Source organism: Vigna angularis, chromosome 3 (assembly GCF_016808095.1).
Source record: "Vigna angularis cultivar LongXiaoDou No.4 chromosome 3, ASM1680809v1, whole genome shotgun sequence".
Taxonomy (NCBI): domain Eukaryota; kingdom Viridiplantae; phylum Streptophyta; class Magnoliopsida; order Fabales; family Fabaceae; genus Vigna; species Vigna angularis.
Window position 1 is genome coordinate 18,300,576 of NC_068972.1, and position 60,948 is coordinate 18,361,523.

General features: G+C 33.2%; 4 protein-coding genes across 9 annotated transcripts; 3 read left to right on the forward strand and 1 right to left on the reverse strand.

The window, feature by feature from the left end:
• The first annotated feature begins 19,857 nt into the window (after positions 1 to 19,857).
• Positions 19,858 to 20,942, forward strand: LOC108325570 (ethylene-responsive transcription factor 1B). The gene has a single exon (XM_017558667.2). It carries the CDS (start codon positions 19,975 to 19,977, stop codon positions 20,707 to 20,709), a length of 735 nt encoding a protein of 244 aa, XP_017414156.1. The 5' UTR covers positions 19,858 to 19,974; the 3' UTR covers positions 20,710 to 20,942.
• A 13,724-nt stretch (positions 20,943 to 34,666) lies between these two features.
• LOC108325496 (probable inorganic phosphate transporter 1-7) lies at positions 34,667 to 40,895 on the forward strand. The gene is made up of 2 exons (XM_017558578.2): positions 34,667 to 34,763; positions 39,078 to 40,895. Exon 2 carries the CDS (start codon positions 39,144 to 39,146, stop codon positions 40,710 to 40,712), a length of 1,569 nt encoding a protein of 522 aa, XP_017414067.1. The 5' UTR covers positions 34,667 to 34,763; positions 39,078 to 39,143; the 3' UTR covers positions 40,713 to 40,895.
• A 2,796-nt stretch (positions 40,896 to 43,691) lies between these two features.
• LOC108324259 (uncharacterized) lies at positions 43,692 to 47,138 on the reverse strand. Of its 5 annotated transcripts, XM_017557160.2 has the most exons (8): positions 46,990 to 47,137; positions 46,808 to 46,902; positions 46,222 to 46,322; positions 45,523 to 45,592; positions 44,608 to 44,635; positions 44,468 to 44,528; positions 44,204 to 44,341; positions 43,694 to 43,848 (listed from the first exon to the last, which is right to left on the reverse strand). In XM_017557160.2, the coding sequence occupies exons 1-7, from the start codon at positions 47,000 to 47,002 to the stop codon at positions 44,236 to 44,238; spliced, it is 474 nt and encodes a 157-aa protein (XP_017412649.1). In that variant the 5' UTR covers positions 47,003 to 47,137; the 3' UTR covers positions 43,694 to 43,848; positions 44,204 to 44,235. The 5 variants fall into 5 exon arrangements, with proteins under 5 accessions (XP_017412652.1, XP_017412649.1, XP_017412648.1 ...); XM_017557163.2 differs by lacking the exon at positions 45,523 to 45,592 and having other exon boundaries at positions 43,692 to 43,848; positions 46,990 to 47,138; XM_017557159.2 differs by lacking the exon at positions 43,694 to 43,848 and having other exon boundaries at positions 43,951 to 44,341.
• A 2,825-nt stretch (positions 47,139 to 49,963) lies between these two features.
• Positions 49,964 to 60,325, forward strand: LOC108326067 (protein root UVB sensitive 2, chloroplastic). 2 transcript variants are annotated; one of them, XM_017559325.2, is made up of 10 exons: positions 49,964 to 50,122; positions 50,201 to 50,323; positions 50,731 to 50,819; positions 50,906 to 50,990; positions 55,716 to 55,775; positions 55,870 to 55,963; positions 56,062 to 56,159; positions 59,018 to 59,197; positions 59,426 to 59,548; positions 59,642 to 60,325. In XM_017559325.2, exons 1-10 carry the CDS (start codon positions 50,111 to 50,113, stop codon positions 60,065 to 60,067), a joined length of 1,290 nt encoding a protein of 429 aa, XP_017414814.1. In that variant the 5' UTR covers positions 49,964 to 50,110; the 3' UTR covers positions 60,068 to 60,325. The 2 variants fall into 2 exon arrangements, with proteins under 2 accessions (XP_017414814.1, XP_052731323.1); XM_052875363.1 differs by lacking the exons at positions 49,964 to 50,122; positions 50,201 to 50,323; positions 55,716 to 55,775; ... (3 more) ...; positions 59,426 to 59,548; positions 59,642 to 60,325 and having other exon boundaries at positions 50,756 to 50,819; positions 50,906 to 55,646.
• Positions 60,326 to 60,948: the final 623 nt, after the last annotated feature.

Here is a 60,948-nt window from a genome sequence, read left to right on the forward strand (position 1 = left end):
ATTATTATTTATTATAATTAGTTTTTGTATTATTAGTATTAGTAATATTATTATTATTATTGATATTATTTATTATTAGTATTATTAGTATTATAATTAATATTGTTATTGGTATTGATATTAATGGTAAATTTTTAAATAATAAGTTGAAGGGGAAAATTTTTTATATAGATATATAATTCTTTTTAGATTGTCAAATATATAAAATATAATAAAATTAAAAAAGAATTTAAAAATTATACATGAACTTCTATACATATATAGATAAAAAAATTAGGGAACTCAAAATTTTCTTTAACCTCAACAATGATGAGTCTTGGTATTATTATTAGTAATAATATTAGTAGTATTAGCATTAATATTAGTATTAATATTAATATTGGTATTAATATTTGTGTTATTATTAGTATTAATATGATTACTATTTTCTTAAGTATAACATCCCAATTTTTCATAACATTCAATTATTATACCATTAGTTACATTTTTATAATATAAAACGGTTAACTTAGAAAATATATAAGATGTTATAACAAATAATTATAAATAACGTATAATAGCTATTAAAACTTGAACTAATGTGAGATATTATACTAAATCAAAAGTGTAATAGGTATTTACATTAATGAATGAAACATGAAATTAAACATTACTTTAAACATCAGCTCTATCTTTTCCTAACACCTACTTACAAGAGACATTGGTGATCGTTGCAAAAGAGAATAAATAAAACAGATAAATAAACACAGAGAAAAAAGGGTAAGCTAACTTACCAAAAGGTCTTTCATATAATATAAATACATCACTCAACATACATATACGTTATATCATTCCATCCTAAAACATACAACCGTGTATTTTGGACATGACCGTCCAGGTAAGATTTGATGTCCAACTATGACGGGTTGTGCACTTGTAGTGGTGGAACAGTTGGCCCACCCACACAAGGTTAGTCTGTTAAACAATGCCTTAGACTAAGGTAAAACCCCTAGATTAGGACCTCTTGCTACTTTCACTACATGTCTCACCCTTCTCTGTTTGAGAATGAATGATCATTATAGTGTCGATAATTCCAAGACTGAGCTTCCTACATCAATACATACACTACTAGGCACCACCATAAAATCTCTCAACAAAAGTCGTGGAATTACGTACATTTATCATGCACATAATCAACAACATCCTTATTTTCATCATATATCATACATAATCATATACATAATTTTGTTTCATATTCATATTATAAATGAATTCATTCTTCACAATAAGTATTAAACATTAAGACAACTTAAACTCAACAAGGATCAAAAGAAAACAAAACAAAAATCCAAGACACCAAACTGAGTGCTCAACGCCAATATTGCTTGCCAACGAGCTAAACCTACGCCCAATGACTTATCAAGAAATTAAGCCCAGCGTCCTCCGCCACCACTCAACGCGCAGAGAACAAATTCCTCTCTTTTTTGGCAACGCTGAGTGCCACAAAGGGCCACTCAATGCTATACCAGATGGCAACCACTTCGAAACTTGATTTGGTTGCCCCTAATACCTACCAAAATGACCAAAATGGCATCCTTAGCACTAGAATGTATTCAAAAACAGTTTCATAACTGAAATTTGATACTAATTTGGTTATTTGATTAGGAAACAAGGTTTAATTGATCATCCTACAACTTAACACTCATGTATCAGATTTCTCATGCTTTAAACCAAATTTCTAGTGCACTATATGGCCAACTTAGTCCTAAATTTCCTCAAGGCAAACACCATACAAAGAATTTACTTATAAGACCATTCCTCCAAAATTTCACATATCAAAACCTCCATTTAGACTAAAACCAACAATTTTCTAACCTATTGTCAAACTAAAACCGCTAATTGATAAACCAAAATAACAACTTATCATTCACAAATCATAAAAAATAAAGTACCATTCAACAAGCATCTCATCATATTAACAACCAATTTCAAATCCATAAATCATTCAAAACAAACCAATATAGAAGATCAATAATTCATCATACCAACCATCAATTTCACAACTTTTCAAGCAAGAACGCATACTCATTAACCTCTAAATAAATAAAAAAAGATATTATTTAACTTATCTTACTTGTTAGAAGATCAAAACGACCCTAAAGAACCCTAAACAGTTCCCATAAATAAAAAGAACAGTAATTACACCTACAAACAATGAATCATGATTAGAGTATACAGTTAATCCCTAATCAGTAGAGAGTCCTATATGTCGGAACAATCGGTATCGTTATAGAGTCGCGCAGCGGAATAAAATACTTAGAAAGCGTGTTACGGTCACAAATCAAGTTTAATGGTTCGTTTTAGAAATTTAATTTTCTTAGAGACAAATTTCCAAACGGTTGATGTACGTACAATAAAATAAGTATAGGGAATAAGAAGAACAACACAGAATTTTTATCCTGGTTCGAATCAAAAGATTCTACGTCCAGTCGTTAATCACTATAAATAGTGATTAACCTTTTTCACTAAAAATTGTTTAACAGATTACAAGATAATGAACAATAAAAATGAATGGAACTACTCTACCAACTTGAAGAGAACCACTTCAGCAATCGACCAACGATTCACAAGCTTCTCCTTTCACTAGACCAGGCAGAGCACCTTGCTAACTTGAAGAGAGTCTGCTCCGACTATCGACACACGATACGCGAGCCTCTCCTTTCACAAGACCAAGCAAGGGAACAATGAACAAAAAGCTTTCTGAGAACGTTCCTCTGACACACAGTGTTCTAAGCTTTCTCAGTTCAAAAACAACGTTTTTCATTCTAATTTCTCCAAAACAAAATATATAGCCAAGTACACTGAATGCCAAAGGTCAGCTCCCAACTGCCATGAATAATCGATTATTGTAAGTGATAATCGATTATTCAAAGTCCGTTATAGGTTTTCAAAGATGTGATAATCGATTATATGAAGTGATAATCGATTATTCAAGTATGACTTGTGATAATCGATTATTGCTTCATCATAATCGATTATTGTAGTTAAAAATGTAAGTTTACAGGGTTTACAAGAATTTCCTACTACATTTAATTTCTACAAATTGCTTTTAACTAATTCTAATATCTTCTGCAACTAAAACTTCTTGTAACATCATCAAAACAAATTTCTTCAAGATTTACCAATACTCCTTATTGGTAACAATCTCCCCCTTTTTGATGATGATCAAAAATTCAATTTTAAAAGCAAATTTGGCTTATCTGCAAAACATACAAGCTAACAAACAACAACAAGGTTAGCAATACCTGTAATAATTTATACTTCTCCCCCTTTTTGATCAGAAGCAAAAAGATCAGATGTTAAAGGCTCCCCCTAAATATGATCTCCCCCTTAATTAATCAAAGGATGCATATAATCAAGAGATCATTTTATTTATGAAAATAAAGATTACATTGGAAGAGGACACATAACAGACTGAATTATAACATAGATGAAATGGCAAGTAAACAACAAAACAGTCTTACAGAGAACCTATATCTAAAACTCAGGACTAGGAGATCTCTCGGGAGGTTGAATGTTGAGATGATTCTCGATGTTAGATAGGCGAACATCAAGATCAAGAAATTGATCAACCATGTGCTCATCAACAGATCGTTGCCAATCATAAATCGCCTCAAAGTGAGTCTTTTGTGCAAGACTCATATCCTCCAATTGTTTAGATAACCTTGCAAAATGTTCTTCCATAGAAATTGAGGAAGAGGAGGGTATGTTGGATGGTCCAGCATCAGACGGAGCAGCGGCACTTACGGGGTCAGCCATATGAGTGTCCATGTCATCATCTTCAACTACATCAGGATGATCATCATCTTTGTGAATAAGGACCCTGCCTCTAGTAATGAATCCCATCTGACGAAAGGTAGTGTCGCCGATTTCCGAGCCAACAACTTGAGTGGCTTGGACAAGTTCTCCTTCAATATTGACCCCTTTGTACTCCAAGATTCTAGAAATAAGAAGAGCATAAGGAAGGTGATAAGAATGAGATTTCTTAGCTTTTACCATAGTGTCAGCAATGAGAGCAGGCCAATCGATGTGGATGTGATTCAGGATCCCATATAGAAGAAGTAGATCCTGTTCAGAGCATTGAGCATGATTGGTTGCTCTAGGACAGAGGATCCAGACAAGTAAGTAGTGAATCATCCTTTCTTCAACCTTGAAACCTCCAACAAGCAATTGCCTTCGATTAGTCTGTTGTTCAGGGTGACGTAGGAAGGATTGGAAGGTCAATAAGCGATCGAAATCTTGGAGTCCGAGATGAACTTTGACAGCATCATCCCAGATGGGTAGGTGGGCAACGTTGGTCCACACATCATCATCTAAAATTATAGGGACACCCTTGACTTTGGTGGAAATAATCCCATCTCGATATCGCAAGTTGAAGTAGAACACTCTGATGAGATCGGGATAAATGCAACCGTTTTGCTCCACCAGATTTGAGAGTCCTTGATCATTAAACAGCGCTGGAAATTGAAATCCATAGAAACCGAAAAAATCAAGGCGAATATACTTTACTGCCATGATGCGTCTCTCTTGCCAGGAAGAAACATAGTCCGCATGTCTTTCTTGATCTGAAATCCATCCATCAATCGTTGCCGGACGTGGTTGAGAGGAAGAGGATGCTCCAACAGCTCTGCGGCGATGTCTCCTTGAATCTGCCATGGAGAAAGGTTGAGGGAGTGATAGTTTGAGAGAGTGAGCAAAATTGGAGGGATTTGAAGCTCAAGATTTTGATTTCAGTAGTTTCTAGGTGCAAAGAGATGGCTAACAATCGATTATCGAGGCCTATTTATAAGAAAAGGGAAGAACTAGCCGTTTATGACCGTTTTGAGCCGTTATGGAGTCTCTAACGGCTTTATTTTTGAAACTGGTAGCGTGATAATCGATTATCGTAAGTGATAATCGATTATCTGCTCATTGGTCTCGTTCCAGAAATTGTGCGATAATCGATTATGTATGAAGATAATCGATTATTTGCTCATGATTTTCCAGGGATGAGTTTGAAGATTCATAATCGATTATGGTAGTGTAGAGGATGTATCCCAGGTTTGGAATAATCGATTATGACCTGATGATAAGCGATTATTAACGCTGATATTTTGAAAATTTGCAAAGAACCATAAATGTGGAGTCTAAGACATGTCTAATACCCCTAACTCTCTTCTAAGCTCATAGAATCTATCTTTAGGCAGGGCTTTAGTAAAGATATCAGCTAATTGATGTATCGTGTCAATGTATTCAATTTGGCAATCTCCCTTTTGAATGTGATCTCTCAAGAAATGATGTCTAATTTCAATGTGCTTAGTTCTTGAGTGCATTATGGGGTTCTTAGTTAGGTTGATAGCACTAGTATTATCACATTTCAAAGGAATGTGATCAAGGAAGATATCAAAATCCTCCAGTTGCTGTTTCATCCATAAGATTTGGGCACAACAATTTCCAGCAGCAATGTATTCAGCTTCAGTAGTAGATAATGCTACACAAGCTTGTTTCTTTGAATGCCAAGACACTAAAGAACAACCCAGAAAATGACAAGTGCCACTAGTACTTTTCCTATCAATTTTACAGCCACCATAGTCTGCATCAGAATAACCTATTAAACTAAGTGAAGCATCAGATGGATACCAGAGTCCAAAAGAAGTGGTTCCTTTAAGGTATTTCAAAATTCTTTTGACAGCAATTAGATGAGATTCTTTAGGATTAGCTTGGTACCTAGCACACACACATACACTTTGCATAATGTCTGGTCTACTAGCAGTTAGATACAGTAGGGATCCTATCATTCCTCTAAACATGGTTTCATTTACCCCTTCACCAGATTCATCCTTATCTAAATAGCAAGACGTTGCCATAGGTGTGTTGGCTTCTCTACAAGTATCCATACCAAACTTCTTAAGTACTTCTCTACAATATTTAGTTTGAGAGACAAAAGTCCCCCCATCTATTTGCTTTATTTGCAGCCCTAAGAAGAAGGTAAGCTCACCCATCATAGACATCTCAAATTCACCTTGCATGATTTATGCAAATCCCTCACATAATGAATTATTTGTAGACCCAAAAATAATGTCATCTACGTATACTTGAACAATCAAGATATGTTTTCCTACTTTCTTAATAAATAGGGTGGAATCAACCTTTCCTCTAGAGAAATCATTTTCAATCAAGAAGGTGCTAAGTCTGTCATACCAAGATCTAGGTGCCTGTTTAAGACCATACAAGGCCTTTTTTAACTTATAAACATGATTAGGATATTTAAAATCCTCAAAACCAGGAGGTTGACTAACATATACCTCTTCTTTAATAAAACCATTCAAAAATGCGCTTTTCACATCCATTTGGTACAATTTAAACTTCATCAAAGAGGCATAAGCAAGTAATAATCTAATTGCTTCTAACCTGGCTACTGGAGCGTAAGTTTCATCATAGTCGATACCTTCCTCTTGACAGTAGCCCTTTGCAACTAACCTGGCTTTGTTCTTTGTGATGTTTCCATCTTCATCAAGCTTGTTTCTAAACACCCACTTTGTTCCAATGACTTGAAGATCATCTTGTCTAGGAATGAGTTGCCAAACATCATTCCTTTCAAATTGATTAAGTTCTTCTTGCATAGCAACACACCATTTATCATCTTGAAGAGCTTCCTTTATGTTCTTAGGTTCTACCTGAGACACAAAAGCTACTGTTAAGCAGAAATTATTAAGATTGTGTCTAGGAGTTACCCCTTTTAATATATCTCCGATGATGTTGTCCAGAGAAAGTCCTCTTGGTTGTTGATAGCTTTTAGGATCAACTACTTGATGTTCATTTTGAGTTTCTGGTGGATAGTTTTCATTTAGATACATCTCTTCAAGAGCTTCCCTCAAATAATCCTCATCACCTGCAATTGATTTATTTGACTCAAGAGGGTTCACCTCAAGGTCCACAATTTCATCAAAGACAACATGCATTGATTCTTCAATTGTCAAGGTTCTTCTATTAAACACCCTATATGCTTTGCTAGTTAAAGAATATCCTAAGAAGATTGCCTCATCAGATTTAGCATCAAATTTGCCTAAATTATCTTTACCATTATTCAAAACAAAACATTTACATCCAAAGATTTTCAAGTGAGATACATTTGGTTTTCTACCGTTAAACAGTTCATAGGGAGTTAGCTTAAGAATAGGCCTAATTAGCATTCTGTTCAACACGTAACAAGCAGTACTAACTGCATCAGCCCAAAAGTATTTTGGCACATTTGATTCATTTAAAAGAGTCCTAGCTAGTTCTTCTAATGACCTATTTTTCCTTTCAACAACACCATTTTGTTGGGGAGTTCTTGGAGCAGAGAAATTATGAGCAATTCCATGTTTTTCACAAAACTTTTCAAAAGATTCATTTTCAAACTCACCACCGTGATCACTTCTCAAGGTTTTGATTTTCAATTCCTTTTCATTTTGAACACGTTTTGCAAACGATTTGAATGCTTTAAAAGCTTCATTTTTAAGGGTTAAGAAGAATGTCCAAGTAAATCTAGTGTAATCATCAACAATCACAAGAGCATAGTAGTTTCCACCAAAACTTTTAATTCTAGATGGACCAAACAAGTCCATATGCAGAAGTTCTAAAGGTTTTGATGTTGAAATCATAGTTTTAGATGAGAATGAGGATTTGGTTTGCTTTCCCTTTTGACATGCAGAGCAAAGTTTATTTTTCTCAAATTTTAAATTTGGCAAACCAATCACAAGATTTTTTGAAATCAATTTATTCAAATGTTGCATATGTATATGTGCAGCTCTTTTATGCCATAGCCAAGGGTTTTCCTCTTTAGCAACTAAACATGTTATATTATGACTAGATGCATTTTCAATATCAATCAAGTAAATGTTATTATGCCTAACACCTTGCAAAGCAATTTCAGTAGAATCTTTAAGATATACGGTGCATCTATCACGTTCAAAAGTTACCTTGAGACCCTTGTCACATAATTGACTTATGCTTAGGAGGTTATGTTTGAGACCTTCAACACATAATACGTCCTTTATAGTCAATGTGTTTCCTCCTCCAATGTCTCCATTTCCAATGATTCTACCTTTGTTGTTATCTCCATAAGTCACAAAGCCTTGCTTCTTCTTCTCAAAAGAAATGAACTTTTTCTTGTCACCGGTCATGTGTCTTGAACAACCACTGTCAAGATACCACAGTGACTTTTTTGACTTAATAAGTTCCTACAAAACAAATTTGAGCAAGACTTTAGGTCCCCAATCTTATTATGGGTCCTTGGGGTTAGTTTATGCCAACATACATCATTTTACAATTTTAACCCATGCATATTTACCATTTGGAACACCAAAGTGTTTGATGCTGCATTTGTTTGAGGTGTGACCAAGTTTCATGCAGTAAAAACAACAAGCCTTATACACTTTATTTTTCACAAAAGTCCCTTTTTCTACCCAAACTCTACGGGTTCTTATCACTTTAGATTTTTTGTGTAGATGTGTGTTTCCACTTCTTGCATTGCTTTTCTCAAAGTTTGTTTTGGCATATGATTTAGACTTAGTTGCCTTTGCAAGTAAGTGCTCAAGAATGTCAATATCAAATAGATGACTTTTACATGATAGACATTCAATAGGATGTACAATAGTATCAGATTCAGATAATTTAGTTTCCAAATTACTAACTTTGTTTCTTAAAACAACTTCGTCATCTAGAACTTTTTCATATCTCAATTTCAATTCATTATGCTCTTTCTTTAGCTTTTTATGAGCAACATCAAGTTTTTCAGATTCATTTAACAAATCAAGAAATGCCTTTTGTAAGTCAAACTCATTACTTGACTCTAAGCTAGAATCACTTACTTGGCTTCCTGCATCTTCTAGGTCTGCCATTAAGCACAAATTTGCTTCTTCATCTGAAACGCTTGAGCTTGAAGAACTAGAAGCATTCTCTTCCCAAGCTATGTAAGCTTTCTTCTTCTTTGGAAACTTTCTTTCTTTCTTTTCTTCACTTTTCTTATTTTTTGGACAGTCAGTCTTCACATGACCTCTTTCTCCACATCCATAACATTTAATGCTTGAAGAAGATCCATGATTTTCTTTCCTTTCTTCACGGTATTTGTCTTTTCCCTTGGCTTTCATAAATTTTGCAAACTTCTTAATCATAAGACTCATGTTTTCTTCATCATCATCGGAGTCATCATCTTCAATCCTTTTAGAGTTCTTTCCTTTGGAGATCTCGGACTTGAAGGCTAGTGTCTTTCTTTTGCCTTGATCTTCTTCAGCCGTCAATCTTCTCAACTCAAGCTCATGCTCACGAAGCTTTCCAAAGAGAATCGCCGTTGACATCTGAGTGAGGTTTTGAGACTCCGAGATGGCAGTCACCTTTGGTTGCCAAGACCTGTCTAATGATTTCAAAATTTTCACATTCAATTCATCAGTGTCAAAATTCTTACCTAAACCTGTTAGGTGGTTCACAATGTGAGTGAAACGCTTCTGGACATCAGAAATTGGTTCTCCAGGTTGCATTCTGAACATCTCATACTCCTGGATGAGTGTATTCTTCCTTGCACGTTTCACGTCGTCTGTACCCTCATGTGTGACTCTGAGGACCTCCCACATTTCCTGTGCTGTCTTACATACTGAAATTCTATAAAATTCATCAAGTACAACAGCAGATGAAATAATATTACGAGCCTTAATATCAAATTGGGCTCTTCTATTTTCCTCAGGAGTCCAGCTAAAGTATGGTTTTTCTACTTCTACACCATCAACAGTTCTTTTAGGAATATAGGGACCATTTAGTACAGCTTCCCAGATGCCTCTGTCAACAGACCCCATAAAAATTTCCATTCTGACTTTCCAGAATGCATAGTTATCACCAGTAAAGAGTGGTGGTCTGTTGATGGAAGCACCCTCGGCATATACTTGAGTTTGATGACCGGCCATTTTCGAAAAGATTTGAAAGAATATCAAAGCAAGCTCTGATACCAATTGTCGGAACAATCGGTATCGTTATAGAGTCGCGCAGCGGAATAAAATACTTAGAAAGCGTGTTACGGTCACAAATCAAGTTTAATGGTTCGTTTTAGAAATTTAATTTTCTTAGAGACAAATTTCCAAACGGTTGATGTACGTACAATAAAATAAGTATAGGGAATAAGAAGAACAACACAGAATTTTTATCCTGGTTCGAATCAAAAGATTCTACGTCCAGTCGTTAATCACTATAAATAGTGATTAACCTTTTTCACTAAAAATTGTTTAACAGATTACAAGATAATGAACAATAAAAATGAATGGAACTACTCTACCAACTTGAAGAGAACCACTTCAGCAATCGACCAACGATTCACAAGCTTCTCCTTTCACAAGACCAGGCAGAGCACCTTGCTAACTTGAAGAGAGTCTGCTCCGACTATCGACACACGATACGCGAGCCTCTCCTTTCACAAGACCAAGCAAGGGAACAATGAACAAAAAGCTTTCTGAGAACGTTCCTCTGACACACAGTGTTCTAAGCTTTCTCAGTTCAAAAACAACGTTTTTCATTCTAATTTCTCCAAAACAAAATATATAGCCAAGTACACTGAATGCCAAAGGTCAGCTCCCAACTGCCATGAATAATCGATTATTGTAAGTGATAATCGATTATTCAAAGTCCGTTATAGGTTTTCAAAGATGTGATAATCGATTATATGAAGTGATAATCGATTATTCAAGTATGACTTGTGATAATCGATTATTGCTTCATCATAATCGATTATTGTAGTTAAAAATGTAAGTTTACAGGGTTTACAAGAATTTCCTACTACATTTAATTTCTACAAATTGCTTTTAACTAATTCTAATATCTTCTGCAACTAAAACTTCTTGTAACATCATCAAAACAAATTTCTTCAAGATTTACCAATACTCCTTATTGGTAACACTATAGAAGCCTCAAACGTAACATGCAAAACAAAGAAGACTATCATGCAAGTAAAAACGAAATTGACCAAAGAAAGGAGTTGAAAATCAACTTACTCTATTGAAGAAACCAATCGATTAGACTTAAACATCTCATCGCTGTAATCACTCAAATAGCTTCTAATCCTCAAACAGATGAACATAGGAGAAGAACTCATAAAGAGAAATTAGAAAACTCTAAAAGAGTAGTTTATAGAGAAATAATATGTTTTAAAATTAAACTCGTTTATAACAAAACTATTTATATTAAAACTTTTAATGTTAAAATAATCAAGTTAAACAATTACTATTTTTAAAACATCATTTCTAGATTTTACAATAAGCATTAGTATTATTATTATTATTATTAATTATTATAATACTTTTAATGTTTTTTGGTTATGTTTAAATTTTATTTTTTATGCTTTCTATAGATAGTTTATTTTTTGTATTTTTAACTTTTGTATTTTTAGATATTCAATCTTTATAATTTTTTTATTATCTAATATTTTCATTTTTAAAATTATTTATCTTTTTTAAAAAATTTAAATATCTTTTAATATAATATAAATTTACATTCTTTAAAAAAAATACAAGTAATAAACACCGCACGGTCTCGGGCTAGTTTTAGTTATAAAAAATTAGGCTGCGGTTTTAAAAATGAAGACATTGGATCCATATGTTATGAAAAGTGTATGAATAAGGTCCTATCTGTTAAGTTAACAGCAACAGCGTTAAGTCCATGCTGATGTGGTCGTACTTTTTCTCTTCTCTCTTTTGGTGTCCAGCTTTTTCTCTCTCTTGTTCAGCTTTTTCTTTGATGATTTGTTGAACTTGTTCTTTCTTTGTGGACCTTATTCATATATTTTTCATAACATAGGGACCCAATGTCTTTATTTTTAAAACCGGGTACTAAACAGAAATTCACCTCTTAACATAGAGACGAAGTAAGCATTTAAGCCTAAAAAATATTTTGTTTGGTCGTTTTCATCTTCAAAGTCAAACTAACACTGTCAATATTGTAATTAAGATGACAAGAGAGTCAGTGTATATAGGTAGCATATATATTGTAATTAAGATGACAAGAGAGTCAGTGTATATAGGTAGCATATATATGTCATCTCATTTAAAATCCACTTCATTACCTCTTATGATATTCTTAGACACTAAATAATATTGATAGATTTTCTCTGTACATATTATATTTACTTATTTTGAAAAAAAAATTAATATTAAATTTTAAAATATAATTTTAGATAAAAGTAACCTTAAAACGAATTCAAATAGAATTATACTACAAATTGTATATGTAACTTTTGATATATTAAAAAATAAATTTAAACAATTTGGACAAAAAAATGTAAGTTTTAAAAAATTAATCTTTTTCAAATTAATTTTAATTCAATATATAAAAGATTATACATATATAAAATTAAATTATAAGTAATTGTTTTTAACATCCTATTTTTAATAGTAAAATACTACTAAAATGAAATATTACATATAAGATAATGGAACCATTATAATAAAACAAACCAACGAATGACAAGATCTACACCAGTAGATTCATCTGACTTCCCAACTTCTTCATCCTCACCTCTTATTGAAACAACTGAAAATACTGTATCTCTAAGCTCACACCATTAAGGTGATCATTGCAAAGAAAAAACAACACACAACATACCACACAGAAGCAAGGATAAGCTAATGACATGACAATTCATACCACCTTAATAACATAGCATACATAAATCATTTATATCACATACATCAACCCAAACATCTTAGCATGCAAAGACCTAGACTGATTATCCAGATATTGTATGGAATGTCGAGTTATAGAAGTTCCTGCACTTGTGGTGGCCTCTATTGCTCTGTAGAGCCCTTGCAATTGGGAAAGACCCCTTAGGCTCAAACCTCGTGTTATTCTCACGACATGACTCATCACTCTCTACTTGAGCATAGATGATCAATAGAATGTCAGGATAAATCCCAGCTTAACTCAGGTCATTCGTACTATCAATACTTGAAACCATTACCAAGAAGTTCCTGCTTGGAACTCATTTTCACAACTTTGAAGCCATTGATATCACTTCACCTTTACATTGAATCCATTTGAAACCATGTACATATAACCTTTCACTTTTACATTGCATACAAACATATATAACATTGATTATACTTCAAAGGACCATAAACAACCCCAACAAGTCATCAAAAATCACCATTCCATATATATTAATACACAAGAACAGTCCAAGAAGAATCACTAAACAACACAAAATTCCTTTTAACCCTTAGGAAAGAAAAACAACCTTAAAACCCTCACCAATAGCTTCGGAAGGGTCAAAAACCCCAAAAACGTCCAAAATGGATATCCATAACCCCGAAACGTACACCCCTCCCCCCCCCCCCCCCAAAGAAACATGTTTAATGGTGACCAACTGCGCCCAATGGTGCTCGGGCACCCATGGGCTGACGCTCAACACCCTGATCACCTGGAAAATGGGCACTCAACGTTATTAGTATGATAAAAACTCAATATTCTTACTTTGAACACTTTAACCCCAACTTTTAATGGCCTCTAGGACCCTCCAAAACTTGAGAAAACTCTGAAAACACTACTATAACTTAAAATGACCCATTAAAACCTAGTTTCACTCTTATAAGCTACCCAAACTAAATTTTACACTTTCTAACCTCATATTAGTTTACAAACTACATGACCAAGTCTAAATACACTTGTTAGCACACTCCAACACCTCAGAATACTCATAATCATTCTATTTCAAAATCTCACCATGTAAAACCTCAATTTGGACCAAAAACACTCAAGAACTCACCCAAGATGACGTATCATCCTTATGATCTGAACCAGTATAAAATTTCTTGTGCATATCTCTCTTTCCCTACACTCTTTGTTGTTGTTGTTGATATTATTTGTTAAGTAAATTTTATAAAGAGAGAAGAAAAATTATTTTCAAAGCACAAGAAATCAATTCACCCCGTCATCTTGACTTTTGTCCAAACAAGCTAACCATTCTGCTGCACCAATCTGAAAGAGGTGTTTATGGATGATTTTAACAAGTATGGTTCATCTTTTGATCATTGCTTGCCTAATCTTGGGAGATTTTTGGAGAGATGGGAGGAAACTAACCTTGTTTTGAATTTTGAAAATTATCATTTTATGGTAAAACAATGTATAACTTTAGGTCACGTTGTTTTTATGAATATGTTGATGTTACTAAAATTGATATTATTTCACACCCCTATTTTTTGTAAGAGGTTCAATATTTTCTTGAACATGCAAGATTTTACAAGGTTCATCCAGGACTTTAGCAAGATAGTTAATGTTAAGACAAAATCGTCTACATCTCAAACGTTCTCAGGTTTTGAAGTTTAATCAAATAACATTAAATGAGATGAGAATCTGAAAATATCTAAGCACAAAGAATTGGATAGATAGAAACACCAACGATAGAAATAAGATTCTCAAATCATCCACCAACATAGAAAAGCCTTAGGAAAACACATAGGAAAACAAGTATGATAAAAGCTTCCAAATGTAATGCTAAATGACTCATAAGTTAAAGTGTCAAAAGGGAGTTATGTTAAATTCGTTAGCTATCTGAACCCAAGGGAATTCAATTAAACTCTCAAGAAGCAAAAAAGGTGTCGAGACAATGTCTTTGACCAAACCCTCTATAAGCATATAAAAGATTAAGAAAGAAAAGATAAATGTTAAACGCTCAAGCCCTTAAAGCCAACATTACAAAAAGCGTTTACATCAACTTAGACTATATTGTAAGCTAAAATCTTTACTTCGTCCAACGATGAATTCCTACTCAACGCTTGGTATCATAGAAAAAGCTTTATTGAAAATCGGTACCTCAACGATAGAAAATTGAAAAAACACTTTGTTGTTCTAAATAAGCATTGAATGTCATTAAATGCTTAACGTTCAAAAATAATAAAAGTAATAAGAGATAAGACATATCTATTGCATGCACAATCTACTCTATACTACACGTATCCACTACTTTATCTGAAATATATTAGAAGTGGACGTTAGAGACAAAAGAGACATTCACGAAATATACTATTCATCAAAAGAAGTGTTTGAAAGGAAGTACAACCTACTTCAAGCAAAGTACTGAAAAAGCATGTATGCTCTAACAAGTTGACATTAACCAATGATTGCTTTGGAAGAAAGAGAAGACATAAGATTCAAGGCCAAGAACTTAGTCTAACATATATCTTTTTAAGAGCCTTTAAGTAGAAGATCACTTAAAGGAAGAATCAAAAGGATAATACACAAAAAAGCTTACAATGAAAATATTCATCCTACCAAAAACGTTTAAAATAGAAATACAGAAAAGATCAAGAAAAAGAAAATATTTGAGTAAGAGAAAGAGAAGAAAAGTCAAGCAACACTGTCGAGCTTCCTTATAAATTTTGCTTACTATTCTAAGAAGAGAGAAAAAGAGAAAAACCCAACGAGTCTCTAAACCGTATTGTATTATATACATATCCTCTCTAGAGTAATAGTCTAAACGACTTGTAAGCAATCGCTGACTACAATTCTAAAGATAATTAAAACACTTGTTGAAACTCTAAGGAGTTGAGGACATCTAGGTAGTGTATCAGAGGATACTAAGATTGTCTAGTACCAAAAGTGATGAGAAAACTCAACTAGTCTGGGGTAACAAAAGGTTATTTGCTGACTAGGGATACTAGGAGTGGTGTGAATACTCAACTGGTCCAAGGTAACGAAAGGTTATTCGCTAACTAGGGATACCAAGAGTGGTGAGAATATTCAGTTGTGTAATCTTGTTGAAGATTATAGTGGAACCCTATGTGGATAGGAGACACTGAACATAGCTTAGTTAGAGTAAACCAATATAAAAATATTTATGCATATATTATTTATTTTTGCCTAAACGCTTCTCTCATAAAACTTGCAGTTGCATTTTAGTTTTACAAAACAAGAATCTTCTCATACTAATTGATTGTTCTTTAATTAAGGAAGTTCTTACAAAGTATATATATATATATATATATATATATATATATATATATATATATATATATATATAAAGATGTTTGTAAAGATTGAAAATAACTCCTTACACAAATATCATAGGGTTAATTTTTTTCATCCATTTTATTTTTAAAATTTTCAAATCAAATTATAGAATATCAATTATGTCTATTAGATATTAATATACATTAAACAATTATAAATTATAAAGTTGAAAGAAAAGATAAAAATGTTTTGGATTCAATTTTTTATTAATATAAGAGTTACAAAATTGATTTAGTAAATTTATAAGAAAAACTTAGAGAAGTTGCAAATTCAAATATACACAATCTATGTATAATAAATTTAGACTTACATCAATTTCACTTAATAATAATAAAAAAAGAAACCGTAACGGAACGGATGTGACGGGGTGTTAAAAATAGTGTTATTTTTTTTGTATACGAAAACTTACGTATCTGAAAGGCAATTGTGATGGTGGAAATTGTTTGTCCTCCCTACTAACTTGGTTAGAAGTAATGAGAGATAAAAGAAAAAGAAAGAAAGATCATACATTCAACAAAGGCTTCTATATGTTATTCCTCTTGACTTTGAACTTTGAAACTGAGACCGGACGATCTGGTGGACCAGCTGATCCTTGTCTCAACCAATCTTTATGGCAAAAATCAAATGTCAAATGTTCAAGTTGTGGAGATCAGAGAGAGATACAAAGATGCAAAGATACAAAGATGCATGTATCTTCTTTCCCTCAATAAACAATTCACTCCAAACATTTAATATCACCAAGTGGCACCTCCTTTACTACGCAACTTGATCATCATACATATGGCCAACACTAAAAAGTTTCAATCATTCCTACAAACACTTCGTCTGCATTCTCTTAACATTTTTAGAATCATTATCAAAACGGCATCCATTATCAATCTTTATTTTTCACCCTTCATAATAATCATTAAAAACAAAAGGGTCCGTTGATTTCATGACTCTTCTAGAACACCCAACGACTCCTTTGAACTTCAACCCTATTCTTATATATAATCGGTACTGAATGCTTCATTACATTTCTTTCTAACATGTTGTAATGGTTAAAACTTTATACGGTAATAATTCAGAGATAAATTAATTATCTTTTGTGGGAAGGGTTAGGTTAATTAACTGGTATTTTGTAGACCATAAAACAAAAAAAAACTGTGCCATAAATATTATATGCCGTTGAATGTAGGGGGGTAAACAGGCACGCTGGCGGCTGATGTGACACGTAGCATGTGATTTGGGTCCCATATCGTTTAGGGTATAGAATTCACTAACGTAGATAAGACAGAGGAAGGTTCTTGGAACGTTGCTGAACATCGCGGACACATCTCAATCATGTTCCAATGGAGGGATGACCTTCCGCTACCGAATTAAAGTTTTTTTTATTTTATTTTTAAATAATATATTCTTTAATAATTTAGTTTCTATAATTTATAATAGGCTTAATACCCTATTTTGTTCCCAGTTTCGCTCGCAAATGTCAAATTAGTCCATCTTTTAAAAAATGCATTAATTACGTCCTCACTTAATAAAATTTGCAATTGAATCTCTTCCGTTAAATCCGTACAAACGGCGTTGCATCAAGATAATTAACGTACGGATTTAACGGAAGGGATTCAATTGATGCAAATTTTATTAAGTAAGAACGTAATTGACGCATTTTTTAAAGGATGAACTAATTTGATATTTTCGAGCGAAACTGGAGACAAAATAGGGTATTAAGCCTTTATAATAAAAACTCTAAGCTTATTTTTTTTATCCTTGTACCGCACCTCCTTCCCTCTCCGTTTGAAATCTTGAGCCTTATGACTTGTCAAGCCATTAAGATGAAAGACAAGACCATCTCCTCCATTTTCACCACCCATTCATGTTCAAAGCATGGTAGTAAATCCACCAAGCAACATATACACGTTACTTTATTAACATATGTGAAGCTCACAATATAAATAAAAATAATAACAAATTAAATAAAGATAATATATTCAACACTTTCTGATATATACAAATTGTATATACCAATCTTATTATTAATATAATTATATACACAAATACTTTATTAATACTTTATTAATATATGTTAAGTTTAAAATATAAATAAAAATAATAACAAACTAAATAAAGATAATATATTTAACACTTCCTATTAAATTGGTATATACAAATTGTATATACCAAGCTTATTATTAATATAATTAATAAAGACTTAGTGAAAATATAGACTTTTATCCTCTAGTGACATCAAATTATTAATGATTTCAAAAGACGACATATAAGGCGAAATATCAACCTAGAAAACTTCCCTTGAGCAACAAATATGGGGTAAATATCTTCTTGCAAATCATTGTTTAAGGAATACATTATTGACATTCAGTAAATAAAGAAGTCATTGTTGAATAGTCACCAAAACCATAAATAAACTAAGAAAAGTCATCTTTGCCATTGAAAAAAAACATATATGAATGAGTCAAATGCAATGGTGACAAAAGGGAGGTTAAAAGAGACAACAACGGCACACCTGAAAAAGGGAAAATAGCAACATCGATGCTTTGAACCTCGATAGATGACGCCACCATTGAAAACGACAAGTGTAGTAGCATAGGCAACATAAATTTTCTAAGCATAACTCAACCCCACAAAATTATAAGATAAGGTTTGCACCCACTTATATACTCTAAATTGACCTTATCTCTAGTCAATGTGGGACTTCCACCACATTCCTCACGTCGATGTATATATATCGCATGCGTGATATTAGATATTAATGAGTGATACTATAGTAACTCGATAACAAGTTAAACAATATCTCCAACAAACAACAAATATTTATTTTTAAAATTTTTTATCAAAATTTAGAATAGAAATGAGTTTCTATTTTACATCCGTCTGATAAGTAAAAATATATTTAACTCTATGTTATTAAATAAAATTTTGTATTAAAAATGAAAAAAAGATAAATAAAATTTCCAACTTAGTGGGGATGTGATGAGGTGGGGTTTGGTTTGAGTACAACATTAGTGCTATGTGAAGCGGTTGCAATTAATACAAAGACACTCACTCATTCACCAGTCACTCAATGGTGTGAGGTGTGTGCAATGCGACAAACAAAGAGAAAGAGAAAGAGAAAGAGAAAAAGAAAGGTTGAGTTATGAGAGTGATTGTGACACTGAGACAAAGAAACAGAGTCTTGGTTACTATGCCCTTCCATTCCACCACCCTTTTCCTTTCCTTTGAATCATTCATTTTAGCCACTCACCAACCTGTTGCTCCAACCCTTCTCCCTCTCCAGTTGCCCACGTTTTTTATTTTATTTTTCCATACACGTGACTAAATCATTCACTACAAAACTTCTAGTACCTTGTTTTTTTAATCATTTAAATACTTTTTTTTTATAATTCTATTATCCCTTTTTCCAAAACCTGGGAGTTCGATTTTCACGTAACACTTTCTACCAATAAAAGTTTTCCACTAATAAAATATTAATCACATAATAAAATATTATTACTTTTTATATTTTTCATTACTATTTTATAGACATAGTTTGAAAATTGTATCCACTCCCTATTCTTTGTTTGGCTAATCCAAATCCAATGTTAATGTAAAAGAAGGTGCTTTTAGGAGTTATTTAATTAACCCTTTCTATACATATTTAGACCATATACGGGTCCATCTTTTAATAGTACAATTTCAATAACATTAAAAATAGATATCCAAAGACATCCTCCTTGACCAATAATTCCAACTTCGACTTTATAGTACAATTTTCATTTATTTTTTTTTATCAATTTTCATTTATTTATCCATCATCTATGAATCTCTTGGTCATTATGTTTGCTTGTATTCAATGAGTAATATATAAAGGAAGCAAGCACCCAAACATTTGTTCTAAACAAGTTGTAAACAAACACAAGAAAAGCAAAACAGCTAGAATCTGGTGTTTACAAAGACATGGATTTTGATTCATCTATGTTCCAGTACGAAAGCCTTAACAGTCCCTTTGTAAATTCTTCTGTGTGTGCAGAAACATTCCATTGGGAGGAGTTTTTTCTCTTCAATGAAGAAAACAACACCAATATTCCCTTCAGCTTCAATGAGCAGTCACAGATGAAGGAATCATCCTCATCAGATTCCAACTCTTCAGGGTGTTTGGTAAGCAGTGAGTCACAGGTGGAAGTGTCCTCCAATCTAAGTGATGCAAGTGAAGGACATGTGGTGAAAGAAGCACAAGGTCCTAAGGAGAAGAGACCCTTTAGGGGAGTGAGGAGAAGGCCATGGGGGAAGTTTGCTGCTGAGATAAGAGATTCCACAAGAAATGGTGTTAGAGTGTGGATAGGCACATTTGACACAGCAGAAGCTGCAGCACTGGCCTATGACCAAGCAGCTTTCTCCACAAGAGGTTCCATGGCAGTGCTCAACTTTCCAGAAGAAGTTGTGAGAGAATCACTGAAAGACATGCCCAACAAGCCATGGGAAGATGGTTCCTCACCAGTGTTGGCACTCAAGAAGAAACACACCATGAGAAGAAAATCCAAAGCCACAAACAAAAAGCCCAAAAGGGACCATCACCATGGAAATGTGCTTTCACAGAATGTCTTGGTGCTCGAGGATTTGGGCTCTGACTACTTGGAACAGCTTCTCAGCTTAACTTCTTCTTCTTCTTCTTCTGATCATGTCTTTTTCTAGCTAGGTCTTAGTTTCGTTCGTTAGTTAATCCTGCTCTTGAATTTCGTTAATTAACGTTAATTCTTTCATGACTTGGTACTAGATTTGTTGTCGTTGGCATTCGGATTCGGTCGCCACTTCTCATCGTTTGCTTTTTCCGATGCCCTCATTAAGTAATGAGAGCGAATAAAATAGAGTCCAATTGTATAAACAAATGACATCAAGGAAAAAATTATTCAAACAATTCATCTTTACATTTCTCTCCATCCGACCATACAATATTTTTATTTTTCCAATATTTAAAATCGAAATATCACGTATTACCGTGACGTCACAGATATTTTTGATGACCATACAAGTTTTTTTTAAATAATGTATCAGAAATCAATGATAGTTAAGTTTTTTCGTTTATTGAAAATTAAAACCAAATAAGCTTTTATAAAAATTAGAATAAAAAAACATTTTTTCTTCTGAAATTAAAAGCATATTGACTCTCAAAATGCCATATTATTAATTAAATATGAATTGGTCTAACTAGATTTTTGACGTGGGCAAATTTGTTGGCTATATAATAATATATTGATGAAATCCAGTCTTGTATCAATAATTAGATGAGCAGTAACAAAACTGTTTTACTTTAAAATTAGATTACTTAACTTTTTATTTTAAAATTAGATTACTTATCTTTTTATTTTAAAAAATTGAGATAAATTGTTATCTTTGCCAATTCGTTCAACATATAATTTTTAATAATTTTTTTACTTGTTTTATTAGTTTACTTTTTCAAATCCCGTCTACTGTAATAGACAAAACTCCTTTTTTGCGATGGTACGTTCTTTCTCATATTTGACTTTATGTGTTTTTCTTTTCTTTTCATTCATTTTTTTCTCATCCTCATCCTCTGTGATATTAAGTTGATGTGAAATGCTTATTTTGTCATTCGTAAAAATGCTTTGCGTACTCCAGAAAATTTTCCCAATTATCGTTTTGATGTGAATAAATCTTTGAAAACGATGTTATCACCTGTTTCTAGATTTAACATTTTTATCCTAGTTTTTAGGTTCAAATAAAGTCACAAGTATACTCTAATAAATTTATAATAAGTTATTAAATCATATATTTATACTTATAGATCAATATTTATGATATTTTTTACCCAATTTTCTATTGCCTATTATGGATACGATCAAGATTTGCCCTTTATAAATAATTATGGATTTGACTATAACTTAAAATTAAAATTTTTTCTAATCTTTTAATTATACGCAATTTAGGTTTTAATCTTTCTAAAAGAAATAAAATTTAGTTAGTGTAATAGTGTCAGAATTATTTTTCAAAAATTAACTATCTGCAATTGTTATAGATCCATTAAATATTACATGTCTCTTTTGACTTATTTATGAGTTGAAAGCCCTTAAGATTATATTATTTAATGGATTTAAAAAATGAGTGTTCAGTTACGAAAAAATAAAAAATTAAATTTTAGATGGACTGAATCAAGGATTTCTCACATTTGTAGAATTTAAAAATATTTCACGAACTAAAATTTAAACATATAAAAGAATTAATATCAAACAGAGAATACATATGTATCATATCAAAACAATCCACTTTTGTCTCACACCCAAAAAAAAGAGTAAAAATATATAAAAGTAGGTCAATATAAAATATGAATTTCAGAAAATATAATTTATCATGAACGATTGCATACGTCTTATTTTGAAAATAAAGATGAAGATAACATGTTCCTCTTTGTCAAATATTTAACTTGAGTATGAATTTAAATTCCATATAAGGAAGTTTGAAAATAGTTTTTTTGAGTAGTTGGTGATGTATCGACCTAATTTATAGCTCCAATGTTTTTGAAGTTTTATATTTCTCATTTATTGCACCAATGGTATTCTCCCACCAAACTCTCTGCTAGAGTCAAATTCAACAATTTTGTGCCATACCTACAATTTTTACGGATCCTTCCAGATAAAAAGGAAAAGGAAAAACAATATTGGTCTTATAGATTTCAATCAACATCTATTCAAGTAGTTTCAAGAGAGTAATCATTTTTAAAAATACCTATTAAAAAAAGGGGGAAATTAGAAGCACAACTGAAGAAAAGAAAAGAAAACAAAAATATACACCCTAAATATTATAATAGATTTCTTATAAAATAAATTATCATCATAAATAGTACGTATTTCTATTTGGCCGAATTCTTTGTTGACTAGGCCGAATGCTTTTAGGTCAAGTATTTTTAGGTCAAACTGAATGGTGTAGGTCAAGTATTTTTAGATTTTTTTAAATAGATTATTTTGGATCGAATTCTTCTAGACTAATGATTTTATGTCAAATTCTTCTAGATTGATCATTTTAAGAGGAACTCTTATAGACTGATTATTCTAGGTTGACTTTCTCTGCTCTAAGCTCATTGAGACTGAGTTCTTCTGACTTAACTGCTCTTGGTCAACCTCTCAAGGCCAACTTCTCAAACATCTTCTCATGGTCGAGCAATCTGATCAAATGACATGGCCGACATTTATTGAATGGTAAATTAATTGGTAATCATGAATCAACATATTAATGTCGACTAAGATGTGATGGGATCATTATTAAGTCAGGAAAAAGATAAAAGTTCATAACAATCACTATAAACAAAGGTCTAAGGTATGACTTTTAGATACAAGCACATAACATGCATCACTACATTAATTGTCAATCGACCTGTCATTTATTGACGTTGGCATCAGAGTATTTTCTATAGGTGTTATCTGAGCGAAATTTGGAAGACGTGTAAATGAGAAATTGATGATCCAACACCCATCCGACCACAAAATGCAACAAAGGCACTCGAACGTAGGGAAAATCATGTCAGAAATCAACAATACTTGATGTTTAAGACTTCCTACAAGCTCGACCAAGGACCTACAAAAACATTTTGGCGCTCACCGTGAGACAAAGCAAGCATATATTTTACTCTCATTATAATCGAAAGGAACCAGATGAATGGTATAATGGAAGAAGTCAACCATTCAATTGTTCAACCCTACCATCCCAAAATAGGTTGACCGTTCGGCCTCTGCTGCACGATCTCGGTCAACCTCAATAACATAGCCTCGGGTTCTTCTTCTCGACCACTCTCAGCTTCATGGTCTCAGTCATCCTCAATATCATAGCCTCATGTGACTTCTTCTTCTCAGCCTCTTTCGGCTTCAACATGTTGGTTATCTAGGCTCTCCCAAATGTTCTTGGCGAATCTCAATATCATAGCCTCATTCGACTTCTTCTTCTCAATCTATTTCAGCTCCAACATGTCGTCAGACCTCTCCCGCGCGGTCTTGGTCAATCTCAATATCATAGCTCAATCGACTTCTTCTTTATAGCCTCTTTCGGCTCCAACATGTTGGTCGACCAACCTCTCCCACTTGGCCTGATCTGCATCTTGGCCTCTCGGCCTCACCTATAGACATTTTAGTTTTGACAGTCCAACGCTCGGCCTCATCTTCATTTTGGCCTCTCATGACCTTAACCTATTGACTTTTCAGTCTTTACCGCTTAGTCATTCGGTTTCACCTGCCTTTTGACCTCTTCCGATGTCAACCTATCGACTCTTTAGTACAGCCAAGCTGGACGACATCATTTGCATCTAAACCTCTCTTAACCTTAATTTGTTGACTTTTCAATCTTGATAGTTTGACTATTCGACATCATTCGGTCTCCATACATCCTCACCGGCTTCATATCTTCTCTAGCTACACCTCCAAACCAAAGAATAAATAAACAACCCATTGCACCAATCAGCTGTAAAATAACGTGCTTCAATCCTCCTTCAACAGCTGCACCAAAAACAGCTCCCCAAAACGGCCAAAATATGTCCACTGTTTCACGTCAAAACTGTCTATCAGTTTCTAGCTATTTAAACCAAAACTAGTTATGAAGGAAGACATGGTATAATACGGTCTAAACACAAGATCAGCAAGGTTTTCTAGTGCCTCAAATCATGGTTAGCGTTAAATCTATGAGAAAACAGTGGAACATCAGTGACCATTTCAACTCTAAGCCATATAACCTTAAGACCATTACCTTACACAAAGTTTGAAATATGATCCTTAGAAAAGTCTTACTACATATTTGGCATCAGAACATATTTGAATGAAATCTAAACCCTTGCAACACACCCAAACGTCAAGAAACAACAGATCTACTCATAAGTTTAAGCAACCCATCACCAATTATCCTACTTTAGACTTTAAACAAGCACTACCTAGCATCTCTTTATTCATTTATAAACATCATGGCAAAACAGCACCTAGTAACTCTGCTCCAGGTTTTAGCCTATACTTACCACATCTAAAAGTCTAATAAAAGCTACCCTTAATCGTGGTTTAATTTCTCTAATTCTGCACATATCAAAACCAGTGAAAACACAATAACTCTTGTCTTAATTAAAATAGCATCGTGAACATGTTTCAGCACTAATGAATTGCATGCACCAGATTTCTCACCACAAACCAGAACCTTATATCATAAGAGAAAATGAAGTATACAGTATAATATATACCAAACCACTTTACTAACAACAAATAAAACCACTAAAACACCCACTTTTCTCAAACATATGACTTACGACAGCATTTTCAGCAAACAGATTATTGACGAAACAACCATTACACGTTTCTTAATTCAATATCAACATTTTAATATTAAAAGTGATCCTTGCACCAGTTTTCCATCATCCAGACTTTTTAACATTATAACTCCATTCAATAATATTATATACTTAACAAATTAAACTCATAATCATGATCATCTAACGTCATACTAGGAAACATATATTATCAGCCTTAAAATATATTCACCACATCAACCAAAGCATGTTTTACTTCTAGATATTTCCAGTTACATCCATTATTAAAATAAGTGTTTACCATGATTTCCTATTACTAAATGTATATCAATTTACTCCTCCATTAACTCCCTTAGAGTACCAGATATCAAGTTCACTAAAACTATATATACTAATTCTATTAAACTAATTCAAGTAAATTTTCAAAACCAACTTACATTATATATTTGAACATCATTCAACATATAAACAAACCCAATTCTTTACACAGTAATATGATTCATTTCTATTCATCACTTTCATTTACTGCGGAAATATATATATTAAAATATTATCGCCCTTCTACTTGAAATAATTCAACTCTAAACTTTAAACAAAACAACCACCTATACAAAGCATCTTCATTACAACACATGCACCTATTTAACTAACCAATTTCCTTCAATTTAACCAGAAAATTCAGTTCTTAAACCCAATTAACAGTCCAACCAAACAATCTTAAACAATTGTCAACCATGACATGAACGTCACCTGTTCTAAATCATGAGACCTTACTAATTCAATAAAACTCCATTTAGTTTTTATCTTACTTTCCAAAACAGATTTAGTACATTTAACATCGTCCCTACTAATACTGAATTAACATATATTGAACATAAGCCCAGTCCCTCAAAGTCCAGACTAACATAACCATTTCAAACATGCTATTTCATACTTATTTCACAAAGATTCACCGATTATCAGAACCAAATATAGATATTCAAAAGAACCACTCCCAGTTTTCAACTCTAAAAGAATCCCAAATCAATTCACCAATTGTTCTAGAAGAATATCTTACTTATCTGCACCTATTGTTTCTGCAATCAACGTCACTTAACTATGCAAGGAACCAAATCTATACCCATTCAAACACATGGCCATTCAATTTCTCGTCAAAACTACTTCTGGACTGGTCGAATAACAATCATAAATCAGCAAATAAACCACCAATGACAAAAGTACAACAATAACCATCACAGCCATATATACATGATCAACCTTCATTCTCAAACACGTCATGAAACACAAGCACACCAAAGTTACACATTAAAACTAGACGAGTTCGCTTTTCAAGATTTTAAATTTTTTTCGAAAACTGAACTCTGATATCATAAATCTCCCAATTCCGAAAGTCACTTCAGCGCTTCAAAATCGAAAATTTTCGTAAAAAAAAATTAAAAACTTCAAAAGAATTGAACTTTATTACAACTTTAAATTTCCAATATCCATACATTCAAATAAAATAAAACTTCAAAGTAAACTTATAAGGAAATTTCTTTCATAAAACTAAGATGAGTGTTTAAGCTCCCCAAAGCACATCCCCCTCGCATCATCTATCTCATATCATCGACTTCGGCATTCCTGTCAACTCCCGTCATCACAGTAACCACGAACAAAATATGAGTGAGCTAATGAAATCAATGTTGACAATCCAAGTATAAGGCTAAGTTTTACATAAATGAAAAAATAAAACAATATATAAAAGTGAAAAACCGATTAACTCATTGCATTAAGTCTCGGTGACCGATTCATAATCCACTAGTGCAAAATATGTTTTTTATACCCATTTTTTAAACCTGTTAAAAATTTATTAGGTATAAAAATTAATACGATGACAGTATCGTAAATAAAATAAATTTTTTTATACCTATTATACTAAGAACAGGAATAAAAAATAATAAATAAGTATTTTGTACCAGTTATCCTCGAGATAGGTGTAAAAAATTATTTTTTCCATACCTATTAAACTTATATTAGGTATAAACGTTGTTAATTTCTACACCGGTCAGATAATATAATCGGTATAAAAATTTTGAGATTCTATCCTAAAACCTTTTTCTCGATTCACTTTTCTCTTCTCCATCTTTCTCTCTACGATTCCTTTCTCTCTCTTCTATAGCAATTGTGGCTATGCTCATGGATGCATCAGGTTATGTTGGCATTTGTTGCTTCGGTGGGTTGTGGTTGCTCTCGTAGTGGAGATGGAAGTAGTTCTAAGAAGGCGTAACTGACGTCGTGGAGAGGTTTACGGAGTCGATCTCCTTCGACAAACAACTCTACAAGCAAGGCATAAAATGAAAGAAGAGCGCATGCGTCGATTGCTCACTAGGTCAGTCACAATCTTTCACTCTTCCAATTCAAGGCTCAGCTAAACACTCACTGTTCTTTGTTTAGGGTTTGATAAAGTGCGAGCGACAAAAACTCCATTCTCGAAGGTTTGGAGGAAATAGAGAGGCGCATTGAGAATGGAGAGTTCAATTGGAGAGCTGACAAAAAGGACATGCACATGAACATCGGTGAGCCTGCGAAGAAGCTTCACACAGCTCGAAGTAGGAACAATCAGTTTTTGTCTGACTTCACACAGCTCGATGCACATGAACATCGGTGAGCCTTGAATTTGAATGATTGATTTTTTTTCTCCTCAATTTCTTTTCAGCATATATTTGATGTAATTACATGACTTAGTTTTTTGTGTGTGCTATTTTCATGTGCTTATGAAGACTTTCGGTAGAAATTGGAGATTTTATAATGAATTTGTGTAATTCTGTGACTCTCTGTGCAATATCAAGTAGCCAATGGTTGTGGAAGATGTAGACTTTATTTTGATATCTACTTAGCTATAAGCTACGAAATGACTAGAATGATTTTTTACTGTAATCCCTGAGTGAATGGTTTTAGGTCAGTGATTGTGTTGTGAGGGATTCAGTTGGTATATGAAGCAATGATCTTAATAACATTTTTTGTGAAATATGGTTTCGTAAAGCTTGAAGAGCAGGTAATATGTTGCTAGCAGAAGGAATTAAAGCCGCTGGTTTTTGCCATGAAATGTTGGTTGGAATGTTAAGGTGAATGAAATTCATTGTGATGCTATGGTGATAGTAACATTACTGATTTTTGCTGCCTAGATGTTATTATTTTTCTTTTAATTTGAAAATTGTGGCTATTAAAATTCTTTGATGTTTAGTGATAGTGGAAAAAATTATGTAAAACAACAGCTGAAGCAGGGGCCTTTTTCCTCTGCTTTTCATAGTTTTTCCTTTGATTAATTTGGTATAAAATTGTTATTTAGTTACATGTGTACTAACGCTTTAGTAAGGGAATATAACTACAGAAGAGGAAGAACATGAAATTATAAAGAAACAATCATGTACATGTACCATGTACTCTTAAACTTTTATTGATCCCAACTTGAAATACTTTTTGAGATATTGTCTGTCCCAGTTGAATCATCAAAGTCTAGCTAAACACTGAAAACTACCTAAAAAAAGATAAAGATGAGTATAGAAGAAATTTTCACATAATTAAGTTGATGACACAACACACCTCTTGTATCTCATCAAATAATAAATCAAAGAAACTGGAAAAAATGGTCCATGAACTTTATTAATTACATCCCCTGCTAAGATATGTATAATTTTTCATGTATTTTTATTCTGTCATTCAAGTAGGTATAATTTTTCATGCCAATTATTAGAATAAGAACCACAAAAGGGTTAATTTGTATTTTCTAATTTTTTTTCTTCTTTTTTAAGATATTTTTAAACTGTAAGGATTCTTGACACAAAGAAGCATTCTTTGCCCAAGCTATCATGTATGGTTTGTTTTACTTTGTGGCATGTTTCCTTTTGCTTGGATGATGTGTTTAGTTGTGCAGGGCCTGTTTTGGAAGTGCAGATTTGTAATATCTGGTTGCGCCAATCTCTTCCTTTGTAGGCTTGTTGTTTTGGTACTTCCAATCATGAAATGATTGACTGGTTTGGAAGCCTGTTGAAAAGTGATTCCAATTTCACTGAATCTACAGATCATATTACCTTAGAAAGTAATTTCATTGTCTCTTTAACCCTTCCTGCAGTGCTGCACCAACCTTTATCAAATCCCCTTCCTTGAATCTGCATACAGTAATAGAGAATGAGATAGTAGGAAGCTATTTTACTTAACCTCAAGAAAGATAAAATAAAGAAAATGACAAATAAAGTTAATTCATTATTATCTTTCAATAGAATTTTCAAATGAAGTTAATTGGCATCTTAAGAACATCAGGTTGAACTTTCTTAACCTTTTTTTCCAATCTTTTTATGTATATATTTCAATGTTTGATTCACTTATGCCTTTATTTACCTTTCCTTGATAGTTAAGGCTCAACTAGTATTCTAGCAAAGAATTTATGCTTTGGGAGCCTTTACTCAACCTTGATGTCAAGATCTTGGTGGTATAAAGTTCATTCCATTCCCTATGGAAGAAGAAAATCTGTAATGCGAGGGGTGGTGAAATCAATAGCTCCAAAATCTAACTCCAAAGAGTTTTCATCATTTGCCCTGCACATTCAAGAGTTTTCTGGTAAGCCTAAAGAAAATATGTAAGTATTTCTACCAAAACTCATGTATTAATATCCTCTGTCCTTTGCATTATTGGCTAAATGATAAATTACTATGAACATTAAATCTGCACAACAACAAATAAACAAAGCATTAAAGGATCATGCCAGGTTATATTCTCTGTCTTGCTCTATTATGTACGTGAGCCACAAGTAAGAAACCGTTTAATTTTTTTATGTGAATTTGACTTTGAGAGGGCGGCCACACACTGTGAGTAATTCTGTTTAATTTGTTTTTTATGTGAATTAATATTACCTATCCTAGTGAAGGACAGTTTAATTTTTTTTATGTGAATTAATATTACCTATCCTAGTGAAGGCCATATTATGTCCTGTTGAATGTGATATCATATTTTGACAATTATTTTCTATTAAAATCACATTATTATAAATTTATGTCCCTGAATTTGACCGACTTGATTTTTGTACCATACAAAGAGTAGTAAATAGGTTCCTAACATGATTATTTGAATGCACCTACAGGTTTAAAAAAAACAAATTGGTAACTATTATTAAGCCATTAATATTATAATTAAGATATTAAGCCATTAATTTTATAACTTGACTCAACGTATTTGTTGTGTAGATATTTGATGACACATTTCCAATGGAGCAACATGTCATAAAGGATGTTCGGAGCAGTTGACTGCATTTTTTTTTTTAATCATTTGTAAATGATTAGATATTTCAATATTACATTTTGAATTTAGGAACTATTTTATGTGTAACTATATTAAGTAACTATGTTAGGTAAATATATTTAGGAACTTTGTTAGGTAAATATTATATTTTGATGTGTTATTAATTGAAATAATATTGATTATTTTACTTGTTATTGATTATTTAAACTGTATTCTGGGATTGAATTTTATGTAGGTATGAATATCGATAGTAGTACATACAAATCAAATATTTTAAAAAAAAAACATCATTTTTTACACCGGTTATAGTACCAGCAGGTATAAAAGTGAGATTTTTATACCTATTCTAGCACCAATCGGTATAAAAAAAGTTTTTTTCTCTAGTGTAAATATCAGACTTTTATACCTATTATAAATAGAACAGGCATAAAAGTAAAACTTTCTACACCGATTTTATAGCAGGTATAAAAAAACTTTCTATACCCCCTACTTCTATACCTACTCAAAAATAGGTATAAAAAGCCTTTTTTAAGAGGTATAAAAAACTTTTTTTGCACTAGTGATCCTATGTATGAAAGTTCTCTTAGTTTATTTCAATTTGTTTAAAACAAAAAAATTGATGAGAAAGTAACGGTTAAATATCATTAGAAAACAATATAATTAAAAAAATAACATAAACCAATATTAATTAAAACGATTGTTAAATCAATATTTTCAAATTATTAAGAATTATTTTTTTTATTTAGATAACTTTTACATTTGATATTGAATGAAATACGTTATTCATATACAAAATTAAAATTTATTAAATTTAAAATATTTTGTCAAACTAAATATTTAAAAAGTAAATATTGATGAGTCGGGTTCAAATTTTTTTAACTCGCTAATAAATGAGTCGAGTTAAATTGACTCACTAAGACCCTGTTCTTTTGAGTGGATTTGAGGGAGTGGATTTGAGAGGATTTGAACATAAGAGGTAAATGAGAGTTAATTTGAAAATAAAATTTGTGAGAATTAGTATAAAATTGTATTGACGTGACAAATTAAAAAAAATTATTTTCAAATTCATTTTCATTTATTTCTAAATTCACTCAAAAAAACGATAAAAAAAATTATCTTCAAATCCCTTCAAATTCATTTCCTCAAATTCACTCAAAAAACAGGCCTAAGTGAATCAGATCATTTCAGATTACAACTCTGATTAGTATACTCCTAACAGAAGAATAAATTGATTGAAAAGTTTGGCCGAGGCACTCTGATATGCTTCTTCCCTTATTAGAATATTTAGAATATTGGTATGCAGTAAATATTATAATTGTAATAATTGTTGAATTATTTTCAATGCATTTGTTATTAGTTTTATTTTATGTAAATTCATTAAATAAATTTGTATTTAATTATTAAAGCGTGTACAGTGTAAAACATAGTTGAAAAACATGAGAAAATTTTAGGATTTCATATTTCAAAATCAGCGAAGTACTTCACATGGTTACTTTTAGCTTCAATTATTGGTTGTGTACAATTAAACTCTCTTATGACCACATGATGAAATTAGGTGTAACTAAATTTTCTATTGTTTTGCCAAACTTTTAGGTAATCTCCAAAATTAATTATTTATTTACTTCATTGCAAGACATTTTCCCCATATTAACAAAACGGATAAAATAAATTATAGTTGAAAACGGGAATCTATCGACAAACAAAATGAGGGAACTTTTTTTATTTTTTAAACAAATTTAATTAGGTTCATTCATACTTATATATCTGATGAATTGAATTTGTGTCATACTTTCATCCTATGAATCACTTTGTAATAAAGTAAAAGATTCATTGTGAATTAATGAAAACAAAGGAAAAAATAGAAAAAGTGGTGTTTTTGAGGGAAATTAAAGCCATTTATATTTCCTTCGTTTTTCGTAATTTTGGGTCATTTTCTAGAATAAATTACCTTTGAAAAAAAAAAGTTACTCTAATGCATTATTTGTAATGGTATGGCACTCTCACCTTCCGATTCAATTTGTAGAAAAATATATAAATGATTGCAAATTAACCAATTAAAGCAAAATTAAAAGATCTGTTAAGGAAAAGCAATATTGTCCTTCTTCTGATGAAAAAAAAATTATATTATTGTAACTATAATATCAAATTATTATTTAATATTAATATTTATAACTATAATATAATATTTTATTATAACATTACTACTTAATATACCACAAATCAGTAAATATAATTAATTTAATTGTAATATAATATTTTGTTGTGAAATTATATTTGTAAAAAAGATTAAATACGATCAAACATAAACCCCGAATATTTTTGTTTTCTTACACACACTTTAAATTACATCAAACATATATTGCCAAGTCCGTTAATTTGAGTGATATTTTGTTTCTTCAAAATAAAAAGTCTCAAACTTGATTAAAGATTATCATAACAAATATGAGTAAGTAAAGAAAGGTAGATATTGGGTAGCAAAGAGAGTGAATAAAGGTTATTTGGTATATTATTTAAGAGAAAATAGATCAAACACATATCATATAAATATTTCTAGGTAGAAATACTTTTTATATAATTTTGACTTTAAGCCTTAATTGTTTTCTTGGAGTTAATCTGAACTTGTAAATGGTTGGGAAGTTATATTTGTACGCTTTATTGTTAGGTAAAATATTAATTGTTATTCCTTTGTTGATTGTTGTCTCTGAGTGGTAGTTTACGTCCTCATAATTGCAAGTGTAAATATATGGTTGGTGCTTGAGTTTATCTCTTTCACTGTGTAATTTATGTGTAAGTTGTCATGTCCATATAATCTTCTTTTATTTTTCCATCGACAATCTCAACCTAACATTAAATCCTAATGATCTCGTCCTATGTAACACAGAAGGATATAACAATGATAATGTTGCGCATGACGAAATCATTTAGGACTTAGTGTTGAGCTGAGGTTGTCGATGAAAAAAATAAAGAAAGATTATGTAGGATATGACAACTTACTGGGCACAAATTACACAGGTGGAAGAGATAAACTCAAGCACCAACCATTTATTTCCACTTGCAAATTTAAGGACATTAACTACCTTAGACAATGACTAGTTGCACGTGATGAGATATATAAGGATTTGAGATGCAAATTTCAATCCTTCAAAATCTAGTCGTGCAATACATGTCTCCTGATGCCTAGACCCATATTCAACAACAACATCCAAGCCCAACACTATACTGATTACAACAATCCAGTCTAGTCTAAGATCCACAATCCGAACAACAACAAAAAATATTATCAAAATTTTTATGATATGTTAATTATTAGGACTTTTCCTACATATTCAAACAATGTTTACTTTATTAATATTTTGTGTTATGTACTTACAATTGTTACATATTACTACTTGAATAATTTATGCTATTTCGTATTATGATAGAATATTGTAGAAAATTATGTTTAGTAAGTGGTAAGTATTGTATATCTTTGTTTTGGTAAAAATATTTATATTACTCACTACATTGGTAATTTATAGTTACCAATAGAAAAAATTTGTCAATAAAGTCATATGTTAAATTGCTTGTTTTATAAATAGAAATTTGTTAATAATGTCACAAATCAACGCTTTTCATAGAAAAATTCGTCAATAACACTAATTTAATAATGTTGTATGTGTAGTCGGTAATTACAAAAAAGATATGGTAGTTTTGTCTATCAATTTTTAGGCAAATAAATTATTGAAAAAATTTATGTAATTAATAATCCATCAAAAATTGTGAATTACGACTAATACTAACGGTAATACCATATTTTTTATTAACATTATAAAAAATATTGAACATTAATATTTCATTAAGAAAGTATTATTTAATTTGACAGACATTAATTAAAAAAATAATGTGTAATATTATAATTTGTTATCAAATTTTAATGAGAAAAAATAATAATACAAAAGGAAAGAACAGTTAGGAAAAAAGTTACTGTAAAAGTAAAATAGAATATAGGATTGAATGGAGTAACAAGAAAAGCAAAAGCAAAGGTATATGCCAGACGAATATCTCTGATTACACCTACTTTCTTACATTCCAGACTTGCTCATAAATAACTGCCTCTCAATTCATCTCTTTTCCTTACACTCAATTCTTTTCTTTTACTTTGTCCCTCCAAATTCATCTCAGATTCTGTGTAATATATCCGCAGGTCAGTTTCATAACTATTGTCTCTTTCCCTCTGCATATAGCTTGGGTATTTTATGCATTCAATCCTTTTGTTGTCTCATCAGATTCCCATGCATGCATTATGTGGCTAACATCATTATCTACACCATTATCAAACCTTTTACTTTTTCATCCACATTTTTGTTTTAGGAGATGCACATATCTCCTCTTTAAAATTTGAATTCATATGCAAATATTAGCATGGATTTGTTTCTGAAAAATGTTACTTGTATATAAGCATTAATTTATATCTATCTTGTTTACATTGTATATTACATATCATAGTGATTTTTCTTAGTGGAAAGGGTTACCTTCTGAGGTATATATATATATAGATATAATGATGACTATGAAAATGGTAATTTCCATGATTTTATTTCATTTTTTTAATTTTTTAACTTCTTACTTTTTTATTTAATCAATTCATCAGCCGTTAACTCTGACATTTAAAATGAGTTTATTAATTTATTTTAAGATAAATATTTTTGCAATAAGTAACAAATATTTTTGCAATAAGTAATAAGTATTTTATATTCCATAGTCACATTTAAAAAATCATATTACCTATTGATTAAGAATACCACATCAGATATATAATAACATCAGTATTCACATCATTTTGGACTGCTACGCAAAGAACTCTTTTGATTGAGTTGGAGAACGGAAAAACTTTGGTTCGGTAAACTTCTCTATCTCTTTCAAAACCAACCTAACATTAAAATATTGAATTATAAGCATCATATTTTGGTTGAAAACTATAGAAGACCTAATTCAAGGTAGTGTTCCGAGTATTGGAGAAGTACAAAATTGTGCCGTCTGTTATAATAAGAGAATATTGAAAATTAAATTGATTTTTATTTTTGATTAGTTTTCTTTATATATATTTTTCTTTTATATTTTGTAATAAAAGTATAACCAATTACAAATATGACAGATTATATAAATATAACTAAATACACTTAAAAATATGTTTAATATAACATTTGTAATTGGTGAAGTCCCATGACTTCTTTCGACACTTCTCTCTTGTCAAATCCTTCATAAAATTATTAACCTCAAATTTTTAAACTACTTTAACCTCTTCAATTATTTTTTTTCGTTCGGCAACATAATTACATATTGTATAAATGTTACTTACATATTATTCTAGTCCATATGTGAGGAACTTGAGATTGAAGAATTTGATAAGATGAGAAACTTCGTGCCTATGGAGTTAATTTCTCATTTTTAGCAGTTGAATTCTTATATTCTTGAATTTTCTTTTGACAAACAAAAAACAAGGTCCTTTTATATATATATATATATATATATATATATATATATATATATATATATATATGTTTCGCTTCATATTTATATAGTAGATTGTTAAAGTGACAACCCTTTTGAATACCCAAAGTGACAATCTTTTTTAATATACCCAAAGCATATGATTTATGTTGTTAGTTGTCAAAGTCATGACAGTTCTTTTGAATATGTCGAAATCTTATGTGATTATATAACAGTGTGTCTTACCTTTATTTTAATAATCTTTTCATTTATCATTGTTCTTCTTATACATTCTACATTGACACCCGTTGATGTTTTTTTAGTTGATATCATACTTTAAATTGAAATGCACCCTGCATACTTTTCAACATATCACATAAATCTCACAGTAATAAATATTTTAATTATTGATAAAACTATGGAAAAAAATAAATTTGTTGATAAATTAAAAATTATATTATTAATAAATTTTGACTATTGATAAATATTTTTTTTGTGAAATTTGTTGATAAAATTCATTGGTAATCTAGAATTGTTATTGTCAACAAATTTTTCTATTAAATGGCAATCAATTTTTTGCTTTGAATTTTGATTGTTTTGTAGTAAAATTTGTTCGTAAATCTTGATTGAATTTCTTAAAATTTACTTATAAGATATAATTTCATTATTGATAGATTTCTTTTTGTTGGTAAATTAGAATCAAATTAATTATAAATATGATAGAATAAGTTCATAAATTAATTAGAGATGTGTGAATAAAAGGAATATGACTCGACTCTCGACTTTGTCGACATGACTTGACCCTTATCTGGATTGACTCATCTCGATTCTTTTTCCTAGGCTGAGTTGGCTTAACATTCAGTCTGTGTTGACTCAATTCAACCTTCATAGTTAACTTATAATACTTGGACTCGACATGACTTGACTAACAAACTGAGGTTGACTCAGGTCAACCTTTATACTAAGTAAACTTGGCTCGATTCTTCAGCTTGAGCCAACTTAACTTAACTTTAAGCTCAAGTAACTTAACTCAACCTTTGACTTGAGCCAACTCGGTTCAATCTTCAATAGTGACTAACTCATCTCAACCTTTATATTGGGCCAACTTGACTTGATTTTTTAGCTCATAATGACTCATCTCAACATTCAGCCTCAATTGACTCGCCTCAATCTTGGGTCTAAACAAACTCGTCTCGACCATAGGTTAAGGTTGACTCAGCTTGCATTTTGGTCCAGGTCAACTTAGCTCAGCCTTCAGTCGGTCAAGTTGTCTTGATTCTTCAGCTTTGGCCAACTTGTCTTGATTTCAGCTTTGGCCAACTTGTCCTTACATTTATACTAGGTTGAATCATCTCATATCTTTGACCCAGGTTGACACAACTCAACTTTTAGCATGGGCTGACTTAGTCTTAGCTTTAGCGCGAGCCAACATGGTTTGATCTTTTGGATCAGGCCCTTAGACTCAACTTTTGACTTAGTTTGACTCTTCTCAATTTTTGACTTGGGTCGATTAGACTCGACTTTTAGTCCTAACCAACTCGTCTTGATTCTTTAAATTAGGTCAACTCAACTCGATTTTTCAACTTGACCGACTTGCGTTGACCTTTGGCCCTTGATGACTCGATTCTACAGTTTGACTTAGACTTACTCGCCTTGACCTTCAACGTGAGTAAATAGGTCTTGACCTTTGACCTGGATCAACATGACTTGATCATTCGACTTGGGTTGACTCAGTTTGATTGTTCGACTCACATTAACTCAATTCAACTTTTGGGTTGGACAAACTCGACTCTACTTAGGTCGATTTAGCTTAACCTTTATCTTAAATCAACTTAACTCAACTTTCGATCCAAACCGACTCTATTCATGACCTTAGACTTGAGACGAATGGACCCAATATAATCTTCAATCACCTTAGCTCAATTTAGATGCACCATAATTTTTTATTTTCAAAATCCAAAAAGTAATACAATCTAAATCCAATTATATTAACTAGACTTAAAATCTAAAAATATAAATTTGGATTTAAGAAAAATCTTTTAAGTAAACTTAAAGTGACATAATTTAAATTATTATGAATTAAATTTCATAAATTTGGATATTTTGTCGAAATTTAGATTTTTTGTTCTTATGTTTAACAAAATTTTATAATAAAATGAGATTAAGGTAATTTGAAGATTATTTTTTGTTCTTTTTATTTTAATTTATTTTTACATACATTATTTAGTACACTAGTAAATATTTAAAGATTATAATTAACTCTTAAAATTTTCTATAAAAATGCTTTCACAAGAAAATCATTAAATAAAAATTAAGTTTAGAGACCAAAATAAAAATGCTATATAAAAATTATAATTGATTTGTAAATTGAAATCTAAATTAGTCTCCTTACCAAGGTTTTAGCTATTTACTGTCATGGATTCAAAATTAGTTTTTACTATTAAATTAGAAACTAATTTAGACAATAATTTCTTAGTAATTAAAATTTAGTAGTCAGTGTTAGAGATTAATTTAAACTTTAATTCATAAATTAGTTATAATATTTTATTTAGAGACTATTTTAGATAACAATAATTTTTAGTTTATGAATAGTTTTTAAAATAATCAATATAATAAGTAAGTATTTTTTGTCTTTGAAATTAATTGTTATTTAATGATTTTTTTTACTGTTTAACCATTAAAAAATGTAAAAAGAGCACTAAATATTCTTTATGAACCTTCATTAATCTCTTGCAATAACAAGTTATTCAACGGGTATACTGGTTAAAAAGCTTTACCATTACTGTATTGTTTAAGGAGAAATCTGTAAGAAATTGGATTATCTCCTTGCGTAACCGAGGTATTTTCTATGGTTCTAGCGGCGTGGTATGTAGTATAATCCATTATTGTTTTGTGAGAGATTTAAATAAGAAAAAAAAAATTGAAGTAAAAAGAAATTTAATTTGATGAGCCAGTTTTATAGAGTAGACTTAAGGTTAAATTTATTATCTTAATACAAGTTTAACTTTGTACATTGTAATGGTTTCAGTTTTTTACAGAGAAGTAAAGATATTTGGCGTGAGAGGAAGGGAGGGAGAAGAAAAGCTTGGTAAGTATGGCGAAGGAGCAGGTTCAGGTGCTAAATGCCCTGGACACGGCAAAAACGCAATGGTATCATTTCACAGCAATCATCGTTTCAGGAATGGGCTTCTTCACCGATGCCTACGATCTGTTCTGTATATCACTTGTCACAAAGCTCCTTGGTCGCATTTACTACCACGTTGATGGGGCTGCAGACCCTGGATCACTGCCTCCAAATGTGTCAGCTGCTGTTAACGGTGTAGCTTTTGTTGGAACACTTTCTGGGCAGCTCTTCTTCGGATGGCTCGGTGACAAAATGGGTCGAAAAAAGGTTTATGGCATGACACTCATGCTTATGGTATTAGCCTCTATTGCTTCAGGTCTTTCCTTCGGAAGTGATGCAAAGACTGTGATGACAACTCTTTGCTTCTTCCGCTTCTGGCTTGGTTTTGGCATTGGTGGAGACTACCCTCTTTCAGCCACCATAATGTCTGAGTATTCTAACAAGAAGACTCGTGGTGCCTTCATTGCTGCCGTGTTTGCCATGCAGGGTTTTGGAATATTGGCAGGAGGTATGTTTGGAATCATAGTATCATCTGTATTCATGGCCAAGTATGATGTTCCATCATACGAGGTTGATCCCTTGGGTTCAACTGTTCCACAATCAGACTATCTTTGGAGGATAATTCTGATGGTGGGAGCACTTCCTGCTGCCTTGACTTATTATTGGAGACTAGAGATGCCAGAAACTGCACGCTACACTGCATTGGTTGCCAAGAATATGGAGAAGGCTGCAGCAGATATGTCTAAGGTTATGCAGTTGGAGATTCAACCTGAGCCAAAGAAGGAAGATGAACAAAATTCATATGGATTGTTCTCCAAGGAATTCATGAATCGACATGGACTTCATCTGCTTGGAACCACAAGCACATGGTTCTTTCTTGACATTGCATTCTACAGCCAAAATCTGTTCCAAAAGGATATATTCAGCGCAATTGGTTGGATTCCTCCAGCAAAGACCATGAATGCGCTTGAGGAGGTTTTCAGAATTGCAAGGGCTCAAACTCTCATTGCTCTCTGCAGTACAGTTCCGGGATATTGGTTCACTGTGGCCTTCATTGATATCATAGGAAGATTTACCATTCAGTTGATGGGGTTCTTCTTTATGATTGTCTTCATGTTTGCTCTTGCAATTCCGTATGACCACTGGACCCTTAAGGAGAACCGAATTGGATTTGTGGTCATTTACTCTCTCATCTTTTTCTTTGCAAACTTTGGGCCCAATGCAACCACATTTGTTGTGCCAGCAGAGATTTTCCCAGCTAGGTTTAGATCCACTTGCCATGGAATATCTTCAGCATCTGGGAAGCTTGGAGCCATAGTTGGTTCATTCGGGTTTTTGTACTTGGCACAGAATAAGGATCCAAGTAAAACAGATGCAGGGTACCCTGCAGGTATTGGTGTGAAAAACTCATTGATGGTGTTAGGAATGGTTAACGTATTAGGCTTCATTTTTACCTTCCTCGTGCCTGAGTCAAAGGGTAGATCTTTGGAAGAGATTTCGGGAGAGCAAGAAGAGGAAGTTCAAGAAACCAAAGCATAATATCAGTAATCGCCACTGCAGAAGTAAAACGGTTGCATGCAGCAACAGAATAATGCATTATCATGTTGTAATAGTAGTGATATACCAAGAATATGCATTAGTAATAGAAACCTTAAGTGTTGTTTTGTTCTGTATATTTTGGAAATAGGAACGTGTAGTTCCGGCAATAATGTGTTAACAGTATCTGTCTATGTTGTTTTCTTCAAAACGCTGATATTAACTTAAAGATCACGTAATGCATGGGTTAATTTTAATAATTTTGCTTGTAGTTTATGAATAATTATGAGAAGGCCTCACTTTGGATACAATATAGGTTATTATTCTCTAAGGCGTATATAAAATTGAGAGATCATTTTAAATTTTATAGTCTAATATCTTAAATGTCTGTAACTTATTTAGATCTCTCTTCATCCATGGATTGAGTTGATTGGTCAAAATTTGTAACATTGTAATATAATAACCATCCAAATATCTTAACTATTTTAGAATTACTGAGTTAGAAATAAATTTCAACTGATCAAGTCTTTTGGAGGGAGGTTAGTCTTTTGATAATATGCTGTCTTTGAAGAATGCATTATATCTTCTCTTGAATATTTATTCAAACATATTTTTCGGTGGTAGGGATGATAGGAGGAAGATAAATAGGTTTTGTGTTGGCAAAAGGAGGATGGGGTAGGGATATAAAACATTCAGAGATTTTGATTTAACATTGTGAGGGAAGCGGTGTTGGAGATTGAAAATGGAATATCACTTATTTTTTCTTTCTCTGTCTCTCTTCTTATCACATCATATAATTTATAAACATATCATTTTTATTATCTTTTAAGTGTATATTAGGTGTTAATGCACCTTTTTAATGTCCATGAACCATTTTCAGTTTAAGGAAGGGAATAAGAGTGGAAGGATATTCAAAGGTTAGAAGCAAGTTGTAATGGTAGAAATACGTTAAGTGACAAGTATGTAACAGGAACAAGACAGGGGGAAAGAGGGACACTGTTCTCGAAGGGAAAAGGTGATAGTGAAAGGCTATTGGAAACAAAATACTCTAGATTGTTTTGCTTAAGAACAACATAGGACGCAAAGGTGTGTGATGAGCGTGGGTTTGGAGTTGGTATAGAAGGTTGTTTTAGTGGGAAAAGGAATTACATTGAGATTCACCTCGAGAGACTGAAAGGAAAACTAAGGGATGTTAATAGGGTTGTGATGACAATCTCTTGACTAGATTGGGTCAAAACTAAAGGAAAAGTCATGGAGGTAGTCATGGCACTACCACAGAATTGGAGACCTAAAAATACTTAAAAAGAGTATTATGATACAAAATTGACAACATAATAATACTCTAAATCAAAGGTGAATACAAGAATGGGAGACACCTCTATTTATAGGCTAAGGGTGTCTCCTTATTTGTAGAAGCTAGACATAAAAGACTCACCTTGACTAGGTTGGAAAGTAAGGAGAAATCCTCTCTAATAAGAGGGAGACAAGTGGTGAAAGTCATCTCTAATGAGTGGGTGACATGTGACTACAATCTTTGGAAAATCCTCTCAATTCCTAGAGTGACATGTGACTAGTTAGGGAGAAAACCTCTCCAAAGGGAGAAGGACACATGATATGATCATTCATCCCTCCTTGTCCACCAAGTAAGCTAAAAATGTTGAACCCTTGGTCAACACATGGCTTTGGACGTCCCCTCTAGGTCAACAATGAGCCTTAGGCCTTTGTTGACTTAAGTGGTCAAAACTCTATTCTACTTGGTCCAAAATACAAGGCCCAAATAAAATCCTACATTATTAGGTCCATAATACAAAGTCCAAATAAATTCTTAGACTAATATGCCCAAATACATGGTCAAAAATTATTCCATGATAGTCCAAGAAAAGAAAAACTTGACTTCATTATGACTTGAACTCAAGCCCACATTCTAGTCAAGGGCCCATTACCCATGGTATAGCGAGAAAGATCCAATAAAAACTTGAAGATAGATCAAAGGAGCTCCAAGCCCTATATATTCAATTGCAGTGTGTAGGACTAGACATTAATGGTGATCCAATAGCAGTTCGGTAACGAGTGGAGCAATATATCCAACAAATAACAAATATCTCAATAGCAAGTAACATAATAGGCCAAATAAACAAAAAAATTGTTAAGATAAGTTTTAGTCTATGACTCTAATATCATGTTAAAGAGTGGACATCAATTCTTATAAAATCGACTTGTAAGATAGAATTTACATTCTGCCTTTATCAATAGTAGATAAGAAACTTCCACCAATTAAGAGTGAAAACTAAAAAATAGTGAAAAGTCTGCAAGTAATTTAGTGTTAAAGAATAGTTTGTGTTTTAATATAATGAGGAGATTAATAGGACTTTTAAAAACAATGATACTGTATATTAGTATAAGGAACACTTGTTTGCAATTGAATTTTGATTAGTGAAATTTTATAAGAATTTTATTATATTTATTTTTATAACGATAATAATAAATATTAAACATCTTTTAATGAAGACTATTAAAAGGTCTAATAATTGGTCTCTCATCATTTTTCCCTTACATAAAAAATTTTTAAGAAAAATGGAAAAAAAAAAATCAAGAACCGAAAGCGTATAAATTTATTAAAAATAAAAATATATCAATCACAATTGAACCATGACATTTCATTAAAGAAACACCTGTACCTAATAGATATCAAAAAACAGTAAGGACCAAAGCAAATCAACGTTCATATTCAGAATCAAAATGGAAATATTTTTATTAAGACTAATAAGAAAAATTCACAGGGGAAAAAATTATTTAAATCCTGATAAAAATGTGTATCAACTAACATGAAATTACTTCCGGTCAAATTAAGTCAAAGACCATCCATAACCGACTTAATTGTCTCAGGAAGTTACTTATAAAAAGAAAGTCCTTCAATTGAAATTCGAAGATATGATAAGAGAATGAAAAATAGCAAAAAGTTTGGATCTATTCCTCAACAAATACTCTTAATATGAAATAGAAAAACGAAGGTAATGTATCCTATAAATAAAAATGAACTCATATATCTCGATTAGTTGAAAGTTTTTAAATGTTCATTTGCGCAAATTCATATATCTCCAGCTGCAATCAATGCCACTGTTGCAACTGCAACATTAAACTGCAAAGATACAATGTTCAAATGGTCACTCTACTACTATGCCGTCATAGCGTGCCAAAACCTCAAAAGACAGTAGAAAAAATCAATTTACAGGCACCAGAATTCAAATTAGTTAACTTTATTTTCTTGTTCTGTACAGCATTACAACAACACTAACAAATCTTCACTAGCCAATTAAAACTTGTGCAAAGAAAAATTTTCTGTATCCTGGCTGACTTGCAACACAGCAGGTCACCCATGCCTTCCACTAAGGCTGAGTATGTGGCATTTGTTCCCCCAAATGTGCAAAATTCACAAGTATTAGGACTAGATGAATATATACATTCAATGAGAGGAACTGGAAAGCAACAAGTACCAATCTATTCGGTACGGAAGCAGAGCTTTCAATCACAAGGTCAGGTCAGGATCATCTTCATAATCAAAATCTTGTTCACTAGAAGCCCTTGCTCTTTTTGCATCTCTCGACCCACCTCTACCCTTCTTTGGTTTTCCCCTATACACATGCAGACATTTTAGTTCATACAGCATGAATTCTTTACATATTTGCAATGATTTATGGAAAGTTTCTGTGATGTAATTTAATAGCTAGTTAATTAAGATACAATAGTTGAAAGCTTACTGTCCATTAGCATAAATTCCTCCACCTTTTGAACGACCAGGACCATAATCTGATCTACCATCTGAGATAAAAAGAAACACAATAAATAAACGAATTTCAAGCCAAGAAAGAAATTGAAACCCTGGCCTATATAAACTCACCATCTCGCCCAGCTGCAAGCTCTTCTGCCTATAGTAAAGTACATAAAATGCATGTCAAGTCAGAAATAACCTTGTTGTCAAAAGATGGAAGGATCAGAATTGGACATGGAAAATCAGAATTGGGAGAAAGAAAACATAAAAGGGTGATTCATTTTATGGATTGCGTGTCAATAGATGGAAGGATCAGGCCCAGTAAAAGGATCCAGAGTTGGATAGCTTAGAAATTTATGTTCACCAACTTCAAACATTGATGCATCCTATTCGTCCCAAAAGATGCTATTATTTCTTAATCAATCTTTAGATTTGGATAGTCGAGTTTGAAGATTTCAAATTATGTAATATTCAAATTTGTTAACAAGTAAGATGCCTTGGAAATCAAATGATAGGACAGGATCTGATCTAAGCACATATATAACATTTGATTCCACGTGCTAACTGTATAAAATGAAAACGTAGTCACGTATATGAAAGTCTAATATGAATCTCTAATTCAATAATTGTTTTATATTTCTATAAAAGTAAGCCTCTGAAATGTTTTCTGATCAAAATTGATCACAATGGTATCATCGGATCAGTTTCCCAAACTTCCTAACTGAGCTCTGCTTTGCCAATTCTTTTGGCTGTGGATTAAATCATGTTAGCACAGAATCATGGATGTACTTTAGCCCAAAATCAAGAAGCACCAACATGTCCTAATCACTCTCTCTTCCCAGAAGTTGGCATGATAATCATTATCAAACAAAAGTACAATGTTATGACCATTTTTTTAACAAGGATGTAAAAACTTAACAACAGATGAAATGCACAAAGATATATTTCTACTATCCCTACTTAGAAAACACATAAAGCATTTGCTAATGCATGTCCTTTCTTATATTCCTGGTTGAAGCTTATCACTTAATATCAGAAGCATACCGCTGGTGATGTCACTGAAGATAATGAAAAGAGTCTATCTTCAGGCTGAAACTTTCTAGACCTTTTCAAGCTGCAATGTAGAAATTTGATTCACTAATGTCATGCAAACATCAACATGGTGCCAAACTAGGATAAAATTTATATCTCAATTAAAACAAATGAAAACATGCATGAAAAAAAATTAAGTCATCTCAGAGACTTCCATACATAAAAACACATGTAAATTAATTATAAGAAAATAATAATGAATAAAAAGACACACTTCATGAAGTATCCGTGCTTCTCAAGATTTTGAACAATTCTATTTCAGAGTAAAAGAAATTGGTCAATTTCGATTACTAATGAATCTAGACCTGTCCCAGAAATGTATCAATTGATGTGGAATATCAGGAATCAATACAAGTTACCAAAACTATGAGTTAGCTTTTCCCAACCATCAATGAATCAAGATTACAGAACATCTATATTAAGGCCCAATAAATATGGCGCGTGATCAAGTATATAACAGATCACCACACTTGAAAAGCACATCCTCACAGATTCTGGCTATGGATTCTTTTCAGCAGAAATAAAATGAACCCCAGACACTACAAGCATCGAAGGAAAAGGCTGTTTGATTATGAGAACTTGATATAGGGAAAAAAATCATTACAGTCTAGAAAAAAGAAAGAACGAGAGAAAGTGAGAAGAAATTCATACAGTGCAGTGTTCTTCGATGACGATAAGAAACCTTCAAATCCTTTTAATACATTTCCACACTGTCCAGGGTCCTGTAAATAACTTGTCTCCATATCATAGACCTGTGTGTTTAGAAAATGTCAACAACTACTTCCTACAGAGCACACGAAATGTTCTTTTCAGCAGCTTAAGTTCACTTAGTTATGTCAATTTGATGAACTTGAGCAAGGGGGTGGGGTTTGGGCATCACTATATACCCAATTCAACAAGAAACCTCAATTCCATATAATTTAAAACCATCAGGGTTAAAGAGTATAAATTGCCAAGTACCAGTCACGAGATTATACATGAAAACGATATATTGGAGTACATGCCGTGCCCATTTTAGGTTAAATTACACGTTACCCAATTATTGCACACGGAATCAATCGACAAACCCAACAAAAAACACACTTTTCATGAGTGAAAAATTAAACAATTTATAACAAAAATCACAATTTTATAGGAACAAATAAAATTAATAAAGTGTAGCCGGATAAAGAAAGAGACATTTTTACTCCTTTCGAAACAACCAAAGGAACCCAGATGGCAATGTTAAAAAAATTACCTGCTTCTCAATGTTGCGAAGCTCCTCGTGAAGCTTGGCTCTCCTACTAAGAAGAGAAGCTAACATTGCGGACGGGTTCACCGTACCCTTTTGTCCTAAAACAGGGCATTCCGTTATAGGTTTAATAATCCATAAACAAAATCAATTAAATTCGGAGAGTGGGGGAAATATTGGGTTATTACCTTCGGATTCCATGTTCGAGAGAACTACAGGGGAATGTAAGAAAGGAAGAAGACAAAAAGAAACCCTAAATACCCAATTTCGTCTCAGGATTCACTGGAGGCTGTTTTCGTTTTCAGTTCGTTTTCTAAACTTGGAGGATTAACCAATCATATTACGCCACGTCACATGCTGGTGAGAGAATTAAAAACGAGTGAATAGAACTTAAGAAAAATGATAGAAGCATTCTTCCTACACCTCCGTAATTTTGCTCTGCACCTCTAACTTTATTTAAAAAAACTAATTTTATCCATTTGTGCGCTCTAGTATAACTAAGAATCTTTAATAAAAAAAATTCTCTATCAATTTTAAAAATTGAGATCCTAATCTCTTTCGTCTCACATTTACTCTTTTTCATTGTTTTTTCCTCTTTTCTATTTTCTTCCATCACTTTCACTCTCTTTCTCATATTCCTTCTTCTTATTCTCCTTTCTTGCGTCTTTTCCTTTCTTCTCTTTCGTGTTTGCTTTGTCCGCACTTCCTTCTTCTTGTTTTAATTTTGCGATGGTGGCACATGATGGTGGTGTGGTAGTTCTAACTAATTGTGGTAGTCTTATACTTGGTGTTTAGCTTAGTTAAGTTAAAAGATCTAGTCAATTGACTAATGTTGAGTCTAGAAGTGGTTGATACTCGTATAATATTTGTTAAATATTAGTGAAATTTCTTGAAAGGATTTAAGGAAGAATTGGCCGTAGTTAAGGTTGGAGTGAACTATTATAAAAATACGTGTGTTATTATTTTGTCTTATAAAAGTTTTCCTAAAAGTTCTTTTAAACACACAAGTGTCTAACAACTATTGCATATTGTCTAATCCTACAAAAAGACATTAAATGTTGTTTTGCAAAAAGATTTTAAAAAATTATTCAACGATCCCCTCTTTTTCTAGTGTTTTCTTGTGTTTCACGGTGCTTCTTCCCCAAGATCATTCAACATAAGAACACACTAATGTAGATAAGACTTTATATGACAAGTAAAATGATGTTTTATGATAAGTGTTCTAGTGTTATAGTTACGGGAGTCATAGAAAGTTCATTATTTCCATGTCGTAGCGAAAACCTCTCATAGTAAATAAGACTTATTATAATAGGTAAACGAGTAATAGTCATACTAAATTCAAATTATTATGACACATTTTTGAAAACCTGTCATAGGAAGTCAAACTTACTATTACATATTTTTTTATCACTTGTCATAATAAATGTGGTTTACTATGGTAGGTCGGTATTTGGAGTTTTGTTATAGTAAGTTAGATTTTTTTTTTCAGATTCATTTTATTTTACCATTTTCTTATACATTCAATTTACCTTGAAACCCCAAACAATTCATATCACCAAACCAAACAATTCCCAAACAAATCAATTCATACATTAAGTTGCCCAATAAACTTTAAAACATGAAATTGTATATACATAAACCTACAACCTTTATAACGTTTACAAATACTCTCCAAAAGATTGTAAAGTATTATGAACTTAAGATATTTACAAGTTGTCACTAACACTCAAAAGAAAGAAGTATACTTGCTTTTATTTTTTTTTCATCTCTCTACCTTTCAATGCAAATGAATAATTAAATACCTGTAAAAAAAAACAAAATAAGCAAATAAACAACATGGAAACACCTCACCTAAAACATGGATTATAATTTCAATGAAGTTGAATTAGAGGTATTTTGACTTATAATACAACCTTTTATTTCATATGTGAAACTAAGTTACCTAATTTATAGGCATAAATAACAATGTCACCATGCTAATCAACAACAGCTACTTGAGCAATGAAGTCCATATTAAAAAAACAAACGTAGTCAAAGAAAAAGTTTAACTTCAAACTATCATGACCATAACAAACACGCTCATTACCCTTATACACTCAAAAGCTTATAACATGTCATTGATGTCTTCACCAAGTACATGTCGTCTGCTAATCCTAACCCCCATCAAAAGCAACTGACATACTCTTAGACTGTATAGCTAACCCAATCATAACTTAGAACGATCAACAAGTTTATCTTATCCACCTTATCACTTGTATCAATTTAACGTTTAACACATGTACCTTGAAGATGCTTCTTTAAAGTTTCATCTTTATTTTCTACACTTATATTTACACGTGCTTCGTTATTATTGATTGACATCATACTCCGTTAGGTTGATTTGACTACAAGTACAACATATGTTTGTTGTTACATATGAAATGTATATTTTAGATCTAATAGTCAATTTTATTTTATCGATTTTAAGTTGATTTCACTGTTATTCTATTACTTTTGAAGTTTTCAATTTGATTTTATATTTTAAAATTGTAATAGTTTAATCACTTTATCACAGAGAAATGCCCTTAAGAAAGTGAAGAGATAATAAATGTATTGTTAATTATTATATGATTTCTAGTGATACAATTATATAGCATATTTATCATGTTATGATTGTTATTATGTTTTTGTTGATTTTACAATAATGACTAAATTATTACATTTAAAAAAATAAAATGTAATTAAGAACTTGAAAACAATGAGATGATATTAATAAGACAAAATATGCTATTGAAATTAATTTTTAATTTTTATATTTTAATATATATGAAAGAGAGTTCAAATTACGCTAATGTAACTTTAGTATTTTAAGTTAAATTACTTTATTTTCATAACTCACTTTAAAAAGAAAGAAAAAAATTCTATAATATAGAACATATTTATAAAAAAATGTAATTAGTATAAATTATTTAATATCTCATTATGTAAAGTAAAATTAGTATAATGTTTTAAAAACATAATAAAATATGAATTCTTTTATTGTCTTGTGGTTGTAGTTTAATATTTGAAAAGCTTGATAAAAGTAATTATGATAGTATAAAATTATGATCTAATAGTTGGATGAAAACAAATATTGTGTACAAATTATTAATAATGTAATATTCAAAAGTAATTTGCTCTAACTTAATATCCCGAGACTGAACACGCCTGGTAATGGTAAAATATCCATTCCCATCCCCTACAACAATCCTAATATTGCGTGGAGTCACTCTTCAACGCTGTACCAGTTTGAAAGTCCTTACCTTTTCTCTCTAGATTCATATTCTCTTCATGGATTTCATGGTATCTATTCTTCCCTCTGTTAGGTTTCTTTTCTTTTTCTTTTTTGATTTTGGTTTTAATTTTCTTTTGCAAAACTAGGAGAAGCTGAAAATTTGGAAGAAAAAAGCAGACAAAGAATGTGAAAGCCCTCCTGTGTTGTGGTTCGAAACCTCTGTATCTGTTTGTCGCCGCTTCCAGTTCGAACCCCATGGCCAACTTTCCGTATAATCCTACTACTTATCCTCATTGGTGCTTTCGGTGTTGTTTTTTAATCAAAATTATAATAAAAATTTGTATTAAAGGTCGATATAACGACACCAACTGCGGAGGTGAAACTTCGTATAAGCATTGTTCTTCTTATTGGTTGGGAGATCTTGCACAAATTTAAGGAAACTTTCCACAAAAGTGTGATTCAAAAAAATTAATTAGCTAAAATTTTGTTTCCCTTTATTTTTTACTTTTTCCATGGAAATGCATTTTGTTTTTCTTTTAAACTTTCAAGGAAGTATCTTATTTCACTTTGTTTTATGTTTCCAAATTTTGGTACAATGGTGAAAACAGATTGTGTATTTCTTAAAAATGTTTTTGCTGCACTGCCTTACAGCATTTTATTTTTGGTTTCTCTGTAGGTGACTACCATTGGTGATTCCCGGCCGTTATACCACAAGATAGTTGACTCATTCCTGAATAAATTTTTCCCTTCAGGATATCCGTACAGGTTCTTTGTTCTTTTCCTGAGCATGTTGCGTGCAATGATAGTTTATTTGATTAGCTAATACATTTTTTTGGGTGTTCGCTTTGCAGTGTGAATGAAGGTTACCTCAGATACACACAGTTTCGAGCACTGCAACACACTGCCAGTGCAGCTCTATCTGTGTTATCGACTCAGGTCTTCTTCTAATAACTTGAGAACATCAGCAAATCATGTATCCGCTTTCCTAATGACTCATGCTAGACTCTTTTAATTAAAACCTGTTCGTTTCGAATATTGTGTTGAAACCAGCTGGATTTGGGTTTTTATTTTTTTTAAGTAGAGGTCACTTCCTCATTATAAGCTTATCCAAACATAGTAGATGTTGGCATGTGAAGGATAACTATAGTTGGTGTATTACTTTATTATCTCATATTATCGTAACTGACATTTGACTTCCACATCTACACTCTTAGTAAGTGGGTTTGTGTCTTACTCAACCTTACAAAATTAGCTCATAAAATGAAGATTGCACTCCAATTATATTTTATAATTTGACCTTACTTTTAGTAAATGTGGGATCTTCAAAACATCTCATTAGGCTAATGAATGAACATCTCTAGTATTAGATTAGATATTTATGGGTGGTCTTGAAAGCCCCAAAGAACTTGATTAGGATAGATTCTTAATGACTTTGATACCATCTTAATGAGTGAGTTTATGCCTAATTTAATCTCACCAAATTGTTTGTAATATGAGGTTTGCACTCTACTTTAATATTATAATTTGGTCTTATTTCTAGGTGATGTAGGATTTGAAATGAGCTCTTTGCTAAACTGCAAGGTTAAAGCTAAGAGCAAAAGGAAATGTTAGTCAAGGAAACTGGAAGAATAGAGGAATAGTTAGAGTCATTTATCATGAAGAGTTACACATTTCTTAAAAGAAATAAAGCTAAAACTAGACATTATAATGTAAGAGTACGCAAAATTTTCTTTTGACAGAAAGAGTATTTATTACCATAAGTTGAAATAAGAGTTGAAAGAGAAGTTGAGGTGGCATAACAAGACAACTAGAGAAGTGCTGAAGCGAAAGAGTCCAGCAAAGCTGATGTGGCTATGAAATATACTGCAATGTGTATATATGGAGCATGTTCTTTTTATTAATCAACTATTTTCTTACGGAAGGATCCTTACTAAACAATTAAGTTCTAAGTGAGTCTCATTTAGCCCTTCTCCAACAAGAGTCTTAATTGAGAAGAAGGAATATAGAAAATTAGAGCACTTGTTAGGGAACTAATTGTATATAGTAGAAGGAGAAACGTTACCCAGCCTAACTGCCAAGGCAGTTAGGTAAGTCAGTATAAAAGGGGTGACTTGGTTGGTGAGAGGACAGTTTTGGAGTATTATTGTTTTGCGAGAACTCTTGTAGTTCTTTGGAGAGAGGTTAAGCTCTCGGGTTACGTTGTAACACCATTCTTGTTGATTCTTTTCAATAAAAGGAGGCTGTATAATTCCGAGTACCTGTTCTGTGTTGTGTTTCTAGTGCTATTCATAGGTTCTTGATTAAAAGAACCTATCATTTGGTCCGACCTGCCGGATCGGAGTGGGGGTGAAGGATCAAGAAGTAATCGAGAAACTGCCGGATTGAGACGCCACCGGAATCGTGTGCGGGTGAAGGAAATTGCGGTTGATAGAATGAAGGCGCAGATAGGGGAGCTACGACCAGATTATGCAGCAATACGCCAAAATTATGCTGCAATACGCCAAAATTATGCTGCAATACGCCAAGATTTGCAAGAAATAATGAGGATGATGGGGGCGCGGGCTCACAACAACGACGAACAATCAGGTGGAAGTCAGGCTTACGTCAAAGGGAACCAGCGACGGTGCGAGGAGGATATTGGAGGGAGAGTGGGTGGCGATTACGGTGGGACCCAAACCCACAATCACTGTGGCGATCACCGGGAGGTGCAAAATCAATGGCGGAAAAGGGGTGAATTAACCGCTTTCGAAGGGTTGGACCCGTTAAACTGGATCAATAGGGCGGAGAGGGTTTTCGAGCTTCAAGGAGTAGCGGAGGAGGAGAAAGTGCAGTTCGCGGACTTAAGCATGGAGGGCAGCGCGGGCTACTGGTTCAGAGCCTGGAAGGAGAAAGCCAAGAACCGTTCCTGGGATGGCTTGAAGGAGGCCCTGGTGATAAGGTTTGGAACCATTGTTGAGCGTTTGGCGGCATCGAAACAGGTAGCGACAGGGGAAGAGTATGTGCAGGGAGGCGAAAAGGTAAGAAAAGGGAGCGGAATAGAAGACGAGTCATCTGGGGGACGAACGCGAGAAGCGGTTACTGAGCGGTACGAGGCCAAGTACTGTAGACCAGACCGAGCGGGATTAGCCGAACAGTCCGAGGCCGATCGCTATAACACAGACAGATCAAGAGCTGCCGAGCAGTCAGACGAAATAGAAGACCAGTCGACATGGGGACGAACGAGCGGTCAGTGGACACAGTCCGAGGCCGATCGCTATAACTCAAGCCGATCGAGATTTGCCAAGCGGTCCGAGGACATAGAAGACCAGTCGTCTTGGAGACGAACGAGTGGTAAGTGGACACAGTGCGAGGCCGATCGCTATAAGACAGGCCAATCGAGGGTTGTCGAGTGGTCTGAGGTCAAGCGCAATATCCCAGGTGAGGTTGCCGAGCGGTCCGAGATAGAATTAGACCTGAAGCAGACGGAGTTGTCCACTCTCTCGGCTGGTGGACCTATTCAGCCAAAAGCGATGGAGCTGCATGGTTCAATAGATAAAGAGCCGAACGGTATAAATATAGTGGGAAGAGAGCCGAACGGTATAAAGATAGTGGGAATTGAGCCGAACGGTAGAAGAGGACTGTTGGATCCGAACGTGAGAAGACCGGAACCGAACGTGAGGGGACTAACAGAACCGAACGGGAGAGGACGTCGGGAAGCCAACGGGAGAGGATTGCCAGATCCGCACGGGAGAGGACTGACGGACCAGAATGGAAGAGGACGGGAGGAACTGAACGGTCTTATAGCTACAGTAAAATGCCGAACGGTTTTACTCTCAAAACGGTCTCCTAGTCATTGGCCGAACGGTCTTACAATTAGATTCAAAGGCCGAACGGTCTTACAGTCTAAACAACCTCTCAGTACTTGGTCGAACGGCCTTACCATTAGAATGAAGGATGAGGAGGGAAAGATGGATGTTCCACATCGGGAGGCGATAACAGGGGAAGAATGGTCAGAAACTTACCTTATCCAGAGTTTCTGAAGAGGCGGGAAGAAGGAAGGTGTTTCCGATGCGGTGGACCATTCGCTCCGGGTCATCGATGTGCGGAGAAGAGCTTAAGGGTCCTGTTACTAGCGGAAGACGAGGAGGAGGAATGGGAGGAAAACTTTAACCTGGAAGCAAAAACCCTGGAGCTGTCGGCATGTTCGGCGGAGGGGCTGACGCCTTCCAAGACCCTGAAGTTGACCGGGTTGATAGGGGAGAGAAGAGTGGTAGTCCTGATCGATAGTGGGGCCAGCCACAATTTCATTAGCCGGAAGGTGGTGGAGGAACTGAGGCTTCCGGTAACAGAAACGGCCACATACGCGGTGAGTTTGGGTGACGGGTGTAAGAAGTGGACTCGGGGGCGATGTGAAAAGGTGGGATTGAAGCTGGGTAATGTGAAGGTAGAGGAGGACATGCATGTGTTTGATCTCGGTGGAGTGGATTTAATATTGGGTATTGCATGGTTGGCAAAACTGGGTGAGGTGGTTATTAACTGGAAAGAAATGTCTATGCTGTATGTGGTGGATGGAGAGAAGAAGAAAATCTGTAGTGACCCAGCCTTGGCAGGACAGCTGGGTGACACAGACGCATTTACAAAAATAATGGACGCTGAGTCATGGTTTCAGTTTTGGGAAATGTGCGTAGTGGAGCAAGGGACAGGCGGTGATGTGTTGGGCCAATTGACTGAAGCTCCCTGCACGGGTACAGCAGGTGGGGAAAGTAGCTTTTCGTTTACAATTAACCGAGGCAGCAAGAATACACCCAATATTTCACGTTCCCCAACTAAAGAAGGCTGTGGGTGAGAAGAGGGTTGAGAGGAACTTCCAGCTGAATTACAAGCCTACCGACCCATGTTTTGGCCGGTAAGGATTTTTGACAGAAGGACAAGGCAGCTGGAGTAAGAAGAAATACCTCAGGTGTTGTTAGATTGGCAAGAAGGGGACAAGAGGGCGGCCACCGTGGGAAGACGGGGTGACTAAAAAAGAGCAGTTTCCGGTATTCAACCTTGGGGACAAGGTTGTTGGGGGAAGGGGAGTAATGTTAGGGAACTAATTGTATATAGTAGAAGGAGAAACGTTACCCAGCCTAACTGCCAAGGCAGTTAGGAAAGTCAGTATAAAAGGGGTGGCTTGGTTGGTGAGAGGACAGTTTTGGAGTATTATTGTTTTGCGAGAACTCTTGTAGTTCTTTGGAGAGAGGTTAAGCTCTCGGGTTACGTTGTAACACCATTCTTGTTGATTCTTTTTAATAAAAGGAGGCTGTATAATTCCGAGTACCTGTTCTGTGTTGTGTTTCTAGTGCTATTCATAGGTTCTTGATTAAAAGAACCTATCAGCACTAAGCTTTCATTAATATTTGAAGTTACCATTTAGTTTCTTTTTATACAATAGTTTGTTATAAGGAAGCACAAAGAGAGATGGTGTGGGGAAGGTTATTTTTTACACAAAAGAGAAAGGGGAGAGGCAAGTTTGCTGGAGGGAATAATCCTTCTTTATCACACTGTGTTCTTAGTCTTTGTTCTGTATCACTCTGATTTCTAATCAGATATGGATTGACTATTGATAAAAATCACATGTTTGCCACATTTTCTGGTCCATTTCTGTTAGTATTCTTGTTCCGTATGCTTTTTCTTCTGCAGTCACTGCTATTTGCTGCAGGCTTGCGGCCCACCCCTGCACAAGCAACTGCCGTTAGTTGGGTAATTTGAGGCTACTTTGCATTTTGACGATTTCACATACCAGTTATTGTGCCATGCACTTAATATATAATTCATTTCTCTTGCCAATATTCAGATTTTAAAGGATGGCATGCAACATTTAGGGAATCTCATATGCAGCAATTTAGGTGCAAGAATGGATTCTGAGCCTAAACGTTGGAGAATTTTAGGTTTGCATTAAAGTTGGAACATTTTCCTTTTTTCTTATTTTAGCTTTTATTTTTCATATTCTATGGTGTATGACTTGAATAAGCCTTCCATCTTGCAGCTGATGTGCTCTATGATATAGGCACTGGTTTGGAAGTGCTCTCTCCTTTATGTCCTCAGCTCTTTCTTGAAATGGCTGGCCTTGGAAATTTTGCCAAGGTACACATTTTTATTGAGTTTTTAAAATTAATTTACTTGGTGGCATTTATTGATCTCATATTCCTTTCTTTTATTCTCCCTGTGAAGATGAGGCTACTTGAAGTAGCTCTCTTGTTTATTGAAGGTGATATCTTTTAACACAATTGTTTTTGGATGGTGGGTACATTTATAACCCTTTTGCGTGGTTGAGTATCCAAAAAAAACCACACTTGATAGCCTTGAGATCTAGTTTTCCCCTTCTATTACTATGAATATGCACAAAGGATACACACTCAAATATTCTAGGTTGGAGTTTATTTCTAGGGTCTAGGTATGGATAAAATGAAGATAGGACTTTCATGGGACTTTTTTATCCTAAGATTTTAGAGGGTTACTTATTGATAAGATAAGTGGGAGTAAGAAAAACTTCTTCCCAAAATTTCTTCGGAACATGATATGGAAAAGTAGAGCTTTAGTTTGTTCTAGTAAGCGTCCAATTTTTATTTTAGCCATCCAATTTTGTTAAGGTGTGTTAACACATGAAGACTCATGGATTATCCTCTCTCTTTTTGACAGAAAGAGCTGAACTCAAGATTAAAGTAGTACTTGGCATTTTCATACCTATTTATCTTAATATTGGCTCTGAATTGATTCTTAATTATTTTGACAAACTAAATAAAATCAAAACTAACTTCAAATTCGTGTTTCAACAGAAAAACTCAAGCCACCTAGGTACAATCATGTATAAAAGTTAGATTTAATAGCATTTTTTGTATCGATTTTTGTTGGGATTTACCAGAATATGTTATAGACACGTGGGCTTTTCCGATTTACTAAAGAAGGATGTTACTCCTATATATTCATGATTCAGCTGGATAGAGACAAATTCTTCACATCGCCTTCTTTTAGGAACTCATTTTGGCTCTCATTCTTCGTTTTGGTTTCCTTTTTGTCCCCATTCTTCGTTGTGGCCTCCTTTATACCTCAATTCTCACCTTGGGGTTTTCCATGTTATTTCCAACACGTCACACAAGGTGACGTGGCTTGTTGCAATAGGTGCACCATACCTCATGTTCTTTCTCCATATTTGGAACCACACTTTTTCTTTGGATAGAAATCATTGTTGTCAAGGTTATCAAACTCATGAGTTAACTTATTAACTTGGACGAGTTTACGTTCCTAGACCTAGTTTCCGAGTTAACTCGGAAACAAACTCGTTTTCCAAGTAAACTTGATGGAATTGCATGTGAAATTCGTTTTCCAACGTGATGATCGAAGTCGGTCTCGCAAGCCAAGTAAAGGACGTCCAAAATGTGACCATTGTGGCAAGTTAGGCCACAAAATTGATCGATGTTATGCGCTTCATGGGCGTCCTCCTCGACCTGTAGCAATGGCTAATTCTGATCCATCTCCCCGATCACCGTCTGCAGACCATCCTACTTCATCTAATACCGTAGAAAAACCTGCAATCTTTAACGAATTTCTCAGATGGTATGAGGATCGTCAGCACTCTAGTTCCACTACATCTGCATCTGTTGCACGTACAGGTACACCTTTTGTTGGTCTGACTCACTTTCACTCCCTCGGACCTTGGGTCCTTGACTCAGGCGCCACCGATCATATCACTGGTAACAAGTCCTTGTTTTCTTCCTTGTCATGTCCGAATAATTTACCCTCGGTAATAATGACTGATGGGTCTAGAGTCTCATCTCATGGTATCCATTGATCATGTACTTTATGTTCCTGGGTCTCCCTTCAACTTATTGTCCATAAGTCGTCTAACTCGTACCCTTAATTGTGTTATTTCATTTACTAAAGATTCTGTTTGGTTGCAGGACCGGAGTTCGAAACACATGATTGGCACAAGATGTGAGTCTCATGGCCTATACCATCTCCGCCCTTCTCCACATGTTGGCGTAATCATGGAGTCACCATCCCTTCTTCATGCTCAGTTAGGTCATCCTAGTCTTGCCAAACTACAACAACTTGTCCCGAGATTGTCAAAATTATCAAGTTTGTTGTGTGAGTTTTGTCAGTTAGGAAAGCATACTCGTAGTTCCTTTCCTCGTAGTGTCTCACAACGGGCGTCGTCCCCCTTTTCATTGGTTCATTCTGACATTTGGGGACCTAGTCGTGTTAAGTCCACTTTAGGTTTTCAGTATTTTGTTACTTTTATTGATGACTATTCCAGATGTACTTGATTGTTTTTAATGAAGAATCGTTTTGAGTTGTTTCCTATTTTCCAATCATTTTTCAATGAAATAAAAACAAGTACTTAGTGAATTGAAATTTGGAGATGTCACTCACATGACACTTATATGTGATAATCAAGTTACTCTCCATATTAGCTCTAACCCTGTCTTCCATGAGAGAACCAAGCACATTGAAGTTGATTGTCATTTTATTCGAGAAAAAATCATATCCGGAGATATCAAGATTGAGTTCGTTAACTCAAGCAACCAGTTGGCAGCATATTCACTAAGTCCTTACGAGGACCTAGAATTGATTATCTTTGTAACAAGCTTGGAACATATGATTTATATGCTCCAGCTTGAGGGGAAGTGTTAGATGTTAAGATGTGTGTTTCTGTTAATTGGGCTAGCCCATTATGTATTAAGGACATTGGCCCATATCTTACATTATAAATAAACTACCCTATATGTATGCAAAAGACACAAGGGATATTTTCTCCCAATCTTCTCTATTTCTCACAAACATAAAATGCAATATATCTAATCGTAATAATGAGAATGTGGGTTAAGCCTAAATACAAATGAACACGTAAAAATAACATAATTATAAGAGGGACTATGTTTCCCTAATTAACATAAGAGCAATATATCAACCACTTACCTTTCCATTTATTTTGGACTCAACAGGGGATGGCAGTTGTTGCATCAAGAGCTACGAGATTACCTATATATTCTTCATTCGCTAAAGAAGGAAACCTAAGTGACCTATTTGCTAGAGGGGAAGCTATTTCAACTCTCTTCAATGTTGTTGGAATTGGAGTTGGAATTCAATTAGCCTCGACTGTATGTGCATCAATGCAGGGAAAGGTATAGACCCGTACCAAAATTTTGAGCAACATATTATGTAAAAATTATGGGATTTTTGGTAGATGCTGTGGTAACCATATTGGTTATTTTCCATTAAAAGCATTTTACTAAAAGAAAATACTTTATTATTATTATTTTATAGAAATAATAAGCCCAACTACTGAAATAATAATTATGAATTTATATGAATGCAAACTGATGGAATATAAAACATTTCTTTCTTGTTAGTTGGTTGTGGGGCCCCTACTATCATTTATACACATTTACAGCGTTACTGAAGAAATGAGAGCTACTCCTGTCAATACCTTGAATCCACAAAGAACTGCATTGATTGTGGCTGATTTTCTTAAGGTGTGGTATGAGATTTTGTAAATGAACTCTTGGTTTCCATTCTTTATTTGTGAAACTGAAATTCTGTTGGACTGTTGATTGAGTACAAGCCAGGCTGGAAACGTATCAAGTCCAGCTGATCTAAGATATCGAGAAGATTTACTATTTCCTCGGAAGCTAATAGAAGATGCTGGAAACGTAAGAGTGGGTAGGGCTTTGCACAAGGCAATTAAGCCTTCAAAGCTTCTTGAATCAAAACAAGTATTCCCTGGGGAGAAGTTTCTTTTAAATGGTGATAATAGGTGCATTGATATGGTATTGGAGAAAGATGCTATTGGTGAAGATGCATTGAGAGGGTGGCTGGTTGCTGCATATTCTGTACAATTTGACAAGTCCTCTCATGATCTCAGTAACAGTACCCTGCTGCAGGCCTATGAGAAAATGAATGAGGTGTTCCCTGTGTTTCTGAAAGAATTAGAGTGCAAAGGGTGGCATACAGATCGTTTTCTGGATGGAAGTGGGAGCCGCTTTGCATTGTAGTGTTCAAAATTTAATACAGATAGTGGCTTTACTTTACTACTTTCTTTTACCTATTCTGCGAGAGTGGGTACATTGAATGCATGCATGCCCTTGGTTTGTATGCAAAGGATCAATAGTCCATATCCTGCAGAATAAGAGGCATATAGACATAAAAGACACCAAATAATATTTGGAGAATTCCTTAGCCAAAGTTGAAATAACTTAACATAAAGAAACACTACTTCACAGAATAAACAATTGAAGTTCTTGTTTTGGGTATATAGTAAAGACACTTCAAAATTTGACTAAGTGGTATTGAAATAGGATTAGGATATTTATATTGGTATTTCTATAGAAAGATTGTTTACTTGTGATTCTATTTATGTTATATGAAATGTTCCAATTCCACGTGGTTTCTATTTACTTGTAAAATTTACTTAGAACTAAACCTATTTTTGAATAGATATCATAGTATATTTCAATGATATTCGTATTTACAAAAGTCTAATATCATATTTAAGCTGTCTAATTTTTGTCCTGAGAAATGTGTTGAAGATTTTATATTATTTAAACATATAACTAAAATAAAATATATAAATGAACAAATTATATTTAACTAAAGTTTTTAACTTTCAATAAATTTAAATTAAAAATGTTAATATTTTTCACTCATTATTTATCTAAATTAGATATTTTTATTTATTTAAATAGGGATGAAATTCTATACTATTTTAATATTTATATAATGGTTTAATATGTATTTTAATCTTAACGGGATTTATTTAATGTGATAGTTAATGTTTTTGTCTTCAATGTAAATTAAGAAAAATATAAAAGTAAGGTTTAAATACTCTTGTGTGTAATGTGAAATTTATTTATTTTTTGTGGTCTTAATTTTTGTA

What these genes read in the sequence shown, in the direction of transcription:
- LOC108325570 (XM_017558667.2), top strand. Translation starts at nt 19,975, where the DNA reads ATGGATTTTGATTCATCTATGTTCCAGTACGAAAGCCTTAACAGTCCC.
- LOC108325496 (XM_017558578.2), top strand. Translation starts at nt 39,144, where the DNA reads ATGGCGAAGGAGCAGGTTCAGGTGCTAAATGCCCTGGACACGGCAAAA.
- LOC108324259 (XM_017557160.2), bottom strand. An exon ending in TTCGCAACATTGAGAAGCAG is followed by an intron (nt 46,323 to 46,807) that starts GTAATTTTTTTA and finishes CTAAACACACAG; the next exon opens with GTCTATGATATGGAGACAAG. An exon ending in CTTCAGTGACATCACCAGCG is followed by an intron (nt 44,636 to 45,522) that starts GTATGCTTCTGA and finishes ACTTTACTATAG; the next exon opens with GCAGAAGAGCTTGCAGCTGG.
- LOC108326067 (XM_052875363.1), top strand. Translation starts at nt 52,487, where the DNA reads ATGAAGGCGCAGATAGGGGAGCTACGACCAGATTATGCAGCAATACGC.